At 45.0% G+C, this 71,772-nt stretch overlaps 2 protein-coding genes and 2 long non-coding RNA genes across 16 annotated transcripts in view; 1 reads left to right on the forward strand and 3 right to left on the reverse strand.

The window, feature by feature from the left end:
* Positions 1-29,027: 29,027 nt before the first annotated feature.
* si:ch211-266a5.12 (uncharacterized protein LOC557488 homolog) lies at positions 29,028-40,794 on the reverse strand. The gene is made up of 6 exons (XM_042314915.1): positions 39,944-40,794; positions 35,474-35,545; positions 33,914-34,033; positions 33,414-33,467; positions 33,177-33,260; positions 29,028-29,805 (listed from the first exon to the last, which is right to left on the reverse strand). The coding sequence occupies exons 1-6, from the start codon at positions 40,133-40,135 to the stop codon at positions 29,707-29,709; spliced, it is 621 nt and encodes a 206-aa protein (XP_042170849.1). The 5' UTR covers positions 40,136-40,794; the 3' UTR covers positions 29,028-29,706.
* Positions 29,812-31,913, reverse strand: LOC112237984. 12 transcript variants are annotated; one of them, XR_006082084.1, is made up of 6 exons: positions 31,887-31,913; positions 31,215-31,742; positions 30,862-31,159; positions 30,515-30,656; positions 30,364-30,456; positions 29,812-30,276 (listed from the first exon to the last, which is right to left on the reverse strand). It is a non-coding gene; the product is annotated as an uncharacterized LOC112237984 (long non-coding RNA). The 12 variants fall into 12 exon arrangements; XR_006082082.1 differs by having other exon boundaries at positions 29,812-30,456; XR_006082075.1 differs by lacking the exon at positions 30,515-30,656 and having other exon boundaries at positions 30,806-31,159.
* LOC121844628 lies at positions 30,617-32,139 on the forward strand. Of its 2 annotated transcripts, none has more exons than XR_006082085.1 (3): positions 30,617-30,662; positions 31,961-32,016; positions 32,079-32,139. It is a non-coding gene; the product is annotated as an uncharacterized LOC121844628 (long non-coding RNA). The 2 variants fall into 2 exon arrangements; XR_006082086.1 differs by having other exon boundaries at positions 30,639-30,662; positions 31,961-31,985; positions 32,079-32,134.
* Positions 40,795-71,377: 30,583 nt separating the features above from the next.
* Positions 71,378-71,772, reverse strand: part of ifng1 (interferon gamma 1) — a 4,140-nt gene continuing 3,745 nt past the window's right edge. The window contains exon 4 of the mRNA XM_042314919.1: positions 71,378-71,772. This exon is cut by the window's right edge and continues 189 nt beyond it. The gene's annotated coding sequence lies outside the window, so the exon portion shown is untranslated.

The following is a 71,772-nucleotide window of genomic DNA, read 5'->3' on the forward strand; positions in this document are numbered from 1 at the left end:
GCATTGTCAATCGAGAGGACAATTTACCAATCAACAGGGTCTGAGTGATGTTAGGGCTGAAATCAGGAGTAAACAGCCAATCAGCCTAATGTGGTCACTAGCAGGCAGGATTTTCTGTCAACATGAAAGCCAACTCTCTCTCTCTCTCTCTCTCTCTCTCTCTGTGTCTACTCGGCCAGCACTGTGCAGACTGTGTGCAGACAGTCTGTCAGTCAGTCTGTCAGTCACACAGTCAGTCAGTCACACAGTCAGTCTGTCAGTCACACAGTCAGTCAGTCAGTCAGTCTGTCCGTCAGTCACACACACAGTCAGTCAGTCAGTCAGTCAGTCAGTCAGTCAGTCAGTCAGTCAGTCAGTCAGTCAGTCAGTCAGTCAGTCATATGGCCCCATGTACTGTCCAATGGGCAGCCAGACACCAGCCTTTACCTGGCTGTCTCCACCAAGTCATATGGCCTCATGTACTGTCCAATGGGCAGCCAGACACCAGCCTTAACCTGGCTGTCTCCACCAAGTCATATGGCCTCATGTACTGTCCAATGGGCAGCCAGACACCAGCCTTTACCTGGCTGTCTCCACCAAGTCAAATGGCCTCATGTACTGTCCAATGGGCAGCCAGACACCAGCCTTTACCTGGCTGTCTCCACCAAGTCATATGGCCCCATGTACTGTCCAATGGGCAGCCAGACACCAGCCTTTACCTGGCTGTCTCCACCAAGTCATATGGCCCCATGTACTGTCCAATGGGCAGCCAGACACCAGGGATGAGGGTTGGAGGTGCTAGTGTAACCAATGTGAAATGGCTAGTTAGTTAGCGGTGGTGCGCGCTAATAGCGTTTCAATCAGTGACGTCACTCGCTCTGAGACCTTGAAGTAGGGGTTCCCCTTGCTCTGCAAGGGCAGCGGCTTTTGTGGAGCGATGGGTAACGATGCTTCGTGGGTGTCAGTTGTCGACGTGTGCAGAGGGTCCCTGGTTCGAGCCCGGGTCGGGGCGAGAGGACGGACAAAAGTTAAACTGTTACACTAGTGGGCCTGGAGAAGATGGTGTCTCTGTCCCAATAGCCATTATATTCCCTATAGAGCCTATGGGCCTTGGTTCTAAAGTAGTGCACTATAAAGGGGAATGGGGTGCCATTTGGGATGCAAGCAGGTGGTTGGAGGGTGGTGGTGTTTCAGGGGTTAGATCAAACTCCAAGACAGATGGGATCTCACCATGGGTGATAGATAGTCCACAAGCTTCAGTAACCAGCTAGACTCTGTTCCCCCTTTCCTCCTCCTCCTCTTCCTCCTCCTCCTCTTCCTCTCCTCTTCATCCTCCTCCTCCTCTTCCTCCTCCTCCTCTCCTCTCCTCCTTTCTCCTGTTGGAGAGTTAATCCAGTTATATCTAGTGTCTTTCTCCCCCCACAACTGTCATCTCTCTCATCCCCTCTTTAACTCCCTCTGGTCTGAGGACATATGGACCCCCCCCCACACACACACACACACACACACACACACACACACACACACACACACACACACACACACACACACACACACACACACACACACACACACACACACACACACACACACACACACACAGATGCAACTACACACACTTGGCCATATGGACAGGGATATCAGGGTCTCTGGAGAGAGGGATTAACCATGCCTTTGTGAGAGGAGATTGGAGGCCATTTTCTGACAACCAAATGAATCATTAGACAGACACATAATATGGGCTGACAAGTTATTTGGAGAGTCCATCTATAGTTGCCCTACAAGCTGTCAATATACTTCAGTTAGTGACATGTCAACTGAACTATCTGTGGCAACAGGGAAGCATCTATAGGTGTTTCATTGATCCACCATAGACTGTTACGTTCACCACTTCTACCCTGGTTCTGTAGTCTACAGCGATTAAAGTTTGAATACTTTTGCTCAGGGAGGAAAATGAAGATAGCCCGCTCTTCGCCTACTCAACACTTCATCAGTGACCTTGATTTGTTGAATCTGGTGTGGTAATGCTGAGCAGGAACAAAATGCCTAGGCACCATGCGTCTCTCCATGACAGTGATTGGTCACTAATGTAAATAATGTAAGGAATTCAAGATGTTTAGAGAGAATACCATTGGATAGAATTGTTTGGCCCAGTCTGACTGGCTGCTCTCCAGCTCGACTTCACTCTCCTTAGAGAACTAGAACCCCTGTTGCTTGGTTACTGTGAACATCAAGCAGTGTCACACAGACAGTATGGCTTTGGCTCTTCAACAACTACATAACCCTCTAGTATTAGCTAGCTACTTCCTGTCCCTTATGATACTTATTCTACCGTTATATATCTAGATAGCTACTTCCTGGGATATGATGCTTATGCTACAGTTAGCTAGCTAGCTGATTCCTGTCCCTCATGATTTTTATTCTACTGTTAGCTAGCTACTTCCTGTCCCTCATGATTTGTATTCTACTGTTAGCTAGCTACTTCCTGTCCCTCATGATGCTCTTCTACCATTAGCTAGCTAGCTATTTCCTGTCCCTCATGCTGTGGTAGCCTGCCAAATAACACCACCAGAGCAAATCTGTGCCTGGTTAGAGGGCAAGACTGGAAAAAAGAAGAAGAACTGGCTTTGTTTTAAGTTTTAAGTTTAAGTTGTTAGCAGGGCTGTAATGTAACCATGTAGACTAGCAGGGCTGTAACTATGTAGACTAGCAGGGCTGTAATGTAACCATGTAGACTAGCAGGGCTGTAACTATGTAGACTAGCAGGGCTGTAATGTAACTATGTAGACTAGCAGGGCTGTAACTATGTAGACTAGCAGGGCTATAATGTAACTATGTAGACTAGCAGGGCTATAATGTAACCATGTAGACTAGCAGGGCTGTAATGTAACCATGTAGACTAGCAGGGCTATAATGTAACCATGTAGACTAGCAGGGCTGTAATGTAACTATGTAGACTAGCAGGGCTGTAATGTAACCATGTAGACTAGCAGGGCTATAATGTAACCATGTAGACTAGCAGGGCTGTAATGTAACTATGTAGACTAGCAGGGCTGTAACTATGTAGACTAGCAGGGCTGTAATGTAACCATGTAGACTAGCAGGGCTATAATGTAACCATGTAGACTAGCAGGGCTATAATGTAACCATGTAGACTAGCAGGGCTATAATGTAACCATGTAGACTAGCAGGGCTGTAACTATACCAGAAGTAGGTCAGAGGTGAAAGGTCATGGCCGTGACCTGGTGCTGACCTGTTTCCAGGACAGTAGTGGTGATCAGCTGAGCCTACGTGGCATTCGTCCACAATTGCATGCACACGCACCCAAACACACACACTCTAATACCCCACCAATACCAGCAGCTCTCTTCCCAGAAACCCCCACTGCTCCAGAAGAGCTTCCTTATATAGCTATTCAGATTGCTGACTGGCTTTCTCTCTCTCTCTCTTTCTCTCTCTCTCTCTCTCTCTCTCTCTCTCTCTCTCTCTCCCTCTCTCTCTCTCTCTCTCTCTCTCTCTCTCTCTCTCATTCTTTCTGTCACTCTCTCTAAGGAACGGAGTGCGAACATACCGACTTAACCTCTCTGAAACAAATCATTTTATTTTTGGCAGCCATTTCATGGCATGGCCCGTCCAGCTGTCGTCCCCCCCCAGCTGTCGTCCCCCCCGTCCTTTTTATTCTGGGGCAGCTTTCTTTAGTTCAGGATAATCTACCTCTACTGTTACCCTGCTTTCCTCTGCCCTCAGCGGGTGGTCACATGTAGAGGAGGCCTCGTGTGTGTGTGTGTGTGTGTGTGTGTGTGTGTCTGTCTGCCCATTTGTCCATCTGTTGATGGTAAATCTAAGTTACTGGTGAATCAACGTAAGGATACTCCACTCTAGCCATGTAGGTGAATCAACGTAAGGATACTCCACTCTAGCCATGTAGGTGAATCAACGTAAGGATACTCCACTCTAGCCATGTAGGTGAATCAACGTAAGGATACTCCACTCTAGCCATGTAGGTGAATCAACGTGAGGATACTCCACTCTAGCCATGTAGGTGAATCAACGTAAGGATACTCCACTCTAGCCACGTAGGTGAATCAACGTGAGGATACTCCACTCTAGCCATGTAGGTGAATCAACGTAAGGATACTCCACTCTAGCCATGTAGGTGGATCAACGTAAGGATACTCCACTCTAGCCATGTAGGTGAATCAACGTGAGGATACTCCACTCTAGCCATGTAGGTGAATCAACGTGAGGATACTCCACTCTAGCCACGTAGGTGAATCAACACAAAGACACTCCACCCTAGCCACGTAGGGGAATCAACACGAAGACACTCCACTATAGCCATGTAGGTGAATCAACACAAAGATACTCTCCTTCTTTTCTCTCTCCTCCTCTCCTTTCCTTCTCTCCCTCTCTCCTTCTCTCTCCTTCTCTCTCTCCTCTCATTCTCTCTCCTCCTCTCCTTCTCTCCTTCTCTCTCCTCTCCTTCCCTCTCCTTCTCTCCTTCTCTCTCTCCTCTCCTTCCCTCTCCTTCTCTCCTCTGCTCCTTCTCTCTTCTTTCCTCCTCTCCTCTCCTCCTCTCCTCCTCTCCCCTCCTCTCCTTCTCTCTCTTCCTCTCCTCCTCTCCCCTCCTCTCCTTCTCTCTCTTCCTCTCCTTCTCTCTCCTACTCTCCTCCTCGCTCCTCCTCCCCTTCTCTACTCCTCTCCTTCTCTCTCTCCTCTCCTTCTCTCTTCCTCCTCTCCTTCTCTCTCATCCTCTCCTTCTCTCTCCTCCTCTCCTTCTCTCTCTTCCTCTCCTTCTCTCTTCCTCTCCTTTGCTCTCCTACTGTCCTTATCTCCTCTGCTCCTTCTCTCTCTCCTCTCCTTCGCTCTGCTCCTCTCATTCTCTCGCTTTCTCCTATTCTCTCTCTTTCTCTCCTTCTCTCTCCTCCTCTTCTTCTCTCTTCTCCTCTCCTTCTCTCTCCTCCTCTCCTTCTCACTCTCCTTCGCTTCTCCTCTCTCCTCCTCTCCATCTCTCTCCTCCTCTATCTTCCTCTCCTTCTCTCTCTCCTCTCCTTCTCTCTCCTCCTCTCCTTCTCTCCTTCTCTCTCCTCTCCTTCCCTCTCCTTCTCTCCTTCTCTGCTCCTCTCCTTCCCTCTGCTCCTCTCCTTCCCTCTCCTTCTCTGCTCCTCTCCTTCCCTCTCCTTCTCTCCTTCCCTCTCCTTCTCTCCTCTGCTCCTTCTCTCTCCTTTCCTCCTCTCTTCTCCTCCTCTCCTCCTCTCCCCTCCTCTCCTTCTCTCTCTTCCTCTCCTCCTCTCCCCTCCTCTCCTTCTCTCTCTCCTCTCCTTCTCTCTCCTCCTCTCCTCTCTCTCTCCTCCTCCCCTTCTTTCTCTCTCCTCTCTCTCCTCCTCCTCTCCTCTCTCCTCCTCTCCTTCTCTCTCTTCCTCTCCTTCTTTCTTCCTCTCCTTCGCTCTCCTACTCTCCTTATCTCCTCTGCTCCTTCTCTCTCTCCTCTCCTTCGCTCTGCTCCTCTCATTCTCTCGCTTTCTCCTATTCTCTCTCTTTCTCTCCTCCTCTTCTTCTCTCTTCTCCTCTCCTTCTCTCTCCTCCTCTCCTTCTCACTCTCCTTCGCTCCTCCTCTCTCCTCCTCTCCATCTCTCTCCTCCTCTATCTTCCTCTCCTTCTCTCTCCTCCTCCCCTTCTCTCTCCTCCTCCCCTTCTCTCTCCTCTCCTTCGCTCTCCTCCTCTCATTCTCACTCTTTCTCTCCTTCTCTCTTTTCCTTTCCTTGTCTCTCCTCCTCTCCTTCTCTCTTCCTCTCCTTGTCTCTCCTCCTCTCCTTCTCTCTTCCTCTTCTTCTCTCTCCTCCTCTATCTTCCTCTCCTTCTCTCTCTCCTCTCCTTCTCTCTCCTCCTCTCCTTCTCTCCTTCTCTCTCCTCTCCTTCCCTCTCCTTCTCTCATTCTCTCTCTCCTCTCCTTCCCTCTCCTTCTCTCCTTCCCTCTCCTTCTCTCCTCTGCTCCTTCTCTCTCCTTTCCTCCTCTCTTCTCATCCTCTCCTCCTCTCCCCTCCTCTCCTTCTCTCTCTTCCTCTCCTCCTCTCCCCTCCTCTCCTTCTCTCTCTTCCTCTCCTTCTCTCTCCTACTCTCCTCCTCTCTCCTCCTGCCCTTCTCTACTCCTCTCCTTCTCTCTCTCCTCCTCTCTCCTCCTCTCCTTCTCTCTCCTCCTCTCCTTCTCTCTCTTCCTCTCCTTCTCTCTTCCTCTCCTTCGCTCTCCTACTCTCCTTATCTCCTCTGCTCCTTCTCTCTCTCCTCTCCTTCGCTCTGCTCCTCTCATTCTCTCGCTTTCTCCTATTCTCTCTCTTTCTCTCCTTCTCTCTCCTCCTCTTCTTCTCTCTTCTCCTCTCCTTCTCTCTCCTCCTCTCCTTCTCACTCTCCTTCGCTCCTCCTCTCTCCTCCTCTCCATCTCTCTCCTCCCTATCTTCTCTCCTCCTCTCTCTTCCTCTCTCTCTCTCTCCTCCTCCCCTCTCTCTCTCCTCTCCTTCTCTCTTTTCCTTTCCTTGTCTCTCCTCCTCTCCTTCTCTCTTCCTCTCCTTGTCTCTCCTCCTCTCCTTCTCTCTTCCTCTTCTTCTCTCTCCTCCTCTCCTTCTCTATCTTCCTCTCCTTGTCTCTCCTCCTCTCCTTCTCTCTTCCTCTCCTTCTCTCTCCTCATCTCCTTCTCTCTCCTCCTCTCCTTCTCTCTCCTCCTCTCCTTGTCTCTCCTCCTCTCCTTCTCTCTTCCTCTTCTTCTCTCTCCTTCTCTCCTTCTCTCTGTCTTTTACAGTATGTGTGTTTATTCTGAGGCATTAGAGATTCCAGGCACTGGGTTCTGGGTATTGCAACGCTCTGGGTATTCCGAGGAGACAGGGAACGTTCAGGAACATCGAGAGGGAAGTTGGGACTTCGTCAGTGTTCTGTTGAAAGACTGAAACATACACTCGTGTCCAGTGTAGTGTCCCTCGCTGGGACTGGTTTTAAATAAGGGGTGCTTAGTCAGAGGGACTGAGATGTGGTAGAACGTTGCTGCTTAGTCAGAGGGACTGAGATGTGGTAGAACGTTGCTGCTTAGTCAGAGGGACTGAGATGTGGTAGAACGTTGCTGCTTAGTCAGAGGGACTGAGATGTGGTAGAACGTTGCTGCTTAGTCAGAGGGACTGAGATGTGGTAGAACGTTGCTGCTTAGTCAGAGGGACTGAGATGTGGTAGAACGTTGCTGCTTAGTCAGAGGGACTGAGATGTGGTAGAACGTTGCTGCTTAGTCAGAGGGACTGAGATGTGCTGGAACGTTGCTCTCTAGATGGTAACCGTTTCTCTTCAGTTTACTTTCCAAGAAATAGTCTTGATTGTTGAGGGTCTGGAGACAGCATTTCACCTTCAAAATGTCATCACCACTCCCAATATCTTGTTTCCCTCTATAGACAACTAAATCCTAAGTTGTTCAGAGTATCTCAACTCAACATGTCACCATGCTCTTACTCACAGCAGTCAACACAGCCTCCAAGTCATCAAAGGGACAATGTTTGCTCACAAGCAGCAATGGTGTTCAAAATTAAAAATGGTTGTTATACATCGGGCATATCATTAAATTACTTGTCCTTTTATTAGATTGATATAGTGACTAATTACATCACCTTTGGAATTCTCAGATGTGACAGTTATACCACAGATGAATATGGGATAGTGTGCATGCCCCAGTCTGGTAGTCTAGGTACATGTATACAACCCCAGAGACCGGGGTTCAATACCACCTCTACCCTATTATACAACCCCAGAGACCGGGGTTCAATACCACCTCTACCCTATTATACAACCCCAGAGACCGGGGTTCAATACCACCTCTACCCTATTATACAACCCCAGAGCCCGGGGTTCAATACCACCTCTACCCTATTATACAACCCCAGAGCCCGGGGTTCAATACCACCTCTACCCTATTATACAACCCCAGAGACCGGGGTTCAATACCACCTCTACCCTATTATACAACACAAGATATTGGGGTTCAATACCCACCTCTACCCTATTATACAACCCCAGAGCCCGGGGTTCAATACCACCTCTACCCTATTATACAACACAAGAGATCGGGGTTCAATACCCACCTCTACCCTATTATACAACCCCAGAGACTGGGGTTCAATACCACCTCTACCCTATTATACAACCCCAGAGGCCAGGGTTCAATACCACCTCTACCCTATTATACAACCCCAGAGACCGGGGTTCAATACCACCTCTACCCTATTATACAACCCCAGAGGCCAGGGTTCAATACCACCTCTACCCTATTATACAACCCCAGAGACCGGGGTTCAATACCACCTCTACCCTATTATACAACCCCAGAGACCGGGGTTCAATAACACCTCTACCCTATTATACAACCCCAGAGATCGGGGTTCAATACCACCTCTTCCAAAAAAGCTGAAAATAAATACATTTTTATAACAAGGGGTTAGTTAATAATATATAGAATAGGGGTTAGTTAATAATATATAGAATAGGGGTTAGTTAATAATATATAGAATAGGGGTTAGTTAATAATACATCTATAGATGTATAGAGCAGCAGTAGTGATATATTAGACTGAACAGCAGCAGTGATATATTAGACTGAGCAGCAGCAGTGATATATTAGACTGAGCAGCAGCAGTGATATATTAGACTGAGCAGCAGCAGTGATATATTAGACTGAGCAGCAGCAGTGATATATTAGACTGAGCAGCAGCAGTGATATATTAGACTGAGCAGCAGCAGTGATATATTAGACTGAGCAGCAGCAGTGATATATTAGACTGAGTGATGTATTAGACTGAGTAGCAGCAGTTATATATTAGACTGAGTGATATATTAGACTGAGCAGCAGCAGTGATATATTAGACTGAGCAGCAGCAGTGATATATTAGACTGAGCAGCAGCAGTGATATATTAGACTGAGCAGCAGTGATATATTAGACTGAACAGCAGCAGTGATATATTAGACTGAGTGATATATTAGACTGAGCAGCAGCAGTGATATATTAGACTGAGCAGCAGCAGTGATATATTAGACTGAGCAGCAGTGATATATTAGACTGAACAGCAGCAGTGATATATTAGACTGAGTGATATATTAGACTGAGCAGCAGCAGTGATATATTAGACTGAGCAGCAGCAGTGATATATTAGACTGAGCAGCAGCAGTGATATATTAGACTGAGCATTAGACTGAGTAGTGATATATTAGACTGAGTGATATATTAGACTGAGCAGCAGTGATATATTAGACTGAGCAGCAGCAGTGATATATTAGACTGAACAGCAGCAGTGATATATTAGACTGAGCAGCAGCAGTGATATATTAGACTGAACAGCAGCAGTGATATATTAGACTGAACAGCAGCAGTGATATATTAGACTGAGCAGCAGTAGTGATATATTAGACTGAGCAGCAGCAGTGATATATTAGACTGAGCAGCAGCAGTGATATATTAGACTGAGCAGCAGCAGTGATATATTAGACTGAGCAGCAGCAGTGATATATTAGACTGAGCAGCAGTAGTGATATATTAGACTGAACAGCAGCAGTGATATATTAGACTGAGTGATATATTAGACTGAGCAGCAGCAGTGATATATTAGACTGAGTGATATATTAGACTGAGCAGCAGTAGTGATATATTAGACTGAGTGATATATTAGACTGAGCAGCAGCAGTGATATATTAGACTGAGCAGCAGCAGTGATATATTAGACTGAGTGATATATTAGACTGAGCAGCAGCAGTGATATATTAGACTGAACAGCAGTAGTGATATATTAGACTGAGCAGCAGCAGTGATATATTAGACTGAACAGCAGCAGTGATATATTAGACTGAGCAGCAGCAGTGATATATTAGACTGAACAGCAGTAGTGATATATTAGACTGAGTGATATATTAGACTGAGCAGCAGTAGTGATATATTAGACTGAGTGATATATTAGGCTGAGCAGCAGCAGTGATATATTAGACTGAGCAGCAGCAGTGATATATTAGACTGAACAGCAGCAGTGATATATTAGACTGAACAGCAGCAGTGATATATTAGACTGAGCAGCAGCAGTGATATATTAGACTGAGTGATATATTAGACTGAACAGCAGCAGTGATATATTAGACTGAGCAGCAGCAGTGATATATTAGACTGAGCAGCAGTGATATATTAGACTGAACAGCAGCAGTGATATATTAGACTGAGTGATATATTAGACTGAGCAGCAGCAGTGATATATTAGACTGAGCAGCAGCAGTGATATATTAGACTGAGCAGCAGCAGTGATATATTAGACTGAGCAGCAGCAGTAGTGATATATTAGACTGAGTGATGTATTAGACTGAGCAGCAGTGATATATTAGACTGAGCAGCAGCAGTGATATATTAGACTGAACAGCAGCAGTGATATATTAGACTGAGCAGCAGCAGTGATATATTAGACTGAACAGCAGCAGTGATATATTAGACTGAACAGCAGCAGTGATATATTAGACTGAGCAGCAGTAGTGATATATTAGACTGAGCAGCAGCAGTGATATATTAGACTGAGCAGCAGCAGTGATATATTAGACTGAGCAGCAGCAGTGATATATTAGACTGAGCAGCAGTAGTGATATATTAGACTGAGCAGCAGCAGTGATATATTAGACTGAGTGATATATTAGACTGAGCAGCAGTAGTGATATATTAGACTGAACAGCAGCAGTGATATATTAGACTGAGTGATATATTAGACTGAGCAGCAGCAGTGATATATTAGACTGAGTGATATATTAGACTGAGCAGCAGTAGTGATATATTAGACTGAGTGATATATTAGACTGAGCAGCAGCAGTGATATATTAGACTGAGTGATATATTAGACTGAGCAGCAGCAGTGATATATTAGACTGAACAGCAGTAGTGATATATTAGACTGAGCAGCAGCAGTGATATATTAGACTGAACAGCAGCAGTGATATATTAGACTGAGCAGCAGCAGTGATATATTAGACTGAACAGCAGTAGTGATATATTAGACTGAGTGATATATTAGACTGAGCAGCAGTAGTGATATATTAGACTGAGTGATATATTAGGCTGAGCAGCAGCAGTGATATATTAGACTGAGCAGCAGCAGTGATATATTAGACTGAACAGCAGCAGTGATATATTAGACTGAGTGATATATTAGGCTGAGCAGCAGCAGTGATATATTAGACTGAACAGCAGCAGTGATATATTAGACTGAGCAGCAGCAGTGATATATTAGACTGAACAGCAGTAGTGATATATTATTGAGTGATATATTAGACTGAGCAGCAGTAGTGATATATTAGACTGAGTGATATATTAGACTGAGCAGCAGCAGTGATATATTAGACTGAGCAGCAGCAGTGATATATTAGACTGAACAGCAGCAGTGATATATTAGACTGAGCAGCAGCAGTGATATATTAGACTGAGCAGCAGTAGTGATATATTAGACTGAGCAGCAGCAGTGATATATTAGACTGAGCAACAGCAGTGATATATTAGACTGAGCAGCAGCAGTGATATATTAGACTGAACAGCAGCAGTGATATATTAGACTGAGTGATATATTAGACTGAGCTGATGAATAGGATGTTAATGTATAGCAGCAGTAGGGTACCAAGAAGAGGTATGATACCAGAGTCTGTTTACAGGTACGGACAGACCAGTAGGGTTTCCGTCCGAGAGTCACCCAAGCTGACATACTCATTTATACTCCACACATGGTGACATATTAACATGTGAGTCCTTAATAGCCTCAGCTGATTGGCACTGAACTTTCTCCCTGCTCGCCCAAAATACCTCCATCTCCGTCAAATCAAGATATACCAGGAGTTATTTAAGAGGGCTATTCTCGTGGGGGGTAGGAGGGGTGTTGAGGGCGCTCTGTGTTTAAAAACAAATCCTTGGCATCTGCTGATGGGATAAGGATAGACACAGGGGGGGGCTTTAGAGCTTTAGACAGTTCCTTCCTGGTCTTGGCAGAGGTGTGATGGAGGCTGGAGGGGGGAATGGGATGGGAAAGGGGACAGGATTCCAAATTGGGACCACTTGAACCCTGGCCAAATGAACCCACTCACCCTGGGAGTTCATGTCGAGTGTTTGTGTAAATTTGTGAGAGTCGACTTGCATTCGTTTAATTTGTATTTTTTTTTAGATAAATGATGTAATCTTTTTAATTATTGACTATGGAAATATCGATGATATGAGACTAAAGAAACCAGTCCCCAAGAGAGGGTGGTAGGGGCCGGAGAGTGAGTCTAGAGATTGGAGTGGGGGAAAAGGGGACACCTAGTCAGTTGCGCAACTGAAATGTGTCGTCCGCATTTAACCCAACCTCTCAAAACGACACCGTCGGCCCAGTTGTTTGTTAGGGGTTAACGGCCTTGCACAAGGGCAGAACGGAATATTTTTTTTTGCCTTGCAGGCTCAGGGATTTGAACCGGCGACCAACACTCTTAACCGCTAGTCTACCTGCCTAAGGGTGGGAGGGCAGGAGAGCTGGAGGGTGAAGAAGGGGTGGTGGGATGGAAGAGAGAATGGTGGAGGACGATGGCGGAAATGGTGGAGGACGAAGAGAGAGGACGGCAGAAAGAAGATAATTCAACACAATGAGGAACCTTGATATGAAGAGACATTCTAATATGACGTACTCAAATACCCTAGTTATAATGTTTATATATATATATATATAAATGTTAACATACTGACACAGTGTCAGATTTGAAATCTGAAATAAATACCTAATGCTGTACTACTGAACCAGTTTATGGAGTCCGCTGTTATTGATAAAGAAGAAAGACAAAATGTACTGGTGAAGTACTGGTATGTACTGCAATGTACTGGTAATGTGCTGGTAAAGTACTGGTATGTACTGCAATGTACTGGTAATGTACTGGTAAAGTACTGGTATGTACTGCAATGTACTGGTATGTACTGGTAATGTACTGGTAAAGTACTGGTATGTACTGCAATGTACTGGTAATGTACTGGTAAAGTACTGGTATGTACTGCAATGTACTGGTATGTACTGGTAATGTACTGGTAAAGTACTGGTATGTACTGCAATGTACTGGTAATGTACTGGTAAAGTACTGGTATGTACTGCAATGTACTGGTATGTACTGGTAATGTACTGGTAAAGTACTGGTAAAGTACTGGTATGTACTGCAATGTACTGTAATGTACTGGTAATGTACTGGTATGTACTGCAATGTACTGGTAAAGTACTGGTATGTACTGCAATGGACTGGTAATGTACTGGTATGTACTGCAATGCACTTTATTGTAATGTACTGGCAATGTACTGTAATGTATATGTAATGTACTGGTAATATACTGGTAATGTACTGCAATGTACTGGTAATGTACTTTATTGTAATGTACTGGCAATGTACTGTAATGTACTGGTATGTACTGCAATGCACTTTATTGTAATGTACTGGCAATGTACTGTAATGTATATGTAATGTACTGCAATGTACTGGTAATGTACTTTATTGTACTGTAATGTACTGGTAATGTACATAATCAGTGAGGATAATGTGTTCATCCCAATTGCCACCCTATTCCCTACATAGTGCACCTGTGTTAGCCAGAGTTCTATGGGGCCTGGTCAAAAGGAGTGCACTACGTGTATAGGGAATAAGGTGTCATTTGAGACTCAACCATTGTCTTTACTAGTTCCATTGGGCGTCTTTCCAGGAAGGGATGGAAACAACTTTCTCAACGACAAAACACACTGCTTCTGTTACATCATCAACATCAGCAGAAACAACAGGACAGATTTCAGTTCATCAAAAATAAAAACTTAAAATAAACCATTTTATGTTTGTGAGAGACTGTGAGAGACTGTGAGAGACTGTGTTTTAAGTGCAGTAGAGAACGTGTCTTGTCTAGGTCACTGTCTGGTTCCATTTCATCTTGTTTCCCTGTATGGGTTCATTAGTCCTGGATGAGTAGAGCTAGCTAGCCTACTAAAAGCATCATTTACAACCCATTAGAATTAATCAGAGGGCCAAGTCTGACTCACACACTAAGTAGAGAGAGAGACAGAGTCTGCATCTCTTCATCTTTGACTGTACGACTAAGGAGCTCTTCATTAAATCTGAATTAGAGGCTTCAAATACGTAAGAGGTTTATTTCTGCATTTTACAGATCCATTAAGCCAGTGGTTCCCAATCAGATCCATTAAACCAGTGGATCCCAATCAGATCCATTAAACCAGAGGATCCCATTCAGATCCATTATGCCAGTGGTTCCCATTCAGATCCATTAAACCAGTGGTTCCCATTCAGATCCATTAAATCAGCGGATCCCAATCAGATCCATTAAACCAGAGGTTCCCAATCAGATCCATTAAACCAGAGGATCCCAATCAGATCCATTAAACCAGAGGTTCCCATTCAGATCCATTAAACCAGAGGTTCACTAATCAGATCCATTAAACCAGTGGTTCACTAATCAGATCCATTACACCAGTGGTTCACTAATCAGATCCATTAAACCAGTGGTTCCCATTCAGATCCATTAAACCAGAGGATCCCATTCAGATCCATTAAACCAGTGGTTCCCATTCAGATCCATTAAACCAACGGATCCCAACCTGGTTTACTAGGACCCCTGAGGGTACTTGGTCTATCCACAGGGGGTTACTTGAGAAGACTCATTCCACCATAGGCCTACTAGTAACAATACACAAGAGGGGGTACTCCAGGGGTACTCCTGGTAGAGAGTAACACATTCAGTTGGTGGTACAGTAACATAATAAGGTCAGGGAACTACTGCATTAGACTGTGTGGGTGTCGCTGTGTCTGTCTCTGATAACGTGTCTTCCTGATGTTCTAGATTTGTCCCCAAGGTGGAACCCTTGCTCCTCAAACTGATCAACATCCACCAGAGCCAGCTGGCAGTATTGATAGTACTGACACCAGTGGAGGCTTGTGGGAAGAGATATAGGAGGACGGACTCATTCTATTGGCTGTAATATAATACATGGATTGGAGTCAAACATGTGGTTTCAATGGGACAGACTTCAGTTCTATATTACTGATGAGGGGATCAATAGGACAGACTTCAGTTCTATATTACTGATGAGGGGATCAATAGGACAGACTTCAGTTCTATATTACTGATGAGGGGATCAATAGGACAGACTTCAGTTCTACATTACTGATGAGGGGATCAATGGGACAGACATCAGTTCTATATTACTGATGAGGGGATCAATAGGACAGACTTCAGTTCTATATTACTGATGAGGGGATCAATAGGACAGACTTCAGTTCTATATTACTGATGAGGGGATCAATAGGACAGACTTCAGTTCTATATTACTGATGAGGGGATCAATAGGACAGACTTCAGTTCTATATTACTGATGAGGGGATCAATAGGACAGACTTCAGTTCTACATTACTGATGAGGGGATCAATAGGACAGACTTCAGTTCTACATTACTGATGAGGGGATCAATAGGACAGACTTCAGTTCTATATTACTGATGAGGGGATCAATAGGACAGACATCAGTTCTATATTACTCTGGATGTAATATATCTAGCTATATTACATCAGGGGGTTGAACCCAGGTCTGATTTTACATCAGGGTTGAACCCAGATTTGATATTACATCAAGGTTGAACCCATGTCTGATATTACATCAGGGTTGAACCCAGCTCTGATATTCTGTCAGGATGGAACCCAGGTCTGATATTCCATCAGAGTTGAACCCAGGTCTGATATTCCATCAGAGTTGAACCCAGGTCTGATATTCCATCAGGGTTGAACCCAGGTCTGATATTCCATCAGGGTTGAACCCAGGTCTGATATTCCATCAGGATTGAACCCAGGTCTGATATTCCATCAGGGTTGAACCCAGGTCTGATATTACACTGAACAAAAATATAAAGGCAACATGAAAAGTGCTGGTCTCATGTTTCATGAGCTGAAATAAAAGATCCCGTAAATGTTCCTTCAGCACTAAAAGCTCATTTCTCTCAAAGTTTGTGAACAAATTTGTTTACATATTTGTTAGTGAGCATTTTATCCTTTAGTTAAGATAATCCATCTACCTGACAGGTGTGGCATATCAAGAAGCTGATTAATAAACAGTGTGATCATTAGACAGGTGCACCTTGTGCCGTCGGACAATTACGTCAAGGTTGAACCCATGTCTGATATTACATCAGGGCTGAAATCATGTATGATATTACATCAAGGTTGAACCCATGTCTGATATTACATCAGGGTTGAACCCAGGTCTGATATTCCATCAAGGCCTCTCTAAAATGTGCAGTTTTGTCACAAATGCCACCGAGCTGTTTCCAGAGAATTGAATGTTAATTTCTCTTATCATAAGCCGCCACCAATATAGTTTTAGAGAATTTGGCGATACGTCCAACCCGTCTCTCAGACCACGTGAAACCACTCCAGCCCAGGAACTCCACATCTGGCTGCTTCATCTGCGGGATTGTCAGAGGGGGGAGGGTAGGGTGCCGAGGAGTATTTCTGTCTGTAACAAAGCCCTTTTGTGAGGGGGGGAAAAAACAGACTCTAATTGGCTGAGCCTGGCTCCTAAGTGGGTGGGCCTGGCTCCTAATTGGCTGGGCCTGGCTCCTAAGTGGGTGGGCTTGGCTCCTAATTGGCTGAGCCTGGCTCCTAAGTGGGTGGGCCTGGCTCCTAATTGGCTGGGCCTGGCTCCTAAGTGGGTGGGCCTGGCTCCTAATTGGCTGGGCTTGGCTCCTAAGTGGCTGGGCCTGGCTCCTAATTGGCTGGGCCTGGCTCCTAATTGGCTGGGCCTGGCTCCTAAGTGGGTGGGCCTGGCTCCTAATTGGCTGGGCCTGGCTCCTAAGTGGTTGGGCCTGGCTCCTAAGTGGCTGGGCCTGGCTCCTAATTGGCTGGGCCTGGCTCCTAAGTGGGTGGGCCTGGCTCCTAAGTGGGTGGGCCTATGCTCTCCCAGGCCCATCCAGGGCTGCATCTCACATAGATTAGGACCTAATTAATTTATTTAAATTGACTGATTTTCCTTAAATGAACTGTAACTCAGTAAAATCTTTGAAATTGTTGCATTCATATTTTTGTTCAGCATTCATCAGTGGGTTACAGGGCTGTGATGGAGATGCTGATGATGGGAACATATGGTTTTTGAGAATGAGACACCAGAGGGCAGTGTTTTCATCTGTCTGTCTGTCTGTCTGTCTGTCTGTCTGTCTGTCTGTCTGTCTGTCTGTCTGTCTGTCTGTCTGTCTGTCTGTGTGTCTGTCTGTCTGTGTGTCTGTCTGTCTGTCTGTCTGTCTGTCTGTCTGTCTGTCTGTCTGTCTGTCTGTCTGTCTGTCTGTCTGTCTGTCTGTCTGTCTGTCTGTCTGTCTGTCTGTCTGTCTGTCTGTCTGTCTTTGGCTGGGTCTTGGAAATCCCCACGGTGTGTTCTATTTTACCTCTACCTCTTATAGGCCGGTACCTGGCTTGACAGTAAGTCTTGTCTGTTACAAGAGGTGTTACATCCCTCCTATGGTTCATGGTCCTACTGACAGTTCAACCTTCACTTCCTAGAATAGAACGTGTGAAATACATGTGTTTGTGTGTGAATGCATGTAACAGACCGGGTTTACTCAGCTGTGGTTAGAGATTTCCAATCACAAGGGGGGGAAATAACCTTTACATTCGATACTGAAACCGAGAACTTTAATGTTGCTGAAACTAATATATACATGCACTATACAGGGGCGGCAGGGTAGCCTATTGGTTAGAGAGTTGGACTAGTAACTGGAAGGTTGCAAGTTCAATCCTCCGACTGTCGTTCTGCCCCTGAACAAGGCAGTTAACCCACTGTTCCTAGGCCGTCATTGAAAATAAGAATTTGTTCTTAACTGACTTGCCTAGTTAAATAAAGGTTAAAAAAATAAAAAATAAAATACAAACCCCAATGCATACATACTGACAAAACCCCATTCAGAATGCATTTCATTAGTCATTCAATAGTCCACCAACTAGTAAGTTAATGATATACTCTCTGTCCTATGTGGACAATTCATCAATCAATCAAATGTATTTATAAAGCCCTTCGTACATCAGCTGATGTCACAAAGTGCTGTACAGAAACCCCCAGCCTAAAACCCCAAACAGCAAGCAATGCAGGTGTAGAAGCACAGTGGCTAGGAAAAACTCCCTAGAAAGGCCAGAACCTAGGAAGAAACCCAGAGAGGAACCAGGCTATAAGGGATCGTTGCCTGGTCAATTCATCTAACGTTTGTCTTGTCCCGTCCCATGTATATATCTTTTTCTTTGTATATATTTTTTAACATCTCTATTTGGATCTATGGACTGAACATACTGTCCTGCAACCCGCCTCACTCATTGTGGTATGGATCTGCTATTTATTACACTTTAGAACCAGAACCCCCATCAGTAGCTAGCCAGTTAACTAGCTAGTATTCAGTTAGCCACTGCTAGCGGTCATCACCCTTAACTCAGACATCAGCCAGCCTCAGCCCGTTCAATTCCTGCCAGTCTGCACAGCGCGATACCTCTATCAAACCTCTCTCACCGTCACTCAATGCCTCGGTTTACCTCCGCTGTATTCACATCCTACCATACCCTTGTCTGTATCACAGTGCCCATATACGACCCACCACTGCGACCTGTATGCTCTCATTGGCTGGCCCTCACCACATATTAGTCGCCAAACCCACTGGCTCCAGGTCATCTATAAGTCTATGCTAGGTAAAGCCCCGCCTTAACTCAGCTCACTGGTCACGATAACAACACCCACCCATAGCACGCACTCCAGCAGGTATACTTCACTGATCATCCCCAAAGCCAACACTTCCTTTGGCCGCCTTTCCTTCCAGTTCTCTGCTGCCAATGACTGGAACGAATTGTAAAAATCACTGAAGCTGGAGTCTTATATCTCCCTCTCTAACTTTAAGCATCAGCTGTCAGAGCAGCTTACCGATCACTGTACCTGTACACAACCCATCTGTAAATAGCACACCCGACTACCTCATCCCCATATTGTTATTTACCCTCTTGCTCTTTTGCACCCCAGTATCTCTACTTGCACATCATCATCTGCACATCTATCACTCCAGTATTAATGCTAAAATAAAGATGAAATAAATAAATAAATAAATACAAATAAAACAATGGTTAAATATCACAAATAATGAGATCATTACAATCGATTTAATTGACCTCTCGAAGTTGACCTCTCAATCTATAATTTAGACTTAGTTTACACTGTTAGCTGTTCTGTGAGAAGAGTGTTACTCTCCCACACACTCTTTGCTGACAATGCAAAGGAAGTGACACATGGGTAAAACTCTCGCGGAAACACCGCAGAGGGTGCAACCGTCTCCCCGGTTATGTAGATGAGGAGAGAGGGGGAAGGGTAAAGGTCATGTTAGGTAGACGTGTATAGAAACCAAGCATCTGCCATCATAAATGATACATAACTGATTTGTCAACATGGGCGACGTGCAGTATGACTACAATGGTTAATTGTCCCTATTTTGACATATTCTAATGAGACTGTGTGGATGTTTATTTATTTGTATAAGAATTTTTTTTTAAACTAGTCCGAGTCAGTTAAGAACAAATTCTTATTTACAATGACGGCCTACACCGGGCCAACCCCGGACGACGCTGGACCAATTGTGCGCCGCCATATGGGACTCCCAATCACAGCCGGGTTGTGATACAGCCTGGAATTGAACCAGGGTGTCTGTAGTGACATCTCTTTGCACTGCGATGCAGTGCCTTAGACCGCTGTGCCACTCTGGGATGTATTGTGCTGTACTGCATGTCAATAGATATTGTCCATATTGTCCATATTGTCCATATTGTCCATTGTCCATATTGTCCATATTGTCCATTGTCCATATTGTCCATTGTCCATTGTCCATTGTCCATATTGTCCATTGTCCATTGATTTATTCATTCAATCAAATATTTGTATTTTATGTTACCTGTATTTAACTAGGCAAGTCAGTTAAAAACAAATTCTTATTTACAATGACGGCCTACCAGGGAACAGTGGGTTAACTGCCTTGTTCAGGGTTAGAACGACATATTTTTTTTACCTAGACAGCTCTGGGAGCCGATCCAGCAACCTTTCAGGTACTGGCCCAACCCTCTAACCACTAGGCTACCTGCCACCCCATTATCACGCACTAAAGTGAATAAACTTGTGTTTAAAGGATATTAACAGTCCACCTGAAGGGATGATGCCGTGAGTTAAATCACATGAGAACGTCTGGAAGCAGGAAGAACCACTGACCGCTGTGAAACATTACAGAAAAGCAACCAACAACATCATTTGCTGTTAGTTTCTATTGGACTAAACGTCTGTGGCTCACCACAGACTATCGTACTGTAATCTCAACACAGTTACACATGCTGTGAAGAAAGGGGCATGTGAAAGTTTGATTTTTGGTCTGCTTATCATCTCTCCGGGGTTTGTTTGGATTTGAATCTCTCTTAGATAAGAAGATAAGATCTGTTACCGTGCGGTATTGTGAATGTCTGTTGTATAAAGTAGATAAGATCTGTTACTGTGCGGTATTGTGAATGTCTGTTGTATAAAGTAGATAAGATCTGTTACCGTGCGGTATTGTGAATGTCTGTTGTATAAAGTAGATAAGATCTGTTACCGTGCGGTATTGTGAATGTCTGTTGTATAAAGTAGATAAGATCTGTTACCGTGCGGTATTGTGAATGTCTGTTGTATAAAGTAGATAAGATCTGTTACTGTGCGGTATTGTGAATGTCTGTTGTATAAAGTAGATAAGATCTGTTACTGTGCAGTATTGTGAACGTCTGTTGTATAAAGTAGATAAGATCTGTTACCGTGCGGTATTGTGAACGTATGGGACCTAACTTCATGATGAGGAACATATACACTGAGTCCTGCACTCACTACCATGCCTTGGTTGTAGCAGAGTGCATTTAATGTGGACAAAGTGAGACTGAAACTGCTGAGATACTTGCTCGCCCACCACTTTCAGTCTGCAAGGAGAGAGAGAGAGAGAGAGAGAGAGAGAGAGAGAGAGAGGGAGAGAGAGAGAGAGAGAGAGAGAGAGAGGGAGAGAGAGAGAGAGAGAGATGTAGAAGTGTCACTGAAAGACAAGCAACGGTTTTCCATTCTTAGAACAGCAGAGTTCTGTTGCTATGCTGTTGGTGGCATGTCTCCATAACTGCCGTACCAGGTCTAATACAGCGTAAATACTGAGTGTCAATGCAGACATACAGGACATAAGCCCTGAATGGTACAAGGTAAAACACACAGGTGGTTTGTGCTGTGAAGCCCCTTTGTGTGCTACATCCTAGCAGCCCTGGGTTGGGTTGCTTACTAAGAAACACCACCTGAGTTGACTGTGGTCTCTATACAGCTGAGCCTGTGGTCTGGCGGCCCGGGTGACGCTTATCGTAAGCCCTGACAGATAGAGACTTATCAGAAGTGACGAGAAGAGAGGAAGGGTTTTTCTGAGCTATGAAGCCACCTCGTAAAACCAACCAACTCCTTCCACAACACAGTAACTAAGGTGTTGTCAGGCTAGGATTAAAGGGTTAGAGTTACATGTATTGTCGAGTACACATGGGTATTGATAAGAGAGGCATTTTAAAGCTCATGACTTTACACATATCCTTTGGATCAGGTGGAACCCTAAGCAGAGAACAAAACGGGTTAAAAAGGACATCATATGAACCAGTTTTGCCCACTGGGTAGGCTGTACCTGTTTAAATCCTTCTGAAAAAGACTCAAAGCATCTGTCATTCACCCAGTATAATGCTGTATTTCCTTTATAGGGCAGTGGCCATAGCATTAAGACATTACCACAATGCAGGGCAGAGCCCCTGTAGTCTCGCGTGCCAGACTCCATGACTGTTGAGGAGTTCATCGATCCAGAGTATTGATACATTACTACAGAGCCCCTGTAGTCTCGCGTGCCAGACTCCATGACTGTTGAGGAGTTCATCGATCCAGAGTATTGATACATTACCACAGAGCCCCTGTAGTCTCGCGTGCCAGACTCAATGACTGTTGAGGAGTTCATCGATCCAGAGTATTGATACATTACCACAGAGCCCCTGTAGTCTCGCGTGCCAGACTCAATGACTGTTGAGGAGTTCATCGATCCAGAGTATTGATACATTACCACAGAGCCCCTGTAGTCTCGCGTGCCAGACTCAATAACTGTTGAGGAGTTCATCGATCCAGAGTATTGATACATTACCACAGAGCCACTTACAGTTAGTGCATACATCTTAAGATAGCTAGGTGGGACAACCACAGAGTAATAGAAAGTACATTTTTTTCCTCAATAACGTAGCTGTCAGTAGTCAGAGCTAGAAGGGGGGTGTGAGGGGAGGGGGGTGGTCGATGTCAGGAGGAGGATGATTTAAGATACTGTTTGAAGAGGTTGGATTTCAGATGTTTTCAGAAGATGGGCAGGGACTCTGCTGTCCCTGTTTCAGGGGGAAGCTGGTTCCACCATTGGGATGCGAGCTTCGACTGGAAGCCAGTGGAGTGGGGTGACATGACATAACTCGGGAAGGGTTGAAAACCAGGCGGGCTGCTGCGTTCTGGATAAGTTACAGGGGTTTGATGGCACAAGCGGGGAGACCAGGCAAAGCGAGTTGCAGTAGTCCAGACGAGAGAGGACTAGTTCCTGGATTAGGACCTGCGCCGCTTCCTGTCTGAGGTAGGGACGTATTCTACGGATGTTGTAGAGCATAAACCTGCAGGAACAGGTCACTGCTTTGATGTTTGCAGAGAACGAAAGAGTGTTGTCCAGGGTCATGCCAAGGTTCTTTGCACTCTGGGAGGATGACAGTGTGGAGTTGTCAGCCGTGATGGAGGTCTTTGAGCGGGCATGTCTTCCCCCGGGAGAAAGAGCCGTTCCGACTGGTCGAGGTTGAGCTTGAGGTGGTGGGCCAACATCCAAGTTAAGACATCTGTCAGGCACACAGAGATGCGTGTCGCCACCTGCGTGTTAGAAGGGGGAAGGAGAAGGCTTGCAATGAGTCACTTAGCCACAGAGCAGGAGTGGAAGGTCGAGCCGGCACAGAGGAAAGGGGACAGTGCGAGTCATAGGATACAGAAAGGGAGGAGAGTAGGGTCGAAGAGGCAGAATCGGGAGACAGAAGGGAGAAGAATTTAGCAGAAGGGAGAGATGATAGGATAGAAGAAGAGAGAGTAGTGGGAGAGAGGAGATTGCGATGGCGCATGACCATCTGGGTAGGGGCCAAGTGGTTTGGGTTGGAGGAAAGGGAGACAGAAAAGGAAACAAAGTAGTGATCAGGTTGCAGTGAGATTAGTAGCCAAGCAGCCTCTAGTAAAGATGAGGTCAAGTGTATTGCCTGCCTTGTGATTTGGATGGGATTGGGGGGAGGTCAAACGGGGCAAGGAGGGGAAAGAGAGAGTTAGAAAGAAATTAATCGAAGGCAGACGTCGGGAGGTTGAAGTCGCCAAGTACGAAGAGTGATGAGCCATCGTCAGGAAATTAGTTTATCAAGGTGTTAAGTTCATTGAGGAACTCTCCAAGGGCACCTGGTGGGCGATAGATGACAATAAATGTTAAGCTTGAATGGACAAGGGACAGTGACATCATGGAATTCAACTGAGAAGATGGACAGGTGACAGAGGGAGAAAAGATCAAATCTCCACTTAGGAGAAATGAGTAGCCCTGTGCCATCACCACGACGACCAGATGCTCTCGGACTATGAGAGAAAAGGTAGCCACATGAAGGAAGAGCACCTGGAGTAGCAGTCTTCTCTGGGGTGATCCAAGTCTCCGTCAGGGACAAACAAGTCTAGGGACTGAAGGGCAGCATAGGCTGAGATGAACTCTGCAATTCTTGACCGCAGATCAGCAGTTTCAAACGCTGCGAGAGACTCGAAATTGCACATGGGTTGTTCTCGCAGGTCACACTAAACTAGAAGGGTTGCAGCAAAGGGGTGGGGAGCGTCTGTAAAGCCTACAGGGAGACGTGCGAACAGGTATGGAAAACACACACATAGCTGACAATATTAGATCATATATAAACAACTTGGTAAGTGAGAGAGTGGCGTGAAGCCCGTGAAGCCCGTGGCGTGAAGCCCGTGAAGCCCGTGGCGTGAAGGCCGTGAAGCCCGTGGCATGAAGCCCTCCTCTCTTTCGTTGAATAACCCCGTAGAACAACTCGGCAGAACCGTCTTTGTTTCAGCGACGGTCTTAGTTTTGCGACAAAACTGCCACTGATGAGACCGCCGCTTACAGCTTCCTCTGAGGAACCAGGGGAGACTGAAGAACCAACACTAATTGCTAATTGCCTAGCAGAGAAGAACTAACACTAATTGCTAATTGCCTAGCAGAGAAGAACTAACACTATTTGCTAATTGCCTAGCAGAGAACAACTAACACTAATTGCTAATTGCTGCCAGAAGAGGACAGGCCACCCCTCAGAGCCTGGTTCCTCTCTAGGTTTATAATCTCCACCTGCTACAGCCAGAAGGGGACTGGCCACCTCTAAGAGCCTGGTTCCTGTCTAGGTTTCTAATATCCACCTGGTACAGCCAGAAGAGGACAGGCCACCCCTCAGAGCCTGGTTCCTCTCTAGGTTTATAATCTCCACCTGGCACAGCCAGAAGAGGACTGGCCACCCCTCAGAGCTTGGTTCCTGTCTAGGTTTCTAATATCTACCTGGTACAGCCAGAAGGGAAGTGGCCTGGACATTTAGAAATTCCACATGAGCCATCACTTTTCACAATTCTGCCACGTTCCATATTGGATGTTTATCATTAACAACAGGAAGTTGTCATTAACAACAGGAAGTTTGGTGATGTAGGCTACAATAGCCATCGCAGCACCAACGTGAAGCCTGCAACACACACACACACACACACACACACACACACACACACACACACACACACACACACACACACACACACACACACACACACACACACACACACACACACACACACACACACAAGGACAAACTAAACAGACCCTTTTCATGTCCTCATTTGCAGTCTTTTTTTGAGCTCTAACTCTGTTGCCTGGCTGTGAATGATTCTCCTGCTCTGTACTGTAGATGGCAGACTCACTGTACAGTACAATCCACTGCCCGAGTCAATGTTGATATTGAACCAGTCCGTAGCCTACAGTCTACAGGAGCAGTGACCTGAACAATTCACGGGTTGTATAATTTGTCACAATATTGTCATAATATTCTGTCATAATATTTGAACGTTCGTTTTTGGACTGATGCCCGAGTGAGCATTCTCCTTCAACGCATCGTCAATGAGCGCTGATGAAGATTTCATCAAAAGTGCATTACAGTGGCTTGGAAATACAATGCTATTCAACAGGAGATAAATAAAATGCAGTATAACGTTAGCTAGCTAGCTAAGATTGAGCGGAGCACACTTGATTTTTTTTACTAGCTAACGTTAGAATTGCTAGCTATTTTAGACGAAAGTCGCTAGCTTATGACAACATTGCCATCTGTCTAAAGTAAATTTGACGACACGATAATGCAGGCAAAGTTGTTTTCCTACTAAATATTTTGACAACTTCCCCAATGAATGACTGGGCTTGTTACAACTTTTAGGCCACCACTATCGCACTATAACTGTCATAAATAGGTCCACAGACGATGCAATCTCAACCACACTGCACACTGCCCTAACCCATCTGGACAAGAGGAACACCTATGTGAGAATGCTGTTCATCGACTACAGCTCGGCATTTAACACCATAGTGCCCACCCTGGGTCTCGACCCCGCCCTGTGCAACTGGGTACTGGACTTCCTGACGGGCCGCCCCCAGGTGGTGAGGGTAGGCAACAACATTTCCACCCCGCTGATCCTCAACACTGGGGCCCCACAAGGGTGCGTTCTGAGCCCTCTCCTGTACTCCCTGTTCACCCACGACTGCGTGGCCACGCACGCCTCCAACTCAATCATCAAGTTTGCGGACGACACAACAGTGGTAGGCTTGATTACCAACAACGACGAGACGGCCTACAGGGAGGAGGTGAGGGCCCTCGGAGTGTGGTGTCAGGAAAATAACCTCACACTCAACATCAACAAAACTAAGGAGATGATTGTGGACTTCAGGGAACAGCAGAGGGAACACCCCCCTATCCACATTGATGGAACAGTAGTGGAGAGGGTAGTAAGTTTTAAGTTCCTCGGCGTACACATCACAGACAAACTGAATTGGTCCACCCACACAGACAGCATCGTGAAGAGGGCGCAGCAGCGCCTCTTCAACCTCAGGAGGCTGAAGACATTCGGCTTGTCACCAAAAGCACTCACAAACTTCTACAGATGCACAATCGAGAGCATCCTGTCGGGCTGTATCACCGCCTGGTATGGCAACTGCTCTGCCCACAACCGTAAGGCTCTCCAGAGGGTAGTGAGGTCTGCACAACGCATCACCGGGGGCAAACTACCTGCCCTCCAGGACACCTACACCACCCGATGTCACAGGAAGGCCATAAAGGTCATCAAGGACAACAACCACCTTAGCCACTGCCTGTTCACCCCGCTATCATCCAGAAGGCGAGGTCAGTACAGGTGCATCAAAGCTGGGACCGAGAGACTGAAAAACAGCTTCTATCTCAAGGCCATCAGACTGTTAAACAGCCACCACTAACATTGAGTGGCTGCTGCCAACACACTGACTCAACTCCAGCCACTTTAATAATGGGAATTGATGGGAAATTATGTAAAATATATCACTAGCCACTTTAAACAGTGCTACCTTATATAATGTTTACATACCCTACATTATTAATCTCATATGTATATGTATATACTGTACTCTATATCATCTACTGCATCCTTATGTAATACATGTATCACTAGCCACTTTAACTATGCCACTTTGTTTACATACTTATCTCATATGTATATACTGTACTCGATATCATCTACTGTATCTTGCCTATGCCGCTCTGTACCATCACTCACTCATATATCTTTATGTACATATTCTTTATCCCCTTACACTTGTGTCTATAATGTAGTAGTTTTGGAATTGTTAGCTAGATTACTTGTTGGTTATTACTGCATTGTCGGAACTAGAAGCACAAGCATTTCGCTACACTCGCACTAACATCTGCTAACCATGTGTATGTGACAAATAAAATTTGATTTGATTTGATAACAGTGGCATGACACGAAGGTGCAACCTTTGAATAGAAATGACAAAGGAGGGAGGAAACAGGGAAACTCCACTCTGGAACTTCCATCAGGCCTCTGCCCGGAATTGGAATCTTCGAGAGATTAAATCATCTTTGGAATCATTGTCCTTGATTACCAGTCCTAGTTCTTACCTAGTTTCATCCTGTTTAGAATAGTAGATTGGTTCCAGTGTAGATACCAGGTCCTACTCCTTTGGTAGAATTTCACATACAACCATAGAATTTCACATAAGAACTGATTTATAGAATCTCTTGAGTACAAACTGGGATACCCCCTCCTTCCCGGTCTCTCCCTGGTCTCTCCCTCTCTTCCCAGTCTCTCCCTCTCTTCCCGGTCTCTCCCTCTCTTCCCGGTCTCTCCCTCTCTTCCCAGTCTCTCCCTCTCTTCCCGGTCTCTCCCTCTCTTCCCGGTCTCTCCCTCTCTTCCCGGTCTCTCCCTCTCTTCCCGGTCTCTCCCTCTCTTCCCGGTCTCTCCCTCTCTTCCCAGTCTCTCCCTCTCTTCCCGGTCTCTCCCTCTCTTCCCGGTCTCTCCCTCTCTTCCCGGTCTCTCCCTCTCTTCCCAGTCTCTCCCTCTCTTCCCGGTCTCTCCCTCTCTTCCCGGTCTCTCCCTCTCTTCCCGGTCTCTCCCTCTCTTCCCGGTCTCTCCCTCTCTTCCCAGTCTCTCCCTCTCTACACACAGGTCCACAGGAGAAGGGTTTTCCACTAGGTTGTAGGATCTGAGCCGTACTGAGTCAGGTGTTGCAGGCGTCTCTTTTTATTGACACACAGGTTTAAATACAGACGTAATACATTCATTGGCCTCAGTGTGTTTTTTTTACAGACAGGGTTTACATTAAAAAAAAAGACTGAAAAACATCCATTGATATGCTGGCGTGATAAATCTATAGTTGAATGGCTGCATTCACTGTCACAGATTAGACCTTTCACTGAAAGTACAGACAATCTGGAGAAAACACATGTTTTCCTATGGCTTTACTTCAAATAAAGTAATATAGTAGTACTAGCAGTAACAGAACATGTAGTACTAGCAGTAACAGAACATGTAGTACTAGCAGTAATATAGTCCTGTAGGAGAGCAACACTCCAGAGAAGCATATGGAATATATACACAGTACACAAGAACATGTAGTACTAGCAGTAACAGAACATGTAGTACTAGCAGTAATATAACATGTAGTACTAGCAGTAACAGAACATGTAGTACTAGCAGTAACCGAACATGTAGTACTAGCAGTAACAGAACATGTAGTACTAGCAGTAACAGAACATGTAGTACTAGCAGTAACAGAACATGTAGTACTAGCAGTAACAGAACATGTAGTACTAGCAGTAACAGAACATGTAGTACTAGCAGTAATATAGTCCTGTAGGAGAGCAACACTCCAGAGAAGCATATGGAATATATACACAGTACACAAGAACATGTAGTACTAGCAGTAACAGAACATGTAGTACTAGCAGTAACAGAACATGTAGTACTAGCAGTAATATAGTCCTGTAGGAGAGCAACACTCCAGAGAAGCATATGGAATATATACACAGTACACAAGAACATGTAGTACTAGCAGTAACAGAACATGTAGTACTAGCAGTAATATAGTCCTGTAGGAGAGCAACACTCCAGAGAAGCATATGGAATATATACACAGTACACAAGAACATGTAGTACTAGCAGTAACAGAACATGTAGTACTAGCAGTAACAGAACATGTAGTACTAGCAGTAATATAGTCCTGTAGAGAGCAACACTCCAGAGAAGCATATGGAATATATACACAGTACAGAAAGAACATGCAGTACTAGCAGTCAAATAACATGTAGTACTAGCAGTAACAGAACATGTAGTACTAGTAGTAACAGAACATGTAGTACTAGCAGAAACAGAACATGTAGTACTAGCAGTAACATAACATATAGTACTAGCAGAAAGAGAACATGTAGTACTAGTAGCAACATAACATATAGTACTAGCAGAAACATAACATATAGTACTAGCAGAAACATAACATATAGTACTAGTAGTAACAGAACATGTAGTACTAGTAGCAACATAACATAACATGCAGTACTAGCAGCAACAGTGGACGCAAATATTCTCCCCAACTGAATATTGGACAAGTTCAAAATTCCAAGTCAATCAAATTGTTGACAGTTATCCAAAGTAGATGAAGAAATGGACAAACAACAGGGGACGTGTCAGAACATGTCTAAGGGAATATGGCTACAAGCAACGACAGCTCACGAGGGTAAAACCAGTAAATGTGACATCAAGACGGTAAATGTAGTCACGGTAACGCAGGGCTGTGTAAATGTAGTCACGGTAACGCAGGGCTGTGTATATGTAGTCACTGTAACGCAGGGCTGTGTATATGTAGTCACTGTAACGCAGGACTGTGTATATGTAGTCACTGTAACGCAGGACTGTGTATATCTAGTCACGGTAACGCGTGTGTCTCTGTGTGTGTGTGTATTGTTCCTGGTTGTCCGATTACTTCCTCAGTTCCTGCGGAGGCCCCTCCCCCAAATGTAGTCCTCCAGACCCCATAGCTCTACCATGGCCTTGTCCAGAGTCGCCCTCTCGGACAGCTCAACCACCTGCACAACCATAGAGGGAACAGAGAGATGGTGTTAGCTGGAGGAACCTGTCTGTGCTTCTGCTTCGCTTGCTCTTTAGGTTTAGGCTGGGTAACTATAGAGACCGTTAGGCTGGGTAACTATAGAGACCTTTAGGCTGGGTAACTATAGAGACCTTTAGGCTGGGTAACTACAGAGACCTTTGGGTTTAGGCTGGGTAACTATAGAGACCTTTGGGTTTAGGCTGGGTAACTATAGAGACCTTTAGGCTGGGTAACTATAGAGACCTTTGGGTTTAGGCTGGGTAACTATAGAGACCTTTAGGCTGGGTAACTACAGAGACCTTTGGGTTTAGGCTGGGTAACTATAGAGACCTTTGGGTTTAGGCTGGGTAACTATAGAGACCTTTGGGTTTAGGCTGGGTAACTATAGAGACCTTTAGGCTGGGTAACTATAGAGACCTTTGGGTTTAGGCTGGGTAACTATAGAGACCTTTGTGTTTAGGCTGGGTAACTATAGAGACCTTTGTGTTTAGGCTGGGTAACTATAGAAACCTTTAGGCTGGGTAACTACAGAGACCTTTGGGTTTAGGCTGGGTAACTATAGAGACCTTTGGGTTTAGGCTGGGTAACTATAGAGACCTTTGGGTTTAGGCTGGGTAACTATAGAGACCTTGGGTTTAGGCTGGGTAACTATAGAGCTCTAGAGACCTTTAGGTAACTATAGAGACCTTTAGGTTTAGGCTGGGTAACTGTAGAGCTCTTTAGGTTTAGGCTGGGTAAATGTAGAGCCCATTAGGTTTAGGGTTAGGGTTAGGGTTAGGCTGGGTAACTATAGAGACCTTTAGGTTTAGGCTGGGTAACTACAGAGACCTTTAGGTTTAGGCTGGGTAACTATAGAGACCTTTAGGTTTAGGCTGGGTAACTACAGAGACCTTTAGGTTTAGGCTGGGTAACTATAGAGACCTTTAGGTTTAGGCTGGGTAACTATAGAGACCTTTAGGCTGGGTAACTACAGAGACCTTTAGGCTGGGTAACTATAGAGACCTTTGGGTTTAGGCTGGGTAACTATAGAGACCTTTAGGTTTAGGCTGGGTAACTATAGAGACCTTTGGGTTTAGGCTGGGTAACTATAGAGACCTTTAGGTTTAGGCTGGGTAACTATAGAGACCTTTAGGTTTAGGCTGGGTAACTACAGAGACCTTTAGGCTGGGTAACTATAGAGACCTTTAGGTTTAGGCTGGGTAACTATAGAGACCTTTGGGTTTAGGCTGGGTAACTATAGAGACCTTTGGGTTTAGGCTGGGTAACTATAGAGACCTTTAGGCTGGGTAACTATAGAGACCTTTAGGTTTAGGCTGGGTAACTATAGAGACCTTTAGGTTAGGCTGGGTAACTACAGAGACCTTTAGGCTGGGTAACTATAGAGACCTTTAGGTTTAGGCTGGGTAACTACAGAGACCTTTAGGTTTAGGCTGGGTAACTATAGAGACCTTTAGGTTTAGGCTGGGTGACTATAGAGACCTTTGGGTTTAGGCTAGGTAACTATAGAGACCTTTAGGCTGGGTAACTATAGAGACCTTTAGGTTTAGGCTGGGTAACTATAGAGACCTTTAGGTTTAGGCTGGGTAACTATAGAGACCTTTAGGCTGGGTAGCTACAGAGACCTTTAGGTTTAGGCTGGGTAACTATAGAGACCTTTAGGCTGGGTAACTACAGAGACCTTTGGGTTTAGGCTGGGTAACTATAGAGACCTTTAGGTTTAGGCTGGGTAACTATAGAGACCTTTAGGTTTAGGCTGGGTAACTATAGAGACCTTTAGGCTGGGTAACTATAGAGACCTTTAGGTTTAGGCTGGGTAACTATAGAGACCTTTGGGTTTAGGCTGGGTAACTATAGAGACCTTTAGGTTTAGGCTGGGTAACTATAGAGACCTTTAGGCTGGGTAACTATAGAGACCTTTAGGTTTGGGTAACTATAGAGACCTTTAGGTTTAGGCTGGGTAACTATAGAGACCTTTAGGCTGGGTAACTATAGAGACCTTTGGGTTTAGGCTGGGTAACTATAGAGACCTTTAGGTTTAGGCTGGGTAACTATAGAGACCTTTGGGTTTAGGCTGGGTAACTATAGAGACTGGGTAACTATAGAGACCTTTGGGTTTTTACTATAGAGTTTAGGCTGGGTAACTATAGAGACCTTTAGGTTTAGGCTGGGTAACTATAGAGACCTTTAGGTTTAGGCTGGAGACCTTTAACTACAGAGACCTTTAGGCTGGGTAACTATAGAGACCTTTAGGTTTAGGCTGGGTAACTATAGAGACCTTTAGGTTTAGGCTGGGTAACTACAGAGACCTTTTAGGCTGGGTAACTATAGAGACCTTTAGGTTTAGGCTGGGTAACTATAGAGACCTTTAGGTTTAGGCTGGGTAACTAGAGACCTTTAGTTTAGGCTGGGTAACTATAGAGACCTTTGGGTTTAGGCTGGGTAACTATAGAGACCTTTGGGTTTAGGCTAGGTAACTATAGAGACCTTTAGGCTGGGTAACTATAGAGACCTTTAGGTTTAGGCTGGGTAACTACAGAGACCTTTAGGTTTAGGCTGGGTAACTATAGAGACCTTTAGGTTTAGGCTGGGTAACTACAGAGACCTTTAGGTTTAGTCTGGGTAACTACAGAGACCTTTGGGTTTAGGCTGGGTAACTACAGAGACCTTTGGGTTTAGGCTGGGTAACTATAGAGACCTTTAGGCTGGGTAACTATAGAGACCTTTAGGTTTAGGCTGGGTAACTATAGAGACCTGTAGGTTTAGGCTGGGTAACTACAGAGACCTTTAGGTTTAGGCTGGGTAACTATAGAGACCTGTAGGTTTAGGCTGGGTAACTACAGAGACCTTTAGGTTTAGTCTGGGTAACTATAGAGACCTTTAGGTTTTTAGGTTTAGTCTGGGTAACTACAGAGACCTTTGGGTTTAGGCTGGGTAACTACAGAGACCTTTGGGTTTAGGCTGGGTAACTATAGAGACCTTTAGGTTTAGGCTGGGTAACTATAGAGACCTGTAGGTTTAGGCTGGGTAACTATAGAGACCTGTAGGTTTAGGCTGGGTAACTATAGAGACCTGTAGGTTTAGGCTGGGTAACTACAGAGACCTTTAGGTTTAGTCTGGGTAACTATAGAGACCTTTGTGACAAAAATACTTCTGATGTAAAAAAAACAAAAGGGCCTTCTAAAATAAAAATGGATTGATTGAGGAACCTAGAAACAAGCTATTAAGGCCAGTCCATGACACGTGCTTGCACAGTGTGTAGCTGTAACACACAGTGATGTTCTCTGTAGCCCATCTGGAGTGTTATTGATGTGTGATCACTGGTGATGAAGAGGTAACGTGGAACCACACCTTTTTACTGGCTGCCTTCAGTCTCTGCAGCTGCAGTATGGCTGCATCCTTCGACAGCAGCTCCACATCTTCCTCTATCTTAGACTGGGGAAATAAAACACAATAAGTTTTAAAAAGATATATTAGGTTGTCGTTCATTACCTCATGCTGACCTGTCCCCGTGTGGTTGTTTAATTGCGGTTGAAGCATGTTTTAACGTCCTTTTGTGTTTGATTGTCAGCGCCGTCCTGTGTTTACCTCATTCACTGGCTTCCCAGCAGCTTCCTGGTTTAGCTTTTCACAGATGTTTACCTGCAATCAATCAATCAGCCAATCAAACAATCAGCCAATCAAACAATCAGCCAATCAAACAATCAGCCAATCAAACATTCGTATCTATTAAAAAAAATGTTTTTCAAACTTGTACTTTGTCAGATGTTGTCATAAATTGCTTTGACAGATTTAGTGTGAGAGTCTTCTAAACAGACACTAGCTGGGTTACAGAGCAGTGTAACATAATCACTGAAACACAAAAAAAGGGGCCACAGGAAATCCTGTCTGTGTTTGAGTCTCTACCGTCACAGAGAGGTGGTTCATGCAATTCACATAGGAAGTGTCCCCCCAAAACAAATGGCACCCTATTTCATATATAGTGCACTACTTTTAACCAGAGCCCTATGGACCCTGGTCAAAAGTAGTGCACTATGTAGGGAATAGGGTGCCATTTGGGAGGCAGTTCTAATGTTTGAGACACTTACTGGGTGAACGCATTCCTTCACTTCATCCAGCAGGCCTCCGAGGTCAGGATAATTTCTGTCTTGTCTCTGGAGAACTTCCCGATAAAAGTCCAGGATTTTGAGCAGGACACAGCCGTGGTACTGGACATGAGAGAGAACAGGAGACATTGTGTTTTAGTAAATGTGCTGCCGAGGTCGAGCACGATGGACATGGTGTCGATGGAACTTCTTCATTGCACTCATTCGTCTCAGACTCATGCAGGATCCCAGAGCGCCAACAGATCAATCAATCAAATGTATTTTTTATGAAGCCCTTTACACATCAGCAGATGTCACACAAAGTGTTTTACAGAAACCGGGTGTAAAACCCCGAAGAGCAAAGCTATGCAGAGGCAAAAGCACAGTGGCAAAACTCCCTACAAGTCAGGAACTTAGAGAAGAACCAGGCTTTGAGGGGTGGCCTGTCCCCTTCTGGCTGTACCAGAGGAACCAGACTCTAAGGGGTGGCCTGTCCCCTTCTGGCTGTACCAGAGGAACCAGGCTCTGAGGGGTGGCCTGTCCCCTTCTGGCTGTACCAGGTAGAAATTAGAAACCTAGAGAGGATCCAGGCTTTGAGGGGTGGCCTGTCCTCTTCTGGCTGTACCAGGTGGAGATTAGAAGCCTAGAGAGGAACCAGGCTTTGAGGGGTGGCCTGTCCTCTTCTGGCTGTACCAGGTGGAGATTAGAAACCTAGAGAGGAACCAGGCTTTGAGGGGGTGGCCTGTCCCCTTCTGGCTGTACCAGGTAGAGATTAGAAACCTAGAGAGGAACCAGGCTTTGAGGGAGTGGCCTGTCCCCTTCTGGCTGTACCAGGTAGAGATTAGAAACCTAGAGAGGAACCAGGCTCTGGGGGTGGCCTGTCCCCTTCTGGCTGTACCAGAGGAACCAGGCTCTGAGGGGTGGCCTGTCCCCTTCTGGCTGTACCAGGTAGAAATTAGAAGCCTAGAGAGGAACCAGGCTCTGAGGGGTGGCCTGTCCCCTTCTGGATGTACCAGGTAGAAATTAGAAGCCTAGAGAGGAACCAGACTCTAAGGGGTGGCCTGTCCCCTTCTGGCTGTACCAGGTAGAGATTAGAAACCTAGAGAGGAACCAGGCTCTAAGGGGTGGCCTGTCCTCTTCTGGCTGTACCAGGTGGAGATTAGAAACCTAGAGAGGAACCAGACTCTAAGGGGTGGCCTGTCCCCTTCTGGCTGTACCAGGTAGAGATTAGAAACCTAGAGAGGAACCAGACTCTAAGGGGTGGCCTGTCCCCTTCTGGCTGTACCAGGTAGAGATTAGAAACCTAGAGAGGAACCAGGCTCTGAGGGGTGGCCTGTCCTCTTCTGGCTGTACCAGGTGGAGATTAGAAACCTAGAGAGGAACCAGGCTCTGAGGGGTGGCCTGTCCTCTTCTGGCTGTACCAGGTGGAGATTAGAAACCTAGAGAGGAACCAGGCTTTGAGGGGCGGCCTGTCCTCTTCTGGCTGTACCAGGTGGAGATTAGAAACCTAGAGAGGAACCAGGCTCTGAGGGGTGGCCTGTCTTCTTCTGTGTCAGTCCTTACCTTCTTGTGCTTCTTGATCTTGTCAAAGGTGACTGTCTTTAACAGGATTCTGTCATCATGAGACGTGTTTGTCTAGTGAAGGAAACAACAGGTACAGTATGTCAATCCGCTATACAGACTCATTCACACATGACCCATCAAAATATAATCTATCTCTGGTCAACCATTGGGAGTGTAATGACCCATCAAAAATAGAATCTATCTCTGGTAAACCATTGGGAGTGTAATGACCCATCAAAAATAGAATCTATCTCTGGTAAACCATTGGGAAGGGTACCCATGTTTTTACCACTCAAAACTCAAGTTCCAAGCCCTGTCCATAGACGGTATTTCTATGCATTGAACTGCAACACAAGCCACAGGGACACACTGAATGGTGTCAGGATGGCATGATCCATTGTGGAGGACCTGCGACATCTGACACTGGTACTGACACGTTACACATTTTGCCATACAACGCTTCAGTAAAGATGTGTTGCTGTTATACACACGTGTTTATTCCCAGTTATACAATAGTCACATTATTCCTCAAGGTTAAACATTTAGACATCAAGTGACCAAAAGCGTTTTTCAAACACACGTGGCTACATTGGGTAACAGTTTACATTACAGTGTTCTTACTACACTGTTTCTGTCAGTGCCCGTGTAGTAACTATAGTGTGATACTGTTTATTACGTGTTGATTTAACCAGGGAGGCCAGTTGAGAACAAGTTCTCATTTACAACTGCGAACCTGGCCAAGATAAAGCAAAAGCAGTGTGACATAAACAACAACAACAACAACACGGAGTTACACATAAACAAACATACAGTTGATAACACAATAGAAAGATCTGTATACAGTGTGTGCAGATGAAGTAAGGAGGTAAGGCAATAAATAGGCCAATAGTGGCAAAGTAATTACAATTTAGCAATTTACACTGGAGTGATATATGTGCAGTTGAGGATGTGCAAGTAGGAATACTGGTGTGCAAAAGAGCAGAAAAACTAAAACCATAATGGGGATGAGGTAGATAATTGGTTGTATGGGCTATTTACAGATGGGCTGTGTACAGCTGCAGCGATCGGTAAGCTGCTCTGACAGCTGACGTTTAAAGTTAGTGAGGGAGATATAAGTCTCCCACTTCAGTGAGTTTTGCAATTTGTTCTAGTCATTGGCAGCGGAGAACTGGAAGGAAAGGCGGCCAAAGGAGGTGTTGGCTTTGGGGATGACCAGTGCAATATACCTGCTGGAGCGCGTGCTACGGGTGGGTGTTGCTATGGTGACCAGTGAGCTGAGATAAGGCGGTGCTTTACCTAGTAAAGACCAACGAGAGCATACAGGTCGCAGTGGTAGGTAGTATATGGGGCTTTGGTGACAAAACGGATGGCACTGTGATAGAATGCATCAAAATGGCTAAGTAGAGTGTTGGAGACTATTTTGAAAATGACATCACCGAAGTCCAGGATTGATAGCATAGTCAGTTTTACGAGGGTATGTATGACAGCATGAGTGAAGGAGACTTTGTTGAGAAATAGGAAGCCAATTCTAGATTTAACTTTGGATTGGAGATGCTTAATGTGAGTCTGGATGGAGAGTTTACAGTCTAGCCAGACACCTAGGTATTTGTAGTTGTCCACGTATTCTAAGTCAGAACCGTCCAGAGTAGTGATGCTGGACGGGCGGGTGGGTGTGGGTAGCGATCGGTTGAAGAGCATGCATTTAGTTTTACTAAAGAGCAGTTGGAGGCCATGGAAGGAGAGTTGTATGGCATTGAAGCTCGTTTTGAGGTTTGTTAACACAGTGTCCAAAGAACGGCCAGATGTATTCTGAATGGTGTCGTCTGCATAGAGGTGGATCAGAGAATCACCCGCAGCAAGAGCAACATCATTGATATATACAGAGAAAAGAGTCAGCCCGAGAATTGAACCCTGTGGCACCCCCATAGAGACTGCCAGAGGTCCGGACAACAGGCCCTCCGATTTGACATATTGAACTCTGTCTGAGAAGTAGTTGGTGAACCAGGCGAGGCAGTCATTAGAGAAAACAAGGCTGTTCAGTCTGCCGATAAGAATGTGGTGATTGACAGAGTCGAAAGCCTTGGCCAGGTCGATGAAGACGGCTGCACAGTTCCTGTCTTTTATCGATGGCGGTTATGATTTAGAGCCTTGAGCGTGGCTGAGGTGCACCCGTGACCAGCTCGGAAGCCAGATTGCATAGCGGAGAATGTACGGTGGGATTGGAAATGGTCAGTGATCTGTTTGTTGACTTGGCTTTCAAAGACTTTAGAAAGGCAGGGTAGGATAGATATAGGTCTGTAACAGGATGGACAGGTAAAAGCTCTAACTGTTGGGCACCTGGATAGCATGGCAGAACTCTGCAGGTTATCTCTACAGTAGATTGCAATGTCGCCCCCTTCAGCAGTTCTGTCTTGACAGAAAGTGTTGTAGTTGGGGATGGAATCCTACATTGTCTTTGGAGGAGAGGTCCTGATGTACAGTATACTGTATATATAGAGATATATACAGTAGTGTACTGATGAAGACAGTATATAGAGAGAGATATACAGTAGTTAACTGATGAAGACAGTATATATAGAGAGATATACAGTAGTTTACTGATGAAGACAGTATATATAGAGAGATATACAGTAGTTTACTGATGAAGACAGTATATATAGAGAGATATACAGTAGTCTACTGATGAAGACAGTATACAGTTGGCAGGTCGATTAGGACATCTACTTTGTGCACGACACAAGTAATTTCTCCAACAATTGTTTACAGACAGATTAGTTCACTTATAATTCACTGTATCACAATTCCAGTGGGTCAGATGTTTACATTCACTAAGTTGACTGTGCCTTTAAACAGCTTGGAAAATTCCAGAAAATGATGTCATGGCTTTAGAAGCTTCTGATAGGCTAATTTACATAATTTGAGTCAATTGGAGGTGTACCTGTGGATGTATTTGAAGGCCTGCCTTCAAACTCAGTGCCTCTTTCCATGACATCATGGGAAAATCAAAAGAAATCAGCCAAGATCTCAGAAAACAACAGCAAAGGACAACAGCAAAGGACCTTGTGAAGATGCTGGAGGAAACAGGTACAAAAGTATCTATATCCACAGTAAAACGAGTCCTATATCGACATATCCTGAAAGGTCGCTCAGCAAGGAAGAAGCCACTGCTCCAAAACTGCCATAAAAAAGCCAGACTACGGTTTGCAACTGCACATGGGGACAAATATCGTACTTTTTGGAGAAATGTCCTCTGGTCTGATGAAACAAAAATATAACTTTTTGGCCATAATGACCATCGTTATGTTTGGAGGAAAAAGGGGGAGGCTTGCAAGCCGAAGAACACCATCCCCACCATGATGCACGGGTTGTGGCAGCATCATGTTGTGGAGGGGCTTTGCTGCAGGAGGGACTGGTGCACTTCACAAAATAGATGGCATCATGAGGAGGAAAAATTATGTGGATATATTGAAGCAACATCTCAAGACATCAGTCAGGAAGTTAAAGCTTGGTCGCAAATGGGTCTTGCAAATGGACAATGACCCCAAGCATACTTCCAAAGTTGTGGCAAAATGGCTTAAGGACAACAATGTGAAAGTGTTGGAGTGGACATCACAAAGTCCTGACCTCAATCCTGCAGAAAATTTGTGGGCAGAACTGAAAAAGCATGTCGAGCAAGGAGGCCAACCAACCGGACTCAGTTACACCAGGAGGAATGGGCCAAAATTCACCCAACTTATTGTGGGAAGCTTGTGGAAGGCTACCCAAAATGTTTGACCCAAGTTAAACAATTTAAAGGCAATGATACCATATACTAATTGAGTGTATGTGAACTTCTGACCCACTGGGAATGTGATGAAAGAAATAAAAGCTGAAATAAATAATTCTCTCTACTATTATTCTGACATTTCACATTCTTAAAATAAAGTGGTGATCCTAACTGACCTAAAACAGGACATTTTTACACAGATTAAATGTCAGGAATTGTGAAAAACTGAGTTTAAATGTATTTGGCTAAGGTGTATGTAAACTTCCCACTTCAACTGACAGTATATGTAGTTTTCTAATGAAGACAGTATATATAGAGATATACAGTAGTCTACTGATGAAGACAGTATATATAGAGATATACAGTAGTCTACTGATGAAGACAGTATATATAGAGATATATACAGTAGTTTACTGATGAAGACAGTATATATAGAGATATATACAGTAGTCTACTGATGAAGACAGTATATATAGAGAGATATACAGTAGTTTACTGATGAAGACAGTATATATAGAGATATATACAGTAGTCTGCTGATGAAGACAGTATATATAGAGATATATACAGTAGTCTGCTGATGAAGACAGTATATATATAGAGATATATACAGTAGTCTACTGATGAAGACAGTATATATAGAGAGATATACAGTAGTCTACTGATGAAGACAGTATGTGTAACTACAGTTGGTCAGTACTTACGAAGTCTTTCTGGATTTCCTGGGTCAGCTCCTGCAGTTTGGCCAGGTCCACACATTGAGAGACCCTGTCCTTCACACACACCCTGGCCTGGGCCTCCCTCTGGACCCTGGAAGTAGCACAGTCCTGACCCATAACAGCCAGAAGGAGAACTAGCAGCAGAGAGAACTGGACCACACTGGACCAACTGGGCATATTTATACTGGATCAACTGGTGCCTGCTTCGACTGGTTCAACTGGTGCCTGCTTCGACTGGTTCAACTGGTGCCTGCTTCGACTGGATCAACTGGTGCCTGCTTCGACTGGATCAACTGGTGCCTGCTTCGATTGGATCAACTGGTGCCTGCTTCGACTGGATCAACTGGTGCCTGCTTCGATTGGATCAGCTGGTGCCTGCTTCAACTGGATCAACTGGTGCCTGCTTCGACTGGGTCAACTGCTCACCTTGTCTCTATCTAAATCACCTGGTCACCTTGTCTCTATCTGAATCACCTGGTCACCTGGTTCGACTGGGTCAACTGCTCACCTTGTCTCTATCTGAATCACCTGGTCACCTTGTCTCTATCTGAATCACTTGGTCACCTGGTTCGTTCAATTTCTGTTTGAATCACCTGATTCAAATGACCTGCCAAATATCTGACCTACAGCACATACAGGATCTGATTCACTGAATCTCTGAATCACTGATGTACAATTGACTCTCTGAGTTTCCTACTCTACTATGACTGATTGAAAGACTGACTGAGCAAATGATTCCCTTCTTCTTCCCGTCCTCTCAGCAGGTGAGTCAGTCAGGTCTGCTCTGTTCTCCGCAGGTGAAATCTCCGTGGGTCTGGCATTCCTCTCTACAGTCACTAACCTTTATATATTGCCAGAGCTCCTGCTGATGATGTAACATTACACACACACACACACACACACACACACACACACACACAAACACACCTAAACGTGCACACACCTCCCTCCCTCCCTCTTTCACTGCATGTTTTCATTCTGCTCTCTGGAATGTGCAACCTGACAACAGAATGGTTGGTGTCCCTTTGAAACCTGAGGTGGGCAGATATTCTATCCCTTTGTTCATTTCTGTGGATCCCCTCTGGTGTCCTGGTCCGGAGAAGCTGTACTCTATACAGTGCAGGACAAAACACCAAATAACTACATTGCGCATCATAACAGACAGGGTACGTACGTTTATCATGTCTTCACCTAATCAGGGCTGCAGTTACAACGTGACACAAGCGAAAGGTAAAGACTCGAGGACGATTTAACCAGGTCATGACATTTGAAGGCGTTTGCTTTGACTATGGCGTCCTAGATTCTATTTGCTGATGAAACCACAAGTACCGTGCTTTTCTTCAACAAGTAGTTGTAATGAAACAAGAATGTAGTTACCCAATCAGCACACACCCATAACTGTTTACAATGCAAACACCTGGATTAAATATCACTGACAAATATTGATTGATTGATAATTGATTGTGGATATTGTGGGGAGGAGAACGATTAGATCTAACTCGTTTAGATGTTTAGATGTTGGTGGCCTGCTCTGCCTGTTCAGTCTCAGAGACAGAGACAGTGATGTTGGTGGCCTGCTCTGCCTGTTCAGCCTCAGAGACAGTGATGTTGGTGGCCTGCTCTGCCTGTTCAGTCTCAGAGACAGAGACAGAGATGTTGGTGGCCTGCTCGGCCTGTTCAGCCTCAGAGACAGAGACAGTGATGTTGGTGGCCTGCTCGGCCTGTTCAGCCTCAGAGACAGTGATGTTGGTGGCCTGCTCAGCCTGTTCAGCCTCAGAGACAGAGACAGAGATGTTGGTGGCCTGCTCGGCCTGTTCAGCCTCAGAGACAGAGACAGTGATGTTGGTGGCCTGCTCTGCCTGTTCAGCCTCAGAGACAGAGACAGTGATGTTGGTGGCCTGCTCTGCCTGTTCAGCCTCAGAGACAGAGACAGTGATGTTGGTGGCCTGCTCTGCCTGTTCAGCCTCAGAGACAGAGACAGTGATGTTGGTGGCCTGCTCTGCCTGTTCAGCCTCAGAGACATTGATGTTGGTGGCCTGCTCGGCCTGTTCAGTCTCAGAGACAGAGACATTGATGTTGGTGGCCTGCTCGGCCTGTTCAGCCTCAGAGACAGAGACAGAGATGTTGGTGGCCTGCTCAGCCTGTTCAGCCTCAGAGACAGAGACAGAGATGTTGGTGGCCTGCTCGGCCTGTTCAGCCTCAGAGACAGAGACAGTGATGTTGGTGGCCTGCTCAGCCTGTTCAGCCTGTTCAGCCTCAGAGACAGAGACAGAGATGTTGGTGGCCTGCTCGGCCTGTTCAGCCTCAGAGACAGAGACAGTGATGTTGGTGGCCTGCTCGGCCTGTTCAGCCTCAGAGACAGTGATGTTGGTGGCCTGCTCGGCCTGTTCAGCCTCAGAGACAGAGACAGAGATGTTGGTGGCCTGCTCGGCCTGTTCAGCCTCAGAGACAGAGACAGTGATGTTGGTGGCCTGCTCGGCCTGTTCAGCCTCAGAGACAGTGATGTTGGTGGCCTGCTCGGCCTGTTCAGCCTCAGAGACAGAGACAGTGATGTTGGTGGCCTGCTCGGCCTGTTCAGCCTCAGAGACAGAGACAGTGATGTTGGTGGCCTGCTCGGCCTGCTCAGCCTCAGAGACAGAGACAGTGATGTTGGTGGCCTGCTCAGCCTGTTCAGCCTCAGAGACAGAGACAGAGATGTTGGTGGCCTGCTCTGCCTGTTCAGCCTCAGAGACAGAGACAGTGATGTTGGTGGCCTGCTCTGCCTGTTCAGCCTCAGAGACAGAGACAGTGATGTTGGTGGCCTGCTCGGCCTGTTCAGCCTCAGAGACAGAGACAATGATGACTCGGTCATAACGTCAGCCGGGTTTTAAAGCAGTGCTGGTGTAGCAGAAAGATGTTGTGGTAACAAGATGTGGGGTTGTGGACCCGTAGTCTACTTTCCTATGAGAATGAAGTGTGTGTGTGTGTGTGGGGGGCTTTTAGAGTGATTCACATGCGTCAGTCGGCCTCATTTTAATGTTCCTATGCAGCCACATAGCTGCCCACTTCTGAGTTGGCAAATACTCTGACAACAGGTAGTTGCTGGCATTATGGACTTGTTGTTGTCTCTAAAGTAGACCAGGTTGTTGTTGGCTCTAAGTAGACCAGGTTGTTGTTGGCATTATGGACTTGTTGTTGTCTCTAAAGTAGACCAGGTTGTTGTTGGCTCTAAGTAGACCAGGTTGTTGTTGTCTCTAAAGTAGACCAGGTTGTTGTTGGCTCTAAGTAGACCAGGTTGTTGTTGGCTCTAAGTAGACCAGGTTGTTGTTGGCATTATGGACTTGTTGTTGTCTCTAAAGTAGACCAGGTTGTTGTTGGCTCTAAGTAGACCAGGTTGTTGTTGGCTCTAAGTAGACCAGGTTGTTATTGTCTCTAAGTAGACCAGTTTGTTGTTGGCTCTAAGTAGACCAGGTTGTTGTTGGCTCTAAGTAGACCAGGTTGTTGTTGGCTCTAAGTAGACCAGGTTGTTGTTGGCTCTAAGTAGACCAGGTTGTTGTTGTCTCTAAAGTAGACCAGGTTGTTGTTGGCATTATGGACTTGTTGTTGTCTCTAAAGTAGACCAGGTTGTTGTTGGCTCTAAGTAGACCAGGTTGTTGTTGGCTCTAAGTAGACCAGGTTGTTGTTGGCTCTAAGTAGACCAGGTTGTTGTTGTCTCTAAAGTAGACCAGGTTGTTGTTGTCTCTAAAGTAGACCAGGTTGTTGTTGGCATTATGGACTTGTTGTTGTCTCTAAGTAGACCAGGTTGATGTTGGCTCTAAGTAGACCAGGTTGTTGTTGGCATTATGGACTTGTTGTTGGCTCTAAGTAGACCAGGTTGTTGTTGTCTCTAAGTAGACCAGGTTGTTGTTGGCTCTAAGTAGACCAGGTTGTTGTTGTCTCTAAGTAGACCAGGTTGTTGTTGGCTCTAAGTAGACCAGGTTGTTGTTGGCTCTAAGAAGACCAGGTTGATGTTGGCATTATGGACTTGTTGTTGGCTCTAAAGAAGACCAGGTTGAACTCTGAAGTAGACCATTGGAATGGCTTCTAGTGCTGTTGTCATGGCCACGTTACCATAAGGAAGTTACAATCAACTGATCAACACACAACGCTCTGATTTGGTTTGTTGATATCTGTTATGTAATCCTAATAAGGGCCTAAAAACCTGTTCTTAAACATGTAGGAAGTCACAGCGTGTGTTCTGATTGGCTGTTAAAGTGTAGGCCAAAAGCACCATACTCTTTTTAACCAAGCATGTCAGTTAAGAATAAATTCCTACTTACAATGACAGTCTACCCAGGCCAAACCCGGACGACGCTGGGCCAATTGTGCTCCGTCCTTTGGGACTCACAAGAACAGCCAGTTGTGATACAGCCTGGAATCAAACCAGGGTCTGTAATGACATCTCAAGCTCTGAGATGCAGTGGCTTAGACCTCTGCACCACTCGGTAGCCACATAGACCAGACTGGACTATTCCTTCCTGTATTATATACCTTTACATTGTCTTCACGGTGTGTTAAATACCTTTTACATTGTCTTTGTGATGTATTATATACCTTTATATTGTCTGATATATTATATACCTTTATATTGTCTAGTGTAATATATACCTTTATATTGTCTGATGTATTATATACCTTTATATTGTCTGATGTATTATATACCTTTATATTGTCTGATATATTATATACCTTTATATTGTCTGATGTAATATATACCTTTATATTGTCTAGTGTATTATATACCTTTATATTGTCTAGTGTATTATATACCTTTATATTGTCTAGTGTATTATATACCTTTATATTGTCTAGTGTATTATATACCTTTATATTGTCTGATATATTATATACCTTTATATTGTCTGATGTATTATATACCTTTATATTGTCTAGTGTATTATATACCTTTATATTGTCTGATATATTATATACCTTTATATTGTCTGATGTATTATATACCTTTATATTGTCTAGTGTATTATATACCTTTATATTGTCTAGTGTATTATATACCTTTATATTGTCTGATATATTATATACCTTTATATTGTCTGATATATTATATACCTTTATATTGTCTGATATATTATATACCTTTATATTGTCTAGTGTATTATATACCTTTATATTGTCTAGTGTATTATATACCTTTATATTGTCTAGTGTATTATATACCTTTATATTGTCTAGTGTATTATATACCTTTATATTGTCTGATATATTATATACCTTTATATTGTCTAGTGTATTATATACCTTTATATTGTCTGATATATTATATACCTTTATATTGTCTAGTGTATTATATACCTTTATATTGTCTGATGTATTATATACCTTTATATTGTCTAGTGTATTATATATCTTTATATTGTCTGATGTATTATATACCTTTATATTGTCTGATATATTATATATCTTTATATTGTCTGATGTATTATATACCTTTATATTGTCTGATATATTATATATCTTTATATTGTCTCTATGATGTAATATACATCTTTATATTGTCTCTATGATGTAATATACATCTTTATATTGTCTCTATGATGTAATATACATCTTTATATTGTCTCTATGATGTAATATACATCTTTATATTGTCTGATGTATTATATACCTTTACATTGTCTCTATGATGTATTTTATAGATATATACTGGCTCTGTCTTAAAGCAGTGCTGGTGTAGCAGGAAGATGTGGTGGTAACAACCTGTATGGTTGTGGACCCTCAGTCTACTTTCCTATGAGAATTAAGTGTGTGTGTGGGGGGGGGTTAACTTCTGAGGTGGCAAATTCTCTGACAACAGGTTGTTGGCATTATGGACTTGTTTTTGGCTCTGAAGTAGACCATTGGAATGGCTTCTAGTGCCGTCGTCATGGCCACGTTACCATGAGGAAGTTCCAATCAACTGATCAACACACAACGCTCTGATTTGGTTTGTTGATATCTGTTATGTAATCCTAATAAGGGCCTAAAAACCTGTTGTTAAACATGTAGGAAGCCACAGCGTGTGTTCTGATTGGCTGTTAAAGTGTAGGCCAAAAGCACCGTGCTCTTTTAATTTTTTTAACCAAGCATGTCAGTTAAGAACAAATTCCTACTTACAATGATGGTCTACCCAGGCCAAACCTGGGCCAATTGTGCTCCGTCCTTTGGGACTCACAAGAACAGCCAGTTGTGATACAGCCTGGAATCGAACCAGGGTCTGTAATGATATCTCAAGCTCTGAGATGCAGTGGCTTAGACCTCTGCACCACTCGGTAGCCACATAGACCAGACTGGACTATTCCTTCCTGTAATATATACCTTTATATTGTCTAGTGTATTATATACCTTTATATTGTCTGATGTATTATATACCTTTATATTGTCTCTATGATGTATTATATACCTTTATATTGTCTGATGTATTATATACCTTTATATTGTCTGATGTATTATATACCTTTATATTGTCTGATGTATTATATACCTTTATATTGTCTGATGTATTATATACCTTTATATTGTCTGATGTATTATATACCTTTATATTGTCTGATGTATTATATACCTTTATATTGTCTGATGTATTATATACCTTTATATTGTCTCTATGATGTAATATATACCTTTATATTGTCTGATGTATTATATACCTTTATATTGTCTGATGTATTATATACCTTTATATTGTCTGATGTATTATATACCTTTATATTGTCTGATGTATTATATACCTTTATATTGTCTGATGTATTATATACCTTTATATTGTCTGATGTATTATATACCTTTATATTGTCTGATGTATTATATACCTTTATATTGTCTCTATGATGTGCTGTACTCTACTTGTGCACGTCCATATGTACAAGTCTTGGTCTCAATGTATCTTAGTCTTGTAATCTATGTTTGTGATGAGAGACTCTACATGCTGTCCAATGAAGGTGCCTTAGTTTAGTTCAGGCACCGGCTTAGACACCCTTGAAACCATGCCTCAGTTGCAGAAGGACCCCTGTTCAGGCACCGGCTTAGCCACCATGGAAACCACAGTAGGACCCCTTCTCAAAGCACAGGAAGCAGCATGCAAACTCTAGACACTCTAGACTTGACTGTCAGCTCTACTGGCCAATACTCATAGTTATTATGCTCTAGTATAGCAATAAGAGTGGTAAGTGCAATGAATTGAATGCAATGCAATGACAGGATATAGCAATACCTATCAGTAGGTATCAGTTATGTTGCAGGTATTGAGCTGCTTTTGATACAATGAGTGATTCAGCTTCCAGTCTACCATCCATCCAATGCCACCTAGGCAAATGAAAATATACACACACACACACACTGCTGACCTGCCATGTCAGCCTCACCCGCCATGCCAGCCTCACCCGCCATGCCGGCCTCACCCGCCATGCCAGCCTCACCAGCCATGGCAGCCTCACCCATCATGCCAGCCTCACCAGCCATGGCAGCCTCACCCGCCATGCCAGCCTCACCAGCCATGCCAGCCTCACCCGCCATGCCAGCCTCACCAGTCATGCCAGCCTCACCCGCCATGCCAGCCTCACCCATCATGCCAGCCTTACCAGTCATGCCAGCCTCACCTGCCATGCCAGCCTCACCCATCATGCCAGCCTCACCTGCCATGCCAGCCTCACCAGTCATGCCAGCCTCACCTGCCATGCCAGCCTCACCCATCATGCCAGCCTCACCCATCATGCCAGCCTCACCAGTCATGCCAGCCTCACCAGCCATGCCAGCCTCACCCATCATGCCAGCCTCACCCATCATGCCAGCCTCACCTGCCATGCCAGCCTCACCCATCATGCCAGCCTCACCAGTCATGCCAGCCTCACCTGCCATGCCAGCCTCACCCATCATGCCAGCCTCACCCATCATGCCAGCCTCACCAGTCATGCCAGCCTCACCAGTCATGCCAGCCTCACCAGCCATGCCAGCCTCACCCGCCGCTGTGTTGGTCTGTGGTGTTGGTCTGTGGTGTTGGTCTGTGGTGTTGGTCTGTGGTGTTGGTCTGTGGTGTTGGTCTGTGGTGTTGGTCCGTGGTGTGTAACGAGGAGCCAACAGTGCTGCTCTCTACAAACAGACTGTCCGTGGTGTTGGTCCGTGGTGTTGGTCTGTGGTGTTGGTCCGTGGTGTTGGTCTGTGGTGTTGGTCCGTGGTGTTGGTCTGTGGTGTTGGTCTGTGGTGTTGGTCCGTGGTGTTGGTCCGTGGTATTGGTCCGTGGTGTTGGTCCGTGGTATTGGCCTGTGGTGTTGGTCCGTGGTGTTGGTCTGTGGTGTCGGTCCGTGGTGTTGGTCTGTGGTGTTGGTCTGTGGTGTTGGTCTGTGGTGTTGGTCCGTGGTGTGTAACGAGGAGCCAACAGACGCTGCTCTCTACAAACAGACTGTCCGTGGTGTTGGTCCGTGGTGTTGGTCTGTGGTGTTGGTCCGTGGTGTTGGTCTGTGGTGTTGGTCCGTGGTGTTGGTCTGTGGTGTTGGTCTGTGGTGTTGGTCCGTGGTGTTGGTCCGTGGTATTGGTCCGTGGTGTTGGTCCGTGGTATTGGTCTATGGTGTTGGTCCGTGGTGTTGGTCTGTGGTGTTGGTCCGTGGTGTTGGTCTGTGGTGTTGGTCTGTGGTGTTGGTCTGTGGTGTTGGTCCGTGGTGTGTAACGAGGAGCCAACAGACGCTGCTCTCTACAAACAGACTGTCCGTGGTGTTGGTCCGTGGTGTTGGTCTGTGGTGTTGGTCCTGTGGTGTTGGTCTGTGGTGTTGGTCCGTGGTGTTGGTCTGTGGTGTTGGTCTGTGGTGTTGGTCCGTGGTGTTGGTCCGTGGTATTGGTCCGTGGTGTTGGTCCGTGGTATTGGTCTGTGGTGTTGGTCCGTGGTGTTGGTCTGTGGTGTTGGTCCGTGGTGTTGGTCTGTGGTGTTGGTCTGTGGTGTTGGTCTGTGGTGTTGGTCCGTGGTGTGTAACGAGGAGCCAACAGACGCTGCTCTCTACAAACAGACTGTCCGTGGTGTTGGTCCGTGGTGTTGGTCTGGTGTTGGTGTGGTGTTGGTCTGTGGTGTGGTGGTGTTGGTCTGTGGTGTTGGTCTGTGGTGTTGGTCCGTGGTGTTAACGAGGAGCCAACAGACGCTGCTCTCTACAAACAGACTGTCCGTGGTGTTGGTCCGTGGTGTTGGTCTGTGGTGTTGGTGTGGTGGTCTGTGGTGTTGGTCTGTGGTGTTGGTCCGTGGTGTTGGTCTGTGGTGTTGGTCTGTGGTGTTGGTCTGTGGTGTTGGTCGTGGTGTTGGTCGTGGTGTTGGTCCGTGGTGTTGGTCTGTGGTGTTGGTCCGTGGTGTTGGTCTGTGGTGTTGGTCCGTGTGTGGTCTGTGGTGGTGTGGTGTTGGTCCGTGGTGTTGGTCTGTGGTGTTGGTCTGTGGTGTTGGTCTGTGGTGTTGGTCTGTGGTGTTGGTCTGTGGTGTTGGTCTGTGGTGTTGGTGTGTAACGAGGAGCCAACAGACGCTGCTCTCTACAAACAGACTGTCCGTGGTGTTGGTCCGTGGTGTTGGTCTGTGGTGTTGGTCCGTGGTGTTGGTCTGTGGTGTTGGTCCGTTGGTCTGTGGTGTTGGTCTGTGGTGTTGGTCCGTGGTGTTGGTCTGTGGTGTTGGTCCGTGGTGTTGGTCCGTGGTGTTGGTCTTGGTGTTGGTCCGTGGTGTTGGTCTGTGGTGTTGGTCTGTGGTGTTGGTCTGTGGTGTTGGTCCGTGGTGTGTAACGAGGAGCCAACAGACGCTGCTCTCTACAAACAGACTGTCCGTGGTGTTGGTCCGTGGTGTTGGTCCGTGGTGTTGGTCCGTGGTGTAGGTCCGTGGTGTTGGTCCGTGGTGTTGGTCCGTGGTGTTGGTCCGTGGTGCAGGTCCGTGGTGCTGGTCTGTGGTGTAGGTCCGTGGTGCTGGTCCGTGGTGTTGGTCCGTGGTGTTGGTCCGTGGTGTTGGTCCGTGGTGTAGGTCTGTGGTGTTGGTCTGTGGTGTTGGTCCGTGGTGTGGTCCGTGGTGTTGGTCTGTGGTGTTGGTCCGTGGTGTTGGTCTGTGGTGTTGGTCTGTGGTGTGTCCGTGTGTCGGTCCGTGGTGTTGGTCCGTGGTGTTGGTCTGTGGTGTGGTCTGTGGTGTTGGTCTGTGGTGTTGGTCCGTGGTGTGTAACGAGGAGCCAACAGACGCTGCTCTCTACAAACAGACTGTCCGTGGTGTTGGTCCGTGGTGTTGGTCTGTGGTGTTGGTCCGTGGTGTTGGTCTGTGGTGTTGGTCCGTGGTGTTGGTCTGTGGTGTTGGTCTGTGGTGTTGGTCCGTGGTGTTGGTCCGTGGTATTGGTCCGTGGTGTTGGTCCGTGGTATTGGTCTATGGTGTTGGTCCGTGGTGTTGGTCTGTGGTGTTGGTCCGTGGTGTTGGTCTGTGGTGTTGGTCTGTGGTGTTGGTCTGTGGTGTTGGTCCGTGGTGTGTAACGAGGAGCCAACAGACGCTGCTCTCTACAAACAGACTGTCCGTGGTGTTGGTCCGTGGTGTTGGTCTGTGGTGTTGGTCTGTGGTGTTGGTCTGTGGTGTTGGTCCGTGGTGTTGGTCTGTGGTGTTGGTCTGTGGTGTTGGCCCGTGGTGTTGGTCCGTGGTATTGGTCCGTGGTGTTGGTCCGTGGTATTGGTCTGTGGTGTTGGTCCGTGGTGTTGGTCTGTGGTGTTGGTCCGTGGTGTTGGTCTGTGGTGTTGGTCTGTGGTGTTGGTCTGTGGTGTTGGTCCGTGGTGTGTAACGAGGAGCCAACAGTCGCTGCTCTCTACAAACAGACTGTCCGTGGTGTTGGTCCGTGGTGTTGGTCTGTGGTGTTGGTCCGTGGTGTTGGTCTGTGATGTTGGTCCGTGGTGTTGGTCTGTGGTGTTGGTCCGTGGTATTGGTCTGTGGTGTTGGTCTGTGGTGTTGGTCTGTGGTGTTGGTCCGTGGTGTTGGTCTGTGGTGTTGGTCTGTGGTGTTGGTCTGTGGTGTTGGTCCGTGGTGTGATTGACGAGGAGCCAACAGACCGCTGTGTCTACAAACAGACTGTCCGTGGTGTTGGGCCGTGGTGTTGGTCCGTGGTGTTGGTCCGTGGTGTAGGTCCGTGGTGTTGGTCCGTGGTGTTGGTCCGTGGTGTTGGTCCGTGGTGCAGGTCCGTGGTGGTGGTCTGTGGCTGGTCTGTGGTGTAGGTCCGTGGTGTTGGTCCGTGGTGTTGGTCCGTGGTGTTGGTCCGTGGTGTTGGTCCGTGGTGTAGGTCTGTGGTGTTGGTCTGTGGTGTTGGTCCGTGGTGTTGGTCCGTGGTGTTGGTCTGTGGTGTTGGTCCGTGGTGTTGGTCTGTGGTGTTGGTCTGTGGTGTTGGTCCGTGGTGTTGGTCCGTGGTGTTGGTCCGTGGTGTTGGTCCGTGGTGTTGGTCCGTGGTGTTGGTCCGTGGTGTGTAACGAGGAGCCAACAGACGCTGCATTTGACAAATTTTTTGAAATTTTTTAATCCAGTTGCTAATAAGCAGGCACCTATTAAGAAAATGACTGTAGAAACGGTTAAATCCCTGCGGATTGATTGAAAAATGGTTGAGAGGGATGAGGCAAAAGGAATGGCAAATAAGTCTGGCTGCACAACCTATTAGCAAACATATTGAAAATTGAGAAATCATGTGACTAAACTGAATTAAAAGAAGAAGAAACAACACTATGAAATAAAGGTAAATGACATTAAAAAATATAGTAAAAAGCTTTGGAGCACCTTCAATAACATTTTGGGAAAAAATAAAAATTCAGCTCCATCATGAATCAAGTGGCTCATTCATCACAAAACTGACTGATTTTGCTTTAAGGATTTTTTCATTGGCAAAATAAGCAAATTTAGGCATGACATGCCAGCAACAAACGCTGACACTACACATCCAAGTTTAACCGAAAAATTATGTAAGACAAGCATTGTATTTGTGAATTACGACAAAGTGAGTGAGGAAGAGGTGAAAAAAATATTGTTTTCTATCAACAATGACAAGCCACCCGTGTCTGACGATATGTCAGATGTGTCAGATGATACTACTCCTATTTTCCATATTTTAAATTTAAGCCTACTAGAAAGTGTGTTGCCCTCAGGCCTTGAGGGAAGCTAAAGTTATTCCGCTCCCTAATAGTAGTAAAACCCCCTTTTACTGGCTCAAATAGCCGACCAATCAGCCTGTTACCAACCGTTAGTAAACTTTTGGAAAAAATGGTGTTTGACCAGATACAATGTTATCTGGTCAAACACTTTCAGCGCGCTTATAGAGAAGTACGTTCAACAAGCATAGCACTTACACAAATGACTGATGATTGGCTGAGAGAAATTGATGATTGACAAGATTGTGGGGGGCTGTTTTGTTAGACTTCAGTGTGGCTTTTGACATTATCGAACATAATCTGATGCTGGAAAAATGTATGTGTTATGGCTTTACACCCCCTGCTATAATGTGGATAAAGAGTTACCAAACTAACATTATTATCTAACAGAACACAGAGGGTGTTCTTTAATGAAAGCCCCCCCCAACATAATCCAGTTAGAATCAGGAATTCCCCAGGGCAGCTGTCTAGGCCCCTCACTTTTTTCAATCTTGACAAACAACATGCCACTAGCTTTGATTAAGTCCAGTGTGTCTGTGTGTGCGGATGACTCAACACTATACACGTCAGCTACCACAGCGACTGAAATGACTGCAGCACTTAACAAAGAGTTGCAGTTAGTTTCAAAGTGGGTGGCAAAGGAATAAGTTCATCCTAAATATTTCTAAAACTAAAACAGTTGTATTTGGGACAAATAATTCACTAAACCATAAACCTCAACTAAAGTTGAGGTGACTAAACTGCTTAGAGTAACCCTGGATTGTAAAATGCCATGGTCAAAGCATGTTGATACAACAGAAGCTAAGATGGGGGGGGAGTATGTCCATGATGAGGCCCTACTCTGCCTTCTTAACACCATCAACAAGGCAGGTCCATCAACAACTGGCAGGTACTGGCTCAGAGCAGGGCAGCACGTCTGACCCTTGGATGTACACAGTTAACATTAATAACATGCATGTTATCTTCCAGCTCAAAGGGAAGGAGAGATGTACTTCATCACTACTTGTATTTATGAGAGGTATTGACATGTTGAATGCCCAGAGCTGTCTGTTTCAACTACTGTCGCACAGCTCGGACACCCATTCATACCCCACGAGACATGCCACCAGAGGTCTCTTCACAGTCCCCAAGTCCAGAACAGACTACGGGAGGTGCACAGTACTACATAGAGCCATGACTACATGGAACTCTATTCCACATCAGGTAACTGATGCAAGCAGTAGAATCAGATTTAAAAACAGATACATATACACCTTATGGAACAACGGGGACTGTGCATACACACGCACACACACACAATAACATATGCACTATACACACACGTCCACATGGATTTTGTATTGTAAATATGTGGTACTGGTGGAGTAGGGGACCAAGGGCACGCAGTGTGTTGTGAAATCCGTGAATGTTTTCAGCATGTGCTGGGAAATGCCCCAGGGGGTTGTTGAGTTCTAGGGGGAAAGACAACATTATAATCTCTGTGCTTATTGGACCAAAATGTTGCCATTAGATCCAATAGTGATGCTTCTTTGTATGAAAAAGTACAAAAAATGTAGTGACTCGCTACTGGAAGTGCATCTGGATAAGAGAGTGTGATAACTTGTCAGATCGCCAATGGAGACAACTACAAATAACATGGTGGATTCCAATGCAGCAAAATGGCTGCTCACATTTAAGGAAGGTGTCCTTATGGAACTGTCCACGGCCGGGATCCACAGGAGCCAGGGTGTCCACTCTCCACGGCCCGGATCCACAGGAGCCAGGGTGTCCACTCTCCACGGCCAGGATCCACAGGACCAGGGTGTCCTTATGGAACTGTCCACGGCCGGGATCCACAGGAGCCAGGGTGTCCACTCTCCACGGCCCGGATCCACAGGAGCCAGGGTGTCCACTCTCCACGGCCAGGATCCACAGGAGCCAGGGTGTCCACTCTCCACGGCCAGGATCCACAGGAGCCAGGGTGTCCACTCTCCACGGCCAGGATCCACAGGAGCCAGGGTGTCCACTCTCCATGGCCGGGATCCACAGGAGCCAGGGTGTCCACTCTCCACGGCCAGGATCCACAGGACCAGGGTGTCCACTCTCCACGGCCAGGATCCACAGGACCAGGGTGTCCACTCTCCACGGCCAGGATCCACAGGACCAGGGTGTCCACTCTCCACGGCCAGGATCCACAGGAGCCAGGGTGTCCACTCTCCACGGCCCGGATCCACAGGAGCCAGGGTGTCCACTCTCCACGGCCAGGATCCACAGGAGCCAGGGTGTCCACTCTCCACGGCCAGGATCCACAGGAGCCAGGGTGTCCACTCTCCACGGCCAGGATCCACAGGGCCAAGTTGTCCACTCTGGAGCATTTATCCAACTGACCTATACATCCATGAATCATATGTAACTATTTCTGATGTCTGTATTGTGATGTATTGTTCAATAGATGTACTATTTAATATATATTTATTTATATTAGATGCAACATATGCTATCAGATGTTCTTGGTGGGTGGTGTTGGTGGGGGCACACGTGTTTTATGAATCCTATCAATTAAAATAATAAACATTTGATGTGGGGGGGGAATAAAAAAGTACAAGGACCCCTGTTAAGATTCCTTTATTGTCCAATTGTACACAAAGTCCAATGGAAATTCAGCTTCAGCTTTATCTTCAGGCACCTGCTTAGCCAGCCTGTCAGCAACTGCAGTACAGTAGGACCCCAGGAAGCAGCATGCAAACTCTAGACTTGACTGTCAGCTCTACTTGCCAATACTCATAGTTATTATGCTCTAGTATAGCAATAAGAGTGGTAAGTGCAATGAATTGAATGCAATGCAATGACAGGATATAGCAATACCTATCAGTAGGTATCAGTTATGTTGCAGGTATTGAGCTGCCTTTGATACAATGAGTGATGGGCCCAACTGAAGAGATTGTATCTGAGGAGAAAGATGGATCAGACACAGGTTTAACTCCCCGTCAGCATGCTGGCTGGTTACCTACATACTACAGTATGAGGGATGGGGGTTTCCTGTTCATTCATGTCTCTCTCTCTGTCTCTCTCTCTCTCTGTCTCTCTCTCTCTCTGTCTCTCTCTCTCTGTCTCTCTCTCTCTGTCTCTCTCTCTGTCTCTCTCTCTCTCTGTCTCTCTCTCTCTCTGTCACTCTCTCTCTGTCTCTCTCTCTCTGTCTCTCTCTCTCTGTCTCTCTGTCTCTCTCTCTGTCTCTCTGTCTCTCTCTCTCTGTCTCTCTCTCTCTCTCTCTCTCTCTCTCTCTCACTCTCTCTCTCTCTCTCTCTCTCTCTCTGTCTCTGTCTCTCTCTCTCTCTCTCTCTCTCTCTCACACTCTCTCTCTCTGTCTCTCTCTCTCTCTCTCTGTTTCTTTAAAATGACAAAAGATACCAGGCAGACAGGAAGCTGTCAACTGAGGAGGGAGTTTTACTCTTCATTCATTCCTCTGTCTCTGTCTCTCTCTTTGTCTCTCTCTCTCCTTTCTCATACACACCTGCTGCAATGGTACCTTCAGTTCTGATAAATTCAATGTGTTCATTTTGGAAGTTTTTGTCACTAAGTGTTTACAGCCAAGCCACATGACTTCACTCACACCCACTTTTGCTGACATGGGTTTAGGAATGTGTATCTATTGCCTATGAAGGTAAATTACACTGCACATGCTCAAATAAACAAATGACTCCTGTTTAGAACAATGAATGCTGCCATGAATGAGATTATGCAACATTACTGACAACCATGCATAACCCATGCAGACAACTCATTTAGACTTGTGTAGTAAGTAAATAGTGAATAGCCTTGTCCAAGCCAGAACAGCCCATAGGCCAGGAGCATAGTTCAAATCCCTGAGCTGACAAGGTAAAAAATCTGTTATCCTGCTCCTGAACAAGGCAAGTGTAAACTCGGAAGGAAGAACCATTTGGGTTCCACATTTTTTAAGAAGGCTGTTTATTTATTTAACTAGGCAAGTCAGTTAAGAAATTCCTATTTTCAATGACGGCCTAGGAACAGTGGGTTAACTGTCTCTCTCTCTGTCTCTCTCTCTCTCTCTCTCTCTCTCTCTCTCTCTCTGTCTCTCTCTCTGTCTCTCTCTCTCTGTCTCTCTCTGTCTCTCTCTCTCTAACTGAACCCACTGTTCCTAGGCTGTCATTGAAAATAAGAATTTGTTCTTAACTGACTTGCCTAGTTAAATAAATACATGGCCCTCTTAAAAAATGGGTTCCAAAAGGGTTCTTTGACTGTTCCCATAGCAGCACCCCTTTTGGTTCCAGGTAGAACCCTCTGTAGAAAGGGTTCTACATGGAACCCAAATGGTTCTACCTGGAACCAAAACGGGTTCTTCAAAGGGTTCTCCTATGGGGATAGCCGTAGGACCCTTTTAGGTCCTGCATAGCATCTTTTTTCCTAAGAGTGTATCGTAAGGCAGCTTGATGTACAGTACACCCCCTGGACAGGACACTAGTCTATCTCCTGTTTCTGTAGTGAGACAGCTTGACGTACAGTACACCCCCTGGACAGGACACTAGTCTATCTCCTGTTTCTGTAGTGAGGCAGCTTGATGTACCAGGACACCCCCTGGACAGGACACTAGTCTATATCCTGTTTCTGTAGTGAGACAGCTTTATGTACCAGTACACCCCCTGGACAGGATGCTAATCTATCTCCTGTTTCTGTAGTGAGACAGCTTGATGTACCAGGACACCCCTGGACAGGACACTAGTCTATATCCTGTTTCTGTAGTGAGACAGCTTGATGTACCAGGACACCCCTGGACAGGACAGTAGTCTATCTCCTGTTTCTGTAGTGAGACAGCTTGATGTACCAGTACACCCCTGGACAGGACACTAGTCTATCTCCTGTTTCTGTAGTGAGACAGCTTGATGTACCAGGACACCCCTGGACAGGACACTAGTCTATTTCCTGTTTCTGTAGTGAGGCAGCTTGATGTACCAGAACACCCCTGGACATGATGCTAGTTTGGCTTATATGGGGTCACAATGTCTCCTAAACATTATTTCTGAGGGCTGTTATATCATTGTAATGTACAGTATAATAACTTTCTCATCTCAGTGTACATGATGCTGGTTTGGTTTATTCATCTACTTCCTTCAGTCCTTTGGGGTCATTCAATGTCAGTCCTAAACATTATATATCTTTTGAGGGCTGTTATATCATTGTAATGTCAGTGGTTTATTCATCTACTTCCTGGTCATCTCAGTGTATTCAGTGACTCTTCCTTTGGTAGGTTTTTCCCCTTCAGTCCTTTGTGGTTTATTCATCTACTTCCTGGTCAGTCCTTTGGTGTGGTTTATTCATCTACTTCCTGGTACAGTCCTTTGGTGTGGTTTATTCATCTACTTCCTGGTCAGTCCTTTGGTGTGGTTTATTCATCTACTTCCTGGTCAGTCCTTTGGTGTGGTTTATTCATCTACTTCCTGGTCAGTCCTTTGGTGTGGTTTATTCATCTACTTCCTGGTACAGTCCTTTGGTGTGGTTTATTCATCTACTTCCTGGTCAGTCCTTTGGTGTGGTTTATTCATCTACTTCCTGGTCAGTCCTTTGGTGTGGTTTATTCACCTACTTCCTGGTCAGTCCTTTGGTGAGGTTTATTCATCTACTTCCTGGTACAGTCCTTTGGTGAGGTTTAATCATCTACTTCCTGGTACAGTCCTTTGGTGTGGTTTTTATTCATCTACTTCCTGGTCAGTCCTTTGGTGTGGTTTATTCACCTACTTCCTGGTACAGTCCTTTGGTGTGGTTTATTCACCTACTTACAGTCCTTTGGTGTGGTTTATTCACCTACTTCCTGGTACAGTCCTTTGTGTGGTTTATTCACCTACTTCCTGTTACAGTTTGATTCACCTACTTCCTGGTACAGTCCTTTGGTGTGGTTTATTCACCTACTTCCTGGTACAGTCCTTTGGTGAGGTTTATTCACCTACTTCCTGTTACTGTACAGACCTTTGGGCTGCATTCCAAACACTTAACAGACACACACTATCCCCTCAGCCCTCAAATTAAGTGGACACTTCTGATGACGTTCCGTGACGTCAGACGAGTTTACACTTGCAGGGCAAGGGGCGAGGGGCGAGGGGTGAGGGGCGAGGGGGTAAGGAAGGAGTGAATTATAAATGGACCGCCTTTGCCCGGAAGTTCGTCACTCGTTCGTCCCGCGACGATTTGTATTTTCAGCCTCTTACTTACACTTGTATGTTGACTCCATATTGACGTTGAGGTTTTAAGTTTTGGTTAACTTTTCTTAGCTGATGTACAATCATCGCAAATTGAATTATGGGGCGTTTCAGGCCCCCAGGAGTGAACATAATTGTACACTTGCACACAAGACTAAAAAAACGAAGGCTGAGGAGCTTACATTGCAAACTTCCCTTGCTTGGCTAATCATTTAACTGCCCCTGAACAAGGCAGTTAACCACTGTTCCTAGACCAGTTAACCCACTGTTCCACTGTTCCTAGACCAGTTAACCCACTGTTCCACTGTTCCTAGACCAGTTAACCCACTGTTCCTAGGCCAGTTAACCCACTGTTCCTAGTTAACCCACTGTTCCAGTTAACCCACTGTTCCTAGACCAGTTAACCCACTGTTCCTAGACCAGTTAACCCACTGTTCCTAGACTAGACTGTTCCTAGACCAGTTAACCCACTGTTCCTAGACCAGTTAACCCACTGTTCCTAGACCAGTTAACCCACTGTTCCTAGACCAGTTAACCCACTGTTCCTAGACCAGTTAACCCACTGTTCCTAGACCAGTTAACCCACTGTTCCTAGGCCAGTTAACCCACTGTTCCTAGACCAGTTAACCCACTGTTCCTAGACCAGTTAACCCACTAGACAGTTCCTAGACCAGTTAACCCACTGTTCCTAGACCAGTTAACCCACTGTTCCTAGACCAGTTAACCCACTGTTCCTAGACCAGTTAACCCACTGTTCCTAGACCAGTTAACCCACTGTTCCCAGTTAACCCAGTTAACCAGTTAACCCACTGTTCCTAGACCAGTTAACCCACTGTTCCTAGGCCAGTTAACCCACCAGTTAACCCACTGTTCCTAGACCAGTTAACCCACTGTTCCTAACCAGTTTAGGCCCCCCACTGTTCCTAGACCAGTTAACCCACTGTTCCTAGACCAGTTAACCCACTGTTCCTAGACCAGTTAACCCACTGTTCCTAGACCAGTTAACCCACTGTTCCTAGACCAGTTAACCCACTGTTCCTAGACCAGTTAACCCACTGTTCCTAGACCAGTTAACCCACTGTTCCTAGACCAGTTAACCCACTGTTCCTAGACCAGTTAACCCACTGTTCCTAGACCAGTTAACCCACTGTTCCTAGACCAGTTAACCCACTGTAGACCAGTTAACCAGTTAACCCACTGTTCCTAGACCAGTTAACCCACTGTTCCTAGACCAGTTAACCCACTGTTCCTAGACCAGTTAACCCACTGTTCCTAGACCAGTTAACCCACTGTTCCTAGACCAGTTAACCCACTGTTCCTAGACCAGTTAACCCACTGTTCCTAGGCCAGTTAACCCACTGTTCCTAGACCAGTTAACCCACTGTTCCTAGACCAGTTAACCCACTGTTCCTAGACCAGTTAACCCACTGTTCCTAGACCAGTTAACCCACTGTTCCTAGACCAGTTAACCCACTGTTCCTAGGCCAGTTAACCCACTGTTCCTAGACCAGTTAACCCACTGTTCCTAGACCAGTTAACCCACTGTTCCTAGACCAGTTAACCCACTGTTCCTAGACCAGTTAACCCACTGTTCCTAGACCAGTTAACCCACTGTTCCTAGACCAGTTAACCCACTGTTCCTAGACCAGTTAACCCACTGTTCCTAGACCAGTTAACCCACTGTTCCTAGACCAGTTAACCCACTGTTCCTAGACCAGTTAACCCACTGTTCCTAGACCAGTTAACCCACTGTTCCTAGACCAGTTAACCCACTGTTCCTAGACCAGTTAACCCACTGTTCCTAGGCCAGTTAACCCACTGTTCCTAGACCAGTTAACCCACTGTTCCTAGACCAGTTAACCCACTGTTCCTAGACCAGTTAACCCACTGTTCCTAGACCAGTTAACCCACTGTTCCTAGACCAGTTAACCCACTGTTCCTAGACCAGTTAACCCACTGTTCTAGACCAGTTAACCCACTGTTCCTAGACCAGTTAACCCACTGTTCCTAGACCAGTTAACCCACTGTTCCTAAGACCAGTTAACCCACTGTTCCTAGACCAGTTAACCCACTGTTCCTAGACCAGTTAACCCACTGTTCCTAGGCCAGTTAACCCACTGTTCCTAGGCCAGTTAACCCACTGTTCCTAGACAAGTTAACCCACTGTTCATAGACAGTTAACCCACTGTTCCTAGACCAGTTAACCCACTGTTCCTAGACAGTTAACCCACTGTTCCTAGACCAGTTAACCCACTGTTCCTAGACCAGTTAACCCACTGTTCCTAGACCAGTTAACCCACTGTTCCTAGACCAGTTAACCCACTGTTCCTAGGCCGTCATTGAAAATAAGAATTTGTTCTTAACTGACTTGCCTAGTTAAAAAAAGGTAAAAATAAAAATAAATTAATTGCTATCGATGACAAATATAGCCGAGGGTGATTCGCCCAAGGGCATAAGGCGAGGATAAGTGGATGTGGATGTGCTCTTTTATGAGTTTGAAACGCAGCTCAGGTGTGGTTTATTCACCTACTTCCTGGTACTTGTACATTAAGGCTTTGTGTCCACAGTGACTATCATTAGCATCGTACAACATTTACAGGAAAATCCCAGCTCCACATTGTGTTGACGAAACAAATCACAGCACACCCTCGTAATATGAGCGATGTATTTAGGTCCTGAATGATGGGCCTGGGAACCATGAAACAGTGTATGTAATATGACATCCTCCTTCTCTGGTTAACTTCAATGACTAAAGCAACAAGGGGACAGAATTATCCTCTCATGGAGTTATTGTGTGTGTGTGTGTGTGTGTGTGTGTGTGTGTGTGTGTGTGTGTGTGTGTGTGTGTGTGTGTGTGTGTGTGGTTGTCTGTGTATACAAACAAAACCAGTCCTCTGCTAGATCATTATCATTTCTCAGACTCAACTGATTGTATTTCTAAACTTCACAAAAAATAGTTGTTGGACCTGCTTTGGTCTGTAACCACATGAAGTGTGAAGGGACAGGCTCCTCCCTGCCTGCCTGCCCTGTCTTTCCTGTCTTCACAAGCATTTCGCTACACTCACATTAACATCTGCTAACCATGTGTATGTGACTAATACAATTTGATTTTATTTTATTTGCCCTCCCTGTTTGCCCTGTCTGTCTGTCCTTCCTGTCGCCCCTCCCTGTCGGCCCTCCCTGTCGGCCCTCCCTGTCGGCCCTCTCTGTCGGCCCTCCCTGTCTGCCCTCCCTGTCTGCCCTCCCTGTCGGCCCTCCCTGTCGCCCCTCCCTGTCGGCCCTCCCTGTCGGCCCTCTCTGTCGGCCCTCCCTGTCGGCCCTCCCTGTCTGCCCTCCTTGTCTCTCCTCCCTGTGTGTCCTCCCTGTCTCTCCTCCCTGTGTGTCCTCCTTGTCTCTCCTCCCTGTGTGTCCTCCCTGTCTCTCCTCCCTGTGTGTCCTCCTTGTCTGCCCTAACAAGTCTGCAGACGTGTGTGTTTGTTATATGACTCAGTTTATCATCAGTGACAGCAGAGCATGCTCATTGTATATTTTTCACATTTCATCACGACAAAGTTTGCTTGTATACATTTGAGTTAGAATCTTTGTTAGAATCTTTGTTAGAGTCTTTGTTAGAGTCTTTGTTAGAGTCTTTGTTAGAATCTTTGTTAGAGTCTTTGCTAGAGTCTCGGGCTGCAGTTACAGTATCTGCACTTCTGATACTGATACAAATGTTGTTCGCCTTAAGGAGATGTTTCATAATTTTAGACAGGCCAGGCCACAAGACATTTGTACCATCTTTGTACCATCTCATCACAATGAACATACAGATGTAGGATCTTAATTTGAGCCAGTTTGCGAGAGTAGAAAAAGAATCCTGCAACAACTGGAAATGTGAATTATTTTATAATGAATGGCATTTTTCGTAAGGGAAAAGCAAGTCTGATATGTCAGACTTCAAAAGCCTTTTCAAACCTTAAATACAGGTTTAAAAATGTTCTCCTGCAACAGGGTGGTCAAATTAAGATTCTACATCTGCAGGGGAATTACCAGTCTGTGTTTTCAATAGCCATTCCTATATTATAGTAAAATAGACTACTCTCTCTCTCTATCGTCTTGGGGTGCATCCAAATGGCACCTTATTCCCTATATAGTGCACTACTAGTCCTATGGGCCCTGTAGTAGTGCACTACTAGTCCTATGGGCCCTGTAGTAGTGCACTACTAGTCCTATGGGCCCTGTAGTATGGGTGCACTACTAGTCCTATGGGCCCTGTAGTAGTGCACTACTAGTCCTATGGGCCCTGTAGTAGTGCACTACTAGTCCTATGGGCCCTGCACTACTAGTAGTGCACTACTAGTCCTATGGGCCCTGTAGTAGTGCACTACTAGTCCTATGGGCCCTGTAGTAGTGCACTACTAGTCCTATGGGCCCTGTAGTAGTGCACTACTAGTCCTATGGGCCCTGTAGTAGTGCACTACTAGTCCTATGGGCCCTGTAGTAGTGCACTACTAGTCCTATGGGCCCTGTAGTAGTGCACTACTAGTCCTATGGGCCCTGTAGTAGTGCACTACTAGTCCTATGGGCCCTGTAGTAGTGCACTACTAGTCCTATGGGCCCTGTAGTAGTGCACTTCTAGTCCTATGGGCCCTGTAGTAGTGCACTACTAGTCCTATGGGCCCTGTAGTAGTGCACTACTAGTCCTATGGGCCCTGTAGTAGTGCACTACTAGTCCTATGGGCCCTGTAGTAGTGCACTTCTAGTCCTATGGGCCCTGTAGTAGTGCACTACTAGTCCTATGGGCCCTGTAGTAGTGCACTACTAGTCCTATGGGCCCTGTAGTAGTGCACTACTAGTCCTATGGGCCCTGTAGTAGTGCACTACTAGTCCTATGGGCCCTGTAGTAGTGCACTTCTAGTCCTATGGGCCCTGTAGTAGTGCACTACTAGTCCTATGGGCCCTGTAGTAGTGCACTACTAGTCCTATGGGCCCTGTAGTAGTGCACTACTAGTCCTATGGGCCCTGTAGTCTATATAGGAATGCCACTTCTGGGTATGATCCTATGGGCCCTGTAGTAGTGATGAACACTGAAGTCCTATGGGCCCTGGGGACTGTCTGTATGATAAACACTGTTGAAGTCTATAGGGAATGGGGACTGGATGCCATTTGGGAATGTAACATAAAGCCCTGGCTGGTAACCTGACCTCAGCTGTGTCTGTTAGTCCGTATGATAAACACTGTTGAAGTCTGTATGGGAGGATGGGGACTGTCTGTATGATAAACACTGTTGAAGTCTGTATGGGAGGATGGGGACTGTCTGTATGATAAACACTGTTGAAGTCTGTATGGGAGGATGGGGACTGTCTGTATGATAAACACTGTTGAAGTCTGTATGGGAGGATGGGGGACTGATCTGAAGTCATCCTATAATAAACTAATGGGATGAGAAACTATCTGTATGAGGGGGACTGTCTCTACAGTACAGAATCTGAAAGGACCCATGGGAATGGATGATCATGGATGTTGGGAGGATGGGGACTGTCTGTATGATAAACACTGGGGGCTTGTCTGATCATAGATGAAGTCTCTATGGGGAGACACTGATGGGGGCTTGTCTGATCATGGATATTGGGAGAGACTGAGGGGGCTTGTCTGATCATAGAATTGGGAGAGACAGAGGGGGCTTGTCTGATCATGGATATTGGGAGAGACAGAAGGGGCTTGTCTGATCATGGATATTGGGAGACAGAGGGGGCTTGTCTAATCATGGATATTGGGAGAAACTGAAGGGGTGTCTTCATAGATAACCCAGCTTGTCTTCCATAATCCTTTCCCTAACCCAGTGTTTCCAGACAGAACCCAGTGCTTTTCCTAACCCACTCTTTCCTAACCCTAACCCTAACCCAGTGTTCCCTAACCCTAACCCAGTGTTCCCTAACCCTAACCCAGTGTTTACTAACCCTAACCCAGTGTTTACTAACCCTAACACAGTGTTTCCTAACCCAGTGTTTCCTAACCCTAACCCAGTGTTTACTAACCCAGTGTTTACTAACCCAGTGATTACTACCCCTAACCCAATGTTTACCACCCCTAACCCAGTGTTTCCTAACCCTAACCCAGTGTTTCCTAACCCTAACCCAGTGTTTACTAACCCAGTGTTTACGAACCCTAACCCAGTGTTTACTAACCCAGTGTTTACGAACCCTAACCCAGTGTTTACTAACCCTAACCCAGTGTTTACTAACCCTAACCCAGTGTTTACTAACCCTAACCCAGTGTTTACTAACCCAGTGTTTACTAACCCTAACCCAGTGTTTACTAACCCTAACCCAGTGTTTACTAACCCAGTGTTTCCTAACCCTAACCCAGTGTTTACTAACCCAGTGTTTCCTAACCCTAACCCAGTGTTTACTACCCCTAACCCAGTGTTTACTAACCCAGTGTTTACTAACCCTAACCCAGTGTTTACTAACCCTAACCCAGTGTTTCCTAACCCAGTGTTTACTAACCCTAAACCAGTGTTTACTAACCCAGTGTTTACTAACCCTAAACCAGTGTTTACTGATACAGTGTCTTCTAACCCTGTGTTTACTAATCCAGTGTTTCCTAACCCAGTGTTTTCTAACCCAGTGTTTTCTAACCCAGTGTTTACTAATCCAGTGTTTCCTAACCCAGTGTTTTCTAACCCAGTGTTTCCTAACCCAGTGTTTTCTAACCCAGTGTTTTCTAACCCAGTGTTTACTATTCCAGTGTTTTCTAACCCAGTGTTTCCTAACCCAGTGTTTTCTAACCCAGTGTTTTCTAACCCAGTGTTTTCTAATCCAGTGTTTACTATTCCAGTGTTTTCTAACCCAGTGTTTACTATTCCAGTGTTTTCTAACCCAGTGTTTACTAATCCAGTGTCTTCTAACCCAGTGTTTTCTAACCCAGTGTTTTCTAACCCAGTGTTTACTATTCCAGTGTTTTCTAACCCAGTGTTTACTATTCCAGTGTTTTCTAACCCAGTGTTTTCTAACCCAGTGTTTTCTAACCCAGTGTTTACTATTCCAGTGTTTTCTAACACAGTGTTTACTAATCCAGTGTCTTCTAACCCAGTGTTTACTAACCCTAACCCACTGTTTACTAACCCAGTGTTTACTACCCCTAACCCAGTGTTTACTAACCCAGTGTTTACTAACCCTAACCCAGTGTTTACTAACCCTAACCCAGTGTTTACTAACCCTAACCCAGTGTTTACTAACCCAGTGTTTACTAACCCTAACCCAGTGTTTCCCAATCCAGTGTTTCCTAACCCAGTGTTTACTAACCCAGTGTTTACTAACCCTAACCCAGTGTTTACTAACCCTAACCTAGTGTTTCCTAACCCTAACCCAGTGTTTACTAACCCTAAACCAGTGTTTACTGATCCAGTGTTTACTGATCCAGTGTTTTCTAATCCAGTGTTTACTAACCCAGTGTTTCCGGATCCAGTGTCTTCTAACCCTGTGTTTACTAATCCAGTGTTTCCTAACCCAGTGTTTTCTAACCCAGTGTTTTCTAACCCAGTGTTTACTATTCCAGTGTTTTCTAACCCAGTGTTTACTATTCCAGTGTTTTCTAACCCAGTGTTTACTAACCCAGTGTTTTCTAACCCAGTGTTTACTAATCCAGTGTTTCCTAACCCAGTGTTTTCTAACCCAGTGTTTTCTAACCCAGTGTTTTCTAACCCAGTGTTTCTAACCCAGTGTTTACTATTCCAGTGTTTTCTAACCCAGTGTTTACTAATCCAGTGTCTTCTAACCCAGTGTTTACTAACCCACTGTTTTATAACCCAGTGTTTACTAATCCAGTGTTTTCTAATACTAACCCAGTGTTTACTAACCCTAACCCACTGTTTACTAACCCAGTGTTTACTACCCCTAACCCAGTGTTTACTAACCCAGTGTTTACTAACCCTAACCCAGTGTTTACTAACCCTAACCCAGTGTTTACTAACCCTAACCCAGTGTTTACTAACCTAGTGTTTACTAACCCTAACCCAGTGTTTACTAACCCTAACCTAGTGTTTCCTAACCCTAACCCAGTGTTTCCTAACCCAGTGTTTACTAACCCTAACCCAGTGTTTACTAACCCTAACCCAGTGTTTACTAACCCTAAACCAGTGTTTACTAACCCAGTGTTTACTAACCCTAACCCAGTGTTTACTAACCCTAACCCAGTGTTTACTAACCCAGTGTTTACTAACCCTAACCCAGTGTTTACTAACCCTAACCCAGTGTTTACTAACCCAGTGTTTTCTAACACTAACCCAGTGTTTACTAACCCTAACCCAGTGTTTACTAACCCAGTGTTTACTACCCCTAACCCAGTGTTTACTAACCCAGTGTTTACTAACCCTAACCCAGTGTTTACTAACCCTAACCCAGTGTTTACTAACCCTAACCCAGTGTTTATTAACCCTAAACCAGTGTTTACTAACCCAGTGTTTACTAACCCTAACCCAGTGTTTACTAACCCAGTGTTTCCTAACCCTAACCCAGTGTTTCCTAACCCTAACCCAGTGTTTACTAACCCTAAACCAGTGTTTACTGATCCAGTGTTTTCTAATCCAGTGTTTTCTAATCCAGTGTTTACTAACCCAGTGTTTCCGGATCCAGTGTCTTCTAACCCTGTGTTTACTAATCCTAAACCAGTGTTTACTAACCCTAAACCAGTGTTTACTGATCGTGTTTACTAACCCAGTGTTTCCTAACCCTAACCCAGTGTTTACTAACCCTAAACCAGTGTTTACTAACCCAGTGTTTCCTGATCCAGTGTTTACTAACCCAGTGTTTACTACCCCTAACCCAGTGTTTACTAACCCAGTGTTTACTAACTCAGGGTTCTCTAAAACCTGGTCCTGGGGACCATCTCATAATCAAGCCTTTTGTTGAATCAGGTATGTTAGTGCAAGGGCAAAAGTAAAAATGCTTTTGCCATGGACAATAGTTTGTTTTTCCCATGGATAATAGTGAGTTTTTCCCATGGATAATAGTGTGTTTTCCCCATGGATAATAGTGAGTTTTTCCCATGGATAATAGTGAGTTTTTCCCATGGATAATAGTGAGTAGATTGTTGGATTAGATGGTGAGAAAATGGATGAATAGCTTTGAAATGATTGACTCTTCGCTAAGCCCCGCCCCAGAAATGTGGGCAACCAATCGCAGCGCTCCAATGTATATTAACTGTCGTTGAGTCTGACACCTCAGACAATCTCATGTTTAAATGAATGAAAGCCTGTCAGGGCTATGGCAAAAATGGAGAGTTTAAATGGCTAAATAATTTAACAGTGCACCAGGAGTACTTGCTACTGTGATTCCTGTAATGCAGAGCCTGTTGATGCAATATTTTTCGAATCTGAAATTATACTTTTGATATATTGTTTGCTAGCTCAGCTGGTTAGCTAGCTCTCGGTCTCATTGACCACCAAACGTTGCTAACACTAGCTAGCTAGCCACTTAATATAAATAGTTTTCTCAAAATGTATATTTTGTTAGCAATGTTATGAATCCAACTCCCATCTGCTGTCAACATCAGAATATGATTTCAGAGTGCTAGTTAGCTCCAAAAGTGGTTATAGCTTTGACTGCATGCTAACAGTGAATTGTGAGCCATTCGGTGGCTAGCTACACTAGGCCACAAACATCATTTTACCAGGTTCCCATGAAGCAATTGTAATGACAGTCTACCACCCAAGAGTTTCCTGATTAGCAAGAAGTAGTCCGTGTTTAATTTAATCTCTTCCACTGGTGCTGTTGCTGTCGGCATCCAAAGATGATCCAATTTGAATAAACACTTGGAGGTGTTATATAAGTAATAATATCGATGAAACCAGTGGTGAAGTCTAGGACGATCACTTATTATTGATATCTACATAGCGCGTTGATGTGAATCACACTGCTGCTCTCTCATTTAGCTATTTGCCCCTTACAGATTGTGGTTGTTGAGGATGGCTGTTCACAAATCTAAAATGTGTATTTCAACCCAATAATGGCTGAATTCAAGAAGTTTAAGCTGCCTATCAATCATTGTTTTTGAAACCAGTGGACAGCCGGTGAAAAATGCGCTCTTGCCAGAACTGCATAGTGAGGATCCCAGCCTATGGAATAAAAGTGATGCTTTTATTGCCCGATCTAATTCATGGTGATACATGTTTTTTAATCCATAGGCCTAATGGACACATGCTCAATCCCTAGCGGATGTTTGGCATTTTAGCTGAGCTGTCATTGTCTATTCTTAGGTGAATTGTTTGAGTTTGTCTATTTTTTTTTAGAATATAATTATTTTATGTTCCCAGAAAAAAACTGTCACGGATAAGAAGAGAAAACATAACAGCAATATGACATCAGAATTCACACAAGACAGATAAGATGTGTAGAGAAAACATAACAGCAATATGACATCAGAATTCACACAAGACAGATAAGATGTGTAGAGAAAACATAACAGCAATATGACATCAGAATTCACACAAGAAGGATACACATACAGTTGAAGTGGGAAGTTTACATACACCTGAGCCAAATACATTTAAACTCTCCGCTTTTTCACAATTCCTGACATTTAATCCGAGTACAAATTCCCTGTCTTAGGTCAGTTAGGATCACCACTATTTTAAGAATGTGAAATGTCAGAATAATAGTTGAGAGAATGATTTATGTCAGCTTTTATTTCTGTCATCACATTCCCAGTGGGTCAGAAGTTTACATACACTACAATTAGTATTTGGTAGCATTGCCTTTAAATTGTTTAACTTGGGTCAAACGTTTTGGGTAGCCTACCACAAGCTTCCCACAATAAGGTACGGGTGAATATTGGCCCATTCCTCCTGACAGCTGGTGTAACTGAGTCAGGTTTGTAGGCCTCCTTGCTCACACATGCTTTTTCAGTTCTGTCCACACATTTTTTATAGGTTTGAGGTCAGGACTTTGTGATGGCCACTCCAATACCTTGATTTTGTTGTCCTTAAGCCATTTTGCCACAAATTTAGAAGTATGCTTGGGGTCATTGTCTGTTTGGAAGACCCATTTGCGACCAAGCTTTAACTTCCTGACTGATGTCTTGAGATGTTGCTTCAATATATCCACACCATTTTCTTTCCTCATGAAGCCATCTATTTTGTGAAGTGCACCAGTTCCTCCTGCAGCAAAGCACCCCACAACATGATGCTGCCACCTCCGTGCTTCACGGTTGGGATGGTGTTCTTCGGCATGGAAGTCTCCCCCTTTTTCCTCCAAAAATAACTATGGTCATTATGGCCAAACACTCCTATTTTTGTTTCATCAGACCAGAGGACATTTCTCCAAAAAGTACGATCTTTGTCCCCATGTGCAGTTGCAAACCGTAGTCTGGCTTTTTTATGGCAGTTTTGGAGCAGTGGCTTCTTCCTTGCTGAGCGGCCTTTCAGGTTAGGTCGATATAGAACTTGTTTTACTGTGGATATATATACTTTTGTACCTGTTTCCTCCATCATCTTCACAAGGTCCTTTGCTGTTGTTCTGGTATTGATTTGCACTTTTCGCACCAAAGTACGTTCATCTCTAGGAGACAGAACGCGTCTCCTTCCTGAGCGGTATGACGGCTGTGTGGTCCCATGGTGTTTATACTTGAGTACTATTGTTTGAACGTGGTACCTTCAGGCATTTGGAAATTGCTCCCAAAGATGAACCAGACTTATGCAGGTCTACAATTTGTTTCCTGAGGTCTTGGCTGATTTCTTTTGATTTTCCAATGATGTCAAGCAAAGGGGCACTGAGTTTGAAGGTAGGCCTTGAAATACATCCACAGGTACATCTCCAATTGACTCAAATTATGTCAATTAGCCTATCAGAAGCTTCTATGACATAATTTGTGGAATTTTCCAAACTGTTTAAAGGCACAGTCAACTTAGTGTATGTGAACTTCTGACCCACGGGAATTGTGATACAATGCATTATAAGTGAAATAATCTGTCTGTAAACAATTGTTGGAAAAAGTACTTGTGTCAATGTCACGCCCTGACCGTAGAGAGCCTTTTAATGTCTCTATTTGGTTTGGTCAGGGTGTGATTTGGGGTGGGCGTTCTATGTTTTGTGTTTCTATGTTTTGGCCTGGTATGGTTCTCAATCAGGGACAGCTGTCTATCGTTGTCTCTGATTGAGAACCATACTTAGGTAGCCTTTTTCCTTCCTTTCTTTGTGGGATGTTGTCTTTGTGGCACATAGCCCTTAAGCGTCATGGGTGTTGTGGATTGTTTATTGTTGGCGGCATTTAAAAAATGAAGGAATATTTACGCTGCGCTTTGGTCCAGTTCTTTCGAAAGCCGTGGCAGTCTAGGACAAAGAAGATGTCCTAACCGACTTGTCAAACCTTAGTGTGTTAACAAGACATTTGTGGAGAAGTTGAAAAACAAGTTTTAATGACTCCAACCTAAGTGCATGTTGACTTCAACTGTAAGTGTTGATCTTAAACCTTTAAACACAACTGTTTAGGTTAGTGTGTTAAGGTTGTTGTGGTGTTTAGGTTAGTGTGGTGGTTAGGTTAGTGGGGTGTTTAGGTTGGGGTTTTTAGGTTAGGTTGGGGTTTTTAGGTTGTGGTGTTTAGGTTAGTGGGGTGTTTAGGTTGGGGTGTTTGGGGTGTTTAGGTTGTTGTGGTGTTTAGTTTAGGTTGTGGGGTGTTTAGTTTAGGTTAGGTGGGGTGTTTAGGTTAGGTTGGGGTGTTTAGGTTAGTGGGGTGTTTAGGTTAGTGGGGTGTTTAGGTTAGTGGGGTGTTTGTTTAGGTTAGGTTAGTGGGGTGTTTAGTTTAGGTTAGTGTGTTTGGTTTATTCCTGTTTCTGAAGACGGATGTTGTGGTGTTATCTTGTGGGCATCCCAAATGGCAGCCTAGCCCCTATATAGTGCCCTTCCTTTGACCAGGACGCCGCCCATTTGGGCCACGGCCGTTGTGTGGGCCCCATGCAGGAGAGGGTTTAGGTTTCAATACAAGAACAATTATAAAAGTAAATCAGTCAATGTGTGATATTTCCATACAGCACCAAACATAGATTAGTGTGTGTGTGTGTGTGTGTGTGTGTGTGTGTGTGTGTGTGTGTGTGTGTGTGTGTGTGTGTGTGTGTATAGATATCAGTCATCAGAGCTGTTTCCTCAGTGTCTGTTTATTCAGTCATAGACTTTACAGATTTTGCAATAAATAACTATTTATAAAAAAAATAAACATTTTCTAGATAATGAATAATAAATATAAATTTATTGATTCAAGAAAAATAAATACTCTTATCAATGATAATATACCATTGAGTATTGTGCGTGATTTCATAGATTAAATAAATAGATTTTATAAATAGATGTCCAGTTGAGGTATTTTGTATCAAGGAAATATTTTACTTCAATATGTATCTCAACTGTGGCTTTTTGGGGGGGGGGGGTTCCCCTAGGTACAGATCTAGGATCAGCTCCCTCCCCCAATCCTAACCTTCACCGTTAGAGGGGGAAATGCTAAACTGACCCAAGGTCAGCTTCCAGGTGTATCTTT

Source organism: Oncorhynchus tshawytscha, unplaced genomic scaffold, assembly GCF_018296145.1.
Source record: "Oncorhynchus tshawytscha isolate Ot180627B unplaced genomic scaffold, Otsh_v2.0 Un_contig_17898_pilon_pilon, whole genome shotgun sequence".
Classification (NCBI taxonomy): Eukaryota; Metazoa; Chordata; class Actinopteri; order Salmoniformes; family Salmonidae; genus Oncorhynchus; species Oncorhynchus tshawytscha.

Coding starts and splice junctions, on each gene's coding strand:
- si:ch211-266a5.12 (XM_042314915.1), bottom strand. CDS start 40,135: ATGCCCAGTTGGTCCAGTGTGGTCCAGTTCTCTCTGCTGCTAGTTCTC. Junction 34,034..35,473: donor AGATCAAGAAGCACAAGAAG/GTAAGGACTGAC, acceptor TCTCATGTCCAG/TACCACGGCTGTGTCCTGCT. Junction 33,468..33,913: donor TGAAGGAATGCGTTCACCCA/GTAAGTGTCTCA, acceptor GATTGATTGCAG/GTAAACATCTGTGAAAAGCT.